This window comes from Diabrotica undecimpunctata, chromosome 9 (genome assembly GCF_040954645.1).
Source record: "Diabrotica undecimpunctata isolate CICGRU chromosome 9, icDiaUnde3, whole genome shotgun sequence".
Taxonomy (NCBI): Eukaryota; Metazoa; Arthropoda; class Insecta; order Coleoptera; family Chrysomelidae; genus Diabrotica; species Diabrotica undecimpunctata.
In genome coordinates, this window is record NC_092811.1 from 15,086,197 (window position 1) to 15,158,285 (window position 72,089).

Genomic DNA, 72,089 nt, shown 5'->3' on the forward strand with positions numbered 1-72,089 from the left:
ACGGTACGTTATGTAGACTCCAATTTGAAGCAATATTTTTTATCTAAATAGTGAATTTATTTGTTGGAAAATTTTTTTCGAGAAAGTAATTATTATTTTTTATTGTATAAATATTTTTCTACATCAAATTTCACATTATTATCTAGCTTTATGTTGTCATTTATTATCAAACCATCTATGGTTTCGTATGCATTTCGTCTAAATTGGTATATTTAAATTTCGTCTAAATTGGTATGGTTTAAAAGTCCGTAAAATCCATAAATGGTTTCAGATGCGTTCAATCTTATTTTAGATAACTTTATTTAGTTATTTAGAATGGATCCTTTGTAGAACTACAGAGGCATCAGTGTGATAGCATGTATGGGGAGGTTATATGGAAAAATACTGAAAGAAAAACTGGAAAAATCTATCTCAAATAAAATCGGAGAAGATCAGGCGGGGTTCACGGCAGGAAGATCTTGCATAGACCACATTTATACACTCCAACAATTAATTGAAAAAAAAAAATTGCAAAAAATAGACCAGTACACATGGCATTCATAGATTTAAAAAAGGCGTATGACATGGTCCCCAGAAAACAACTATGGAACACGATGAAGGAAATCGGAACAACTCAGAGGTTAATAAAAGATGTAAAAAACCTTTACAACAACAACAAGGTAAATAAAAACCGGCAATAAATACTCCAATTTAAGACCACAAAAGGCTTATTGCAGGGATGCTCTACATCTCCGACACTGTTCAAGATATTTCTCGAACAAATATTAAAACCATGGGAAAGGAAATGTGAAGGGATAAGAATACCAATCCGGGACCACTACTTGTACACATTAAACTTTGCAGATAATCAAGTGGTAACGGCTCAAGATGAAGAAGATCTGTGCTATATGCTCCGAAAATTAGAAAAGGAATACACAAAAAATGGACTGGAGATAAATCTAGAAAAGACCGAATATTTAACAACAGAGCAAGAACCAGTGAGAAACTTGGAAATGGGCGATAATAGGGAAATTAACGGCACTTACAAATTCAAATATTTAGGATTCATACTCTCAAAAAATGGAACCACCGAGCAAGAGATAACCAGCAGATTAGCACAGACAAGAACATGTATTAAACAAATGAACGGGGTACTGTGGGATAGACAGATTACCAGAAATACAAAGAAGAGAATTTATAACACTTTGGTACGCAGTATAATGACCTATGGAGCAGAGAATTGGGTAATAAATAAACGAAACAGGTCCAAAATTACAGCAACTGAAATGGAGTTCATGAGAAGAAGCTGCAGAGTGACAAAAATGGATCGCATCAGAAATGAGGAGATAAAACGAAGAATGGCAGTAGAACAAGACATACTTAGCTACATCGAAGAAAAACGTTTAATTTGGTATGGACATGTGAGACGAACAGATCATACAAGGTGGATAGTAAAGATTTCGTATTGGAGCCCAATAGGAAGGAGGAAAAGAGGTACACCCCGAAGATCATGGAGGGATGAAGTGGACGAGGCCACGGAAAGACGAGACCTCAGAGATGGAGAATGGCAGAACAGAAAGGACTGGAGACGTAGGCTGAAAGAAGGAAGGCGGCGACAGCTGTAAAAATTATCTTATATAGATAGATAGATAGAATGGATCCTTGTAAGTTTTATGGCTCATCTAGTACGTTAACTGTAGGTGGTGATGGAAGTGAAGAGAAGTGAAGACAATTTAATTTCAGATTTAGATAATGAGTATATTTCTTTTAATGGAGAACTAAGTGAAGACGACTTGGGTACAGATTCCGATAGAGTATATTCCTCGATGTCGTCAGTCCCAAAACTTTGGAGCAGATGATTAGGACAGCAATTAAAACATTTGCACGTTGTCAACATATGACACAAGAAAATTTGATTAATTGTGCAGCCAAGAAAATCGTCAAATATATCGATCTAAGTACATTTAATCATGTCAAATCGTATATATTTGCATTTGGATTGATACATAATATTATGCATTATACTTCTCTGTTAAAATGACGAGTATCCATTGCCTAAATTTTATTCTAACAATATAATTTTGATTGTGGCATTATATTCAGAAATGATACAAAATACGTCAAAATTATTCCATGTACAGTTTATGTTTCATAGTAGTAAAACTTCCTGAACTTTATTATTATTATTCAGTGCCACATTTACGTGCTAAAACTTGAGAAACTGGCAATGGGGATATTTCGGCGAAAGTAGCTCACTGCAAATGTTAGTTGCGAGGATAATTGTACTCTAAATGTATGAGTATGACTCGGAGTAAAATATTTAGTTTTACAGCAAACGGTGTAATACAAGCACGAAATTTGGCAGAGAAGTAGGTCACTATTAATATGATGTTGCTAAAAGGTTAAGTGGCAATAAAAATATATTTTAATTTGTATTAAGCTGTTTTAGCTGTCAGCTCGGAAATTGTTTTTAAAATAGTTTAGTTTTATAACAATTTATAAACTGCTCTGTTTTTTTACATTTTTTTTTACTAAAGACAGAAGTGTACTTACATTAAAATCTGGTCAGTAAGACCAATTATCAATTTGTTTCTAACTTTAATTACTAATGAAATCTTAAAATTAGGTGTCTACTCACTAGTGTCTTTCCTATTATTTCTAATAACTAGCATTAAATTTAGCATGCATACTCGCACAACACTTTACTCTGCTTTTCACTCACTCATTATACCAGTTCAAAAGGCTTTGTTCTTTTGAACCTTCTTTCTAGGTTCGTATTGTCGAGGAGCTGGATAGCCTCGACGTTTACATGATGATGGAGTCGTTGTTCATGGCTCCCTGCAAATTTCTTGATTATCTGATTGACGTCTTCCATCTTGAGGTCCCGGTGAAGGTCGTTGTTCCTAACGTACCAAGGCGCATCTACGATGTTCCTCAGTACTTTATTCTGGAATATCTGGAAAATTCTCGTAATAAGCTTACAGTCAATTTTGTAGAAAGTAAAAAGTAAGGGTAGAAGAAGAAGTAACTGACCCTATTGAAGCTGGCGATGGGATAAGACAGGGAGATTCCCTGAGTCCTCTATTGTTCAACCTCATTATGGATGAAATAATAAAAAAGTAAGAACTAAAAAAGGATAACAAATGGGAGAAAAACAACTTAAAATAATATGCTATGAAGACCACGAAAACGATGGAACGAAAACTTACTGGAGGCACATTGAAAAACAAACAGAGTCATGTCTACATACAAAGAAGAAGAAAAAAAGAAGTGTTATACATCATTTTAAAACTTAAAACTTACGGTATTTGTTTACTTAAAAGCCGTTTCTGTCCAAACACTTTTGCAGACGATGCTCCAACTTTTCTATCCCCATGTTACAGAAATCTACCGCCAATCCTTTTAGAAATCGAGTAACCTATTCCTTGACTTCATCATCGGTACTGAAGCGTAAACCATCCAAGCGTTCCTTTAATTTTGGATAAAAGTGATAATCACTTGGTGCTAGGTCCGGACTGTAAGGGGAGTGAGGTATAACAGTCCAGCCAAAATCTCTCAGCAATTGTTTAGTTTGATATGAGACATGAGATCGAGCGTTGTCATAGAGAAGCCTCACACCACTGGTTAATGGTCCTCGCCGATGGTTCTGGATTGCTCGTCTCAGTCTTTTTAACGTCTCGCAATTCTGTCAAAGTTAACTGTTGTTCCATGAGGTAAACAGTCAATTAACAATACAACCTTCCTATCCCCAAAAGACGGTTGCTATCCATGACTTTTTCAGCTGTGTATACACTTTTTTGGCTTCAGCGAAGTTAAGGGATGCCATTCACGTGATTGCTGCTTGGTTTCGGGGGTAAAGTGAAACATCCATGTTTCGTTGCCTGTTACCTTAAACAAAGAAAGAGAAAATACACGTAATCATATGGAATTGCCTGATTCCTAAATCGGCACCAGAGGAGTTGCCATGTCATATTTCATTTCTTCAGTAGATTGAGGATAATGGATATATATCAATAAATGGATTTTTCCAAAATTTATAATTGACCACTGATATTACAATCACGTTTTAAACATGATATTATATTGACATATTGTTTAGTAGATCTATATAGTGTTTCAGCAAATTGAAGTTGAAATCAGTAGATCTACTGAAAAATCAGTAGACCTGGCAACCCTGCGAGAGGTAGTACTGGACAACGTACAGGTATTAAAAAAACTAATAATACCAAACTATGGCGGTCACATCGATACTGGACTCACTTTGCGAGGGTTTATTCAATGAACCTTACCTGTCCCCTCTCTTTCCTCGTCTAAGCTTTTAACAATGGAATCCAAAAATTCTTCCTTGTTGTGTGTGCTGATTGTGAATTTCTCCAAGCACCGCGTACACACTTTATGGTAGCTTAATTTTTCTGTTAATATCTCATAAATTGTGGTGTGTAAAGTCTGAGGAATACGCAAAGAAAGATTGTTAATGGTGAACCTCTGAAATGCAAGCAATATTATTTCAACAGTTTCGTCTGAAACTAAAGCTTTCTACTTTGATCTTTATCGTGAATTTTCGCTCGGTTTCACTGAATTCTCCACACCATTTGCAAACATGTTAAACAAATATACACCTTTCCTCATAGACCTGGATTAACTGACGGTGAATGTCAATAGGTGTCTGTTAGGCCGGCACTGAGCAATGCAGCTAGGCGACATTGGTGAGAGATAAGCAGAGTTGACGCTTAAGGCAGTGTTGTCAGATTTCTCCCAACACGTCGCATTCTTTCTCAGCGGCATAGGGAACCTTTTTTTACAAATGACCCTCGAACATTATAAATCACGTGAAAAAACCAAAAAAAAAAAAGATTCTTGTGATATTATCACAGAGTCACCTAGATACAGCTTGGAGAAGAATCGAACTTCGTGGTAGTTCAAATATGAAATCTATTTTATTACATATAACTCTATTTACGCCGAAGTAGAATAACAGAATCTTTTTTTTTTATTTAATTTAACGTGCTTGTGACAGCTTCGGCCATTGGCACGAGGCACCGTGGATACAATTATATATAAGGAACAATTACTTTCTATAATATACTATAGTTATATATTATTTAGTAAGTTTTCTAGCTTCAGGAACTGGATAGCTGTGATGACTTGGCTCTTGTTCGATAATATATCTGTGATGTCGCCCTTCATGTCCAGTTCTTGGCGTCGTTTATTGTAATGAGGGCAGTCCACAAGGATGTGTAGAACACTTAGTGGAGATTGGCAATAGTGACAGATTGGCTTAGGTGTAGAATTCATTAGGTGGCCATGTGTAATTCTGGTGTGACCGATACGCAATCTTCTAGCAACAACCATCTCATTTCTAGTTATACCAGGGATAACGAACCTCTCAATCGTCTGATCTGTTTGGTGTAAAAATGTAGTGGATTGGTTCCAATGATTCTGCCAGTAATTTCGTACGAGTTTCTTTATACTAGTTTTTAGGTCACTGGCAATTTGTATATTACGTCTTGTACAATTGGATACAGCAGCTTCTTTGCCAAAGCGATCGGCGTTGTCGTTACCCATAATCCCGATGTGGGAGGGAATCCATATGATAGTGATATGGATGTCGTGGATGATTTTGGTAAGTGTCATGGATTTTTTCTACAAGAGGGTGATTAGTAAATAGATTATTGATGGACTGGATAGAGACAAGGGAGTCTGTACAGATGGCAATATGTTGATTGGGTGCTGTACAGAGTTTGAAGGCTTGGTAAATAGCTACCGTAATCGTAGTTGTAGCGAGTTAATTGAAAAGGATAATGGGTTTGCTGCTATAAGATTTTCTATGATTAAGCGGGCAGACGGACTGATAGTGGCTGATGGTTTTGTATCTTTGGTTTTCGATTTTTTTTAGGGGCTGATTTGGGGGCCCGGAAGGAGTTGTCATCAAGGGAATATGGATCGATTGGAGTGTGAGTAGTGGGATCTGAAATGGCAATTACAGGGGGAGAATCGAGGCTTGAGTCAGTTGAATGGGCTCTTTTGAGGAGGGCGATAGTAGGAGGTGTAGGTTTAGGTTGATCTAAAGGTAGAGGTGTGATATTAGATAAATTGTCGGAGGCAGAATTTGGTTCAGAAGTGTAAGAGGTGCCGGAAGGTGCGGTGAGGCTATTGTTGGAGGATTCATTAGGTACTTGGGCGAAACGGGGGTGGGTAGTGGTATCCGGTGGGTTTTGGCAGGTTTCAGCCGTATGTCCGGCTTTTTCCGGAAAGGAAACATTCTAGTTTGTCTGATGTAACGAAGATTCGGAAGAAAGTGTTTTCAAAATGTATTAATACGGAGGTTTGTATTTCGAAAGTTTCTTTATCTGGTATTACGTAGATAGACCGTCGAAAACTTAATATATGGGAATAATCTTCATCGGGTGAGCCTGTACGAATCTGAGACACAGGTGAGGCTAGTTGCAGACCAAGTTCGTTTTTTAATGCTGCTCGATTTGGAATCGATGGACATACATTAGATATTAACAATCTTTTAGTTGGGGAAATTAGTCTGCGGATGTGGACGATTTCGTCTTTAACGGAAACGGTGGGATTGTTTTTGAGAAGGATATCGACGTCAGAAATAGAAGCAAGAAAGATGCAAATGCGTTAGTTGGATATGCGGGAAGCGTGGGTAATACGCTTTGGTGTTACGACTTCACCGATCGCCTTAATGTAATCGAAGAGAGCTGTATCCGGAAGAGCATTTAATACTATCGCTTGCTTTCTGCTAGGATATGATGTGGTAGCCGGTGTAGGTTTTGTTGTTTTTGATGTGGTAACAGCTGCGTAGCTTGGAGCGCTGGGTTGAAGAAGCATTTTTAAATATTCTGGATGCCAAAATATTTAATGAAAATTAGGCGCAATGCCTGGCCTATTAGTGTGTTTGTATCAATTATAACGTTAACATACCAAATTGTTTTACAAAAAACTTTTCACTTTCAATAATTACTTGATAACAAATCACATTAACTGACAAGTTTTTTATTAGAAATACTATTAGAAGAAGCCGAGGTGTTGACTCGTTGGCTTTTCGAATAGGAATGAATCATGGTACAATGAATACACAAGGTATGATATTGCGCATGACATTTGACAGCTGGCCCAGGAGTGTGACGTAGTTAAGATCGCCTGAACCACCTCGAACCCATTATTACAGCTTAACGTACACATTAACTTTGAAATTATGGTTAAAAAGTGATCTAATTTTTTTTTAAATGTTTTGTTTTGGTTACAATTGAATAAAAAATATATTTTCAGTAGCGTAAAACCTTTACTTCTCCTAGAGATTCAGGCAAAATATTTATTTTTGTTTTCATACATATACTAATAATATAAGTACTCTTTTTGTATGCAAATCCCTTGAAATTTAAAAATTTTCTGCAGAGGAAATACTGTGAATAGGTAAATAGTAGTAGATTTGCTTATTCTGATTCACTGTCACTCACTTCCAAGCAGTTTTACTGAAATAAAAACAAAATAGAGTACAATAGAGAAAAATATGTTTTACAATTCAATATGGTATTTTAGATGAGTTATAATGAAATTTAGTAAAATAAAAAATATACACATTACTATAACCTACCGATTATTATATGCAAAATTTACTTATCAAACAATATAATAATATGAAAATAAGACATGAATTAGTTCAAACGCAAAACACAGTAAATATCGACTTCAGACGACTTTACACCGGCAAGACAGAAAGCTTGTATAAAAACAAAAGTTCAACAATAATATCGGTTATCAATGGTGACTATTGCAAATTGCAAGTTATGAGATAATAAATATATTTTAAAGTATCTCAATACTGACTGAGTCATCTATTTTATAATAGAAAAATAATTTAGATATATGCTTATATATGTGTCTTTATACAAATGGTGTTTAGTTACTATTTATTTATACTGTATAGTATTTTTTTGTAAAACTGAAAGTTTTTATTTGCCATTGTATATCTGGTTTTGTACCTTTTTCAAAGAACGCTGTGCAAGTGCTTATTGCAATAGTGACAATGAAGATAAAATCTTTAGGTTTCATACATTTCCTAAAGATAGCGTGACCAGAAAACTGTGGATTATATCTTGTTGTAGATAGGATAATTTTAATTGTAATACTGCAAGAATTTGTTATACACATTTTAAAACTGAAGATTACCAAAGAAATCTACAACAGGAACTTTTAAATTACGTTTCTCAAAAGGGTCTAAAACTCAAACCCGAGGCAGTACCTAGTCTTTATTTGCCTAAATCAACATCGGCTACCCTTTTAACCAACCAAAAGAAACGCGTACAAGGAGGCGAACACAGAGAGTCCAAAAAGTATGTTGAGCAGCTTCTTACTACTTCTAGGTCAACGACGTAAGTCTAAATCTCTATTTTTATTAATTATTAGTCATGAAACCTTAAATGGTTTTTTCATATCGATTTGTTAAGTAAGAAATTAGCCTCAGCCTGCTATGCAATTTGCAATAAGAACTGTTTCGGAGGAAATCAATTTAGCATCTTCCAAAATAACATATTTTTCTTTGTTAAATCATGTTATCATTATTAAAATATACAATGTTATCATTATTATAAACAATACCAAGATAATTTTATGTGTTAATATTACAAAAATGTCATTTTAAATGTTGTGCAATATTGTGTGCCCTCACTACACTCATATTCGATGGCCAGCTAGCTCATTGACTTTGTCATTATTTATTTTGATTTTGTGTTTAGTTCAGTAGGTATATATACGTACAAATTTTGTGTACCTCCATTACCACTTTTCTGTATCTTTTTAAACATCTGAAATATCGAACTCTGGAGTATAAGTTAATTAACCTGTACCTACGTGTAATAAAAGATAATTAAAACTTGTCTTATAAAGGATATCTATGTTTTATAAAGGATAAATATTATAATAACATAATTTTATCATCTCTTTATAATTACTATAATTAAATTAGCCAAATTATATAAAAAACTTAAAAAGTCTTTCCTATACAACTACATTCAAATGTTACGGGAATAAGCGATCTTGACTACGTCATGCGCGAAAGCGAACCGATTTTGGAACATTATGTATCATACCTTGTGTATTCATTGTACCATGGGAATGAATATTTTATTAATGCTGCTGCAAAATAAAATTTTGTTTTTTTACTTTAACAGAAAAATAAAACTATAAGATGTCATGTCTTTACTTTATTGATATATACATTTGGAACTTATTAATTAGTTTAATATGAAAATCTTAACATAATTTTATAGAAAAAACTTTAAAACGTTCAAATATGTTTATTTTCTTTCACCTATTATTTTACTTATTTTAAAACATATTTTAATAAAAAAGCAAACTAGAACGAAAAATCTGTATTTTGTACATTTTCTGCCGTCCATTCATCAAAGGCCTGTATAATCTCAGGAGACATTTTCGCCTTATAATCCCCTACCTTTCCCGACCTCATAAATGTACCATCACATTCTATAAGTTTAAACTTTCTATTCAAGCTCACAATCATTTCGTAGTTAACTGCGGGATTTTTCTTCATACTTTCGAAACTCAAATGATCAGATAAAGTGGCGATTTGTTCGCCGGTGAGGGGTGTTTCTAGAAAGTCGGCGACTTCTTTTATTATGGAAGGCAGGTCTTGGATCATCTTTTCGTATTTTAAGAATAAAATATTTGGCTGGTTTCGTTTCTCCCAAAATGGCAGCACGTGATTCCAATACGGTGCGAAGGTTACTAAAAATTAAACATTTTATTAATATTAATATACAGACATCTAAGAGTACTGCAATTTAAAAAGACCATAAAAACACTTTAATATGTCTATTAATCAACAGTGACGTAGTCACCATACTGAATGATGTGACATTTTTTTTTATTTATTTATTTAATGAAAATTAACAATGGGGAAGAAAATATAATTTTAATGGGAGATCTAAACTGTAGAGTCGGAAATAATAATAATGGAATAGAGGAATGCATGGGAAAAGAAGGAGAAGAAATACTAAACAAAAATGGTGAAAGAATAATAGAAATATGTATGGAGAATAAACTTGTTATAACAAATACAAAATTTAAACATAAAAAAGTACACAAATACACGAGAGTACAAGAAAGCAGAAATGAAAAATCAATCATAGATTACTTTTTGGTAAGTAGCAACAAATGGAAAAGAGTACAAGACACGAAAGTGAAAAGATTCTCAGAGATTGGCAGTGATCATCATCCAGTAATAATGAGAATGAGAACAGCAAAAGAAAAGAAAGAAAAGAGGAGTAAGGTAGTAAATAAAAAAGTAAAAAGCTACAAATTAGAAGAAGAAAGATATAAGAAGATATTCCAAGAAAAATTAGACAATATTTTGAAGGGTAGGGCTAAAACTGTAAGTATAGAAGAAAAGTGGGGAAAATCTCAAGACCAACTTAATCATAGCTACTGAGAAAACTTGCGGGAAGACAAAAATAGCAAATAATAGCATGAGGAGAACTGAATGGTGGACGGACGAAATACGAAGGAAAGTAAAGAACAAAAAAGAAAAATGGAAGAAATATCTAAGTACAAAGCGCCCTGAAGATTATGAGGCATATAGAGAAAAAAGAAGAGGTTAAAATAGCTGTGAAAGCAGAAAAAGAAACGTCATGGGAAAAGTTTGGACTAAAAATGACAAATAATTATAGAGAAAATCAAAAACTCTTCTATGTCGCATTAAAACAGCTCAGACAAAAGAAATAACACATGATGCCGAATATAAAAGACAAGAATGAAAAGGTAATAACAGGAGAAAACCAAATAATGGAAAGATAGAGAGAACAGTTCAAAGAGCTAACTCATACAGACGTAGACAACATAGTGGAGATACAAGAAATAAATGAAGAACAAAAAGTAGAACCCATAACAACAGAGGAACTAGAAAAGGCAATTGAAAGAGTTAAATTAGGCAAAGCACCAGGCTAGGATCATATCACCCCGGAAATGATAAAATTCATGGGAATAGAGGGAGTGGACAGCATGAAAGAACTAATGAACGATATCATAAAGAGAGCAGAAATACCACAGGACTGGAAGAAAGACATTATACTACCAATACACAAAAAGGGCGAGAAGGGAAACTGTAATAATTACCGAGGTATTACTATATTAAGTATTACTGGGAAGGTATTCGCAAGAATAATAGAAACAAGAATAAAAGCCCAAATAGAACCAACTATGGAAGATACACAATGTGGATTCAGGAAGGACAGAAGCACGCAAGACCACATATTCACAATAAGACAAGTAAGTGAGAAAGTAATCAATAAAAATAGAGAAATACATATATGCTTTATTGATATGAAAAAGGCCTTTGACAGAATACAAAGAAAGGACGTATGGAGGACAATAAAGGAAAGAGGAGTTGACAGGATAACAATTGATGTAATAAAGGATATGTACAATAATAATACAAATACGGTGAAAACCAACAACGTGGAATCCGAAGAATTTACTACAAGTCAAGGCATTAAACAGAGATGCGTGTTGAGCCCACTGCTGTTCTCAGTGATACTGGATGAAGCAATAAAGAAAGTCAAGAGAAGAATGAGAAAACTAACATTAGGATACTGGCAAATGAAAGAGACTCAACTATCAGAGCTGCTATTTGCAGACGACATGGTTTTGATAGCAGAAAACAGAGAAGACCTACAGAACAACCTTAAAATCCTAGAAGAAGAACCGTCAAACGTAAATATGAAAATAAATACAGAGAAAACAAAAACAATGATAATTTCAAATAAGAGAAAGACACACGCAATACAATTAAACGGAAAACAACTAGAACAAGTGGAACATTTTAAATACCTAGGAGTAATAATTGAATCAAATGGTAAACAAGATGTGGAAATAAATTAGAGAATGGGAAGAACAGGAAGCTTATTTAACACTATAAAAACAACATTTTTGGGAAAAAAAAGAAATACCGGAGAAGGTAAAAACGGCAATCGTTAAATCAGTAGTTAGACCTACAATCATGTATAATAGCGAGTCATGGACATTGACTAGGAGACAAAAATCTCGAGTCAATGCTATGGAAATGAGGTTCCTGAGGAAAATAGCAAACAGAAAGAGGACAGACAAAATACGAAACGAAACGATCACACGAAACCTAAAACTAGAACCAATAAACGAAAAAATAGTAGAGGGGCAACTAAGATTAACAAGACGAGTGTTTGAAACGAGAATGCAAGAGAAAAACAAACGAGGAAGACCAAGAGTTAGGTGGGTAGACGAAATCAGAAAAGAAGTTAAGAAGAAAGGATTGACATGGGAAAGTGCACGACATCTAACACAAGACCGGAAAGCATGGAGACAACAGTGCAAATCTTAACCCCACCAGCCTTACACCTAACGGTAGAAAGGTTAGGACTAAGTAAAAGTAAGTAGTAAAACAAAAGGATATAGCGGAATAAAATGGTAAAATCTGCACTCGGTTGAATTCTTGTTTGGGATTAGCCACTCGAAAGTGCATATTTACGTGGCCCCAGGGCCCCTCATCGCAAAAATGTGTTTTAAAAAAAAAAATTTCCAGTGATATCCTTTGCCTTTAAAATCTTACAAAATGTATGAACGTATTTAATGACCACAATCACTGATTTTCTTTAAATATTTTGGATCAAAATTGAGCTTAGGAAAAGAATTTTTCAAAACAATTTTAGGTTAGGTAATTAAAATTACTTACTCACTTAAAAAAATAAAAAAACTCCACCAGCCTTACACCTAACGGTAGAAAGGCTTAGGACTAAGTAAGTAAGTATTTAATGCCGTCCGAACCACTGAGGTTATAAACGACAACAATGGAAAATACATATTAAAACAAAGAAAGGATATAATAAAAATTACATACTAACATGAAAGAAGATTGATATATGTAATTTGTAATACAAACTAGATTTTAATTTAAATATCTTTTATACCTATAGCCGTTAAAACTTTATAATGTTGTTTAAATGTTTATTGACTCTAAGAAGCTCGCCTATGTCGCTGGTTGGGTTGAGTTTACTTCTCGTTTCCTGGAAAATTTGACATTCGGCTTGTAGCATTTCGATTTATTTCGATTTCCCTTCGTAATGTATCAAAACACCGAAAAATATTTTCAATCCTTTTGCGTCATTGGGATTGATAATATAAACACTTCTGGTTTGTATATAATAATATTAATTGCATTCTTTGACCGTGATGCCGCCTAATACTGCGCGTCAAATAAATATCCACTTAGATTGGCGAGAAAGTATTGCGGTGAAGAGAATTACATCACTCGGCAAGAGACCACGATACGATTCAGGATTTAGGTCATTGTTTAGTCCGAATTTTTCTTATTTAAATTCGTAATGTTTATTCGTTATTGGTTTTTTGTTATCGGAAATTAGTTAGTGAGCAGTTAAATGTGGAGTTTACGTCAAGTTGGTATGGAAATTCGGAAGGGATAGCTGGTGGGTGCGTAGTCTGAAAAAGCCGGCAAATTTTTTATGTGAAGAGGTGAGTTTTACACTCAAATGTAATGTCTTAGTTTTTGTCTTTCAATATGTGTGTTTTATCATACAAGATTGCAAGATTGCAGTTTTTTGTCATCCAGGATAATCTGAGGCCCGAATCCAGTGCTTAACTTCCAATGAATCGTCTATTTGTTTTCCCTGGTATTGCCCTTCTACTGTACTGTTGGTTTGATACTGGTTGCAGTATGGGGGATTGTCTCTTGTGATTCGTTAAACATGTGTTTGGCGGCTGTGACCAAGTCGGAGTCGAGTAAAGATGACTTGTTTTTTTCTAGGTAACAAAAAGGCTTGTTTTTGTAAAGCATTGTCATTAATTTAACTTTTTCGGGAACACTGCGACCATTTGTTTTGCCACGCACAACTAACTACGTTTTTTTCAGCACAATTTAAGATCAGTTGGCACTATTTTATTTAGTTGAACTTGACCATCACTTGTCACTGCTTCGTGAGCTAGACGGTCGACAACCTCGTTACCGTCTACTCCAATATTAAATGAAACCAGATTAATACCACGTGTTTGTTTTCCTTCGCAGCATTTGCAGTTCTTTGTAAATGTCGTAATGTATAGGGTTGCTGGAGTATATGTTTTGGATGTCAGAAAGGGCATTCATTGAGTCAGTTATCATTGTGTAATTTTTCTGGACCGTTTTGTTAATGAAGTTTAGAGCTTCAAGGATTGCGTATAGTTCTGCATTGGAGATAGTCCAGTTGTTATGCAACTTAAATTTAGTATTATGAGTATTAGAGAAAATGGCTACCCCCACTCCGTCCATTGTTTTTGATGCATCTGTGTAGATCTGTCGGTAGTCGCTAAATCTATCCATAATATCTTTGAAGTGGTTTATTAATATGGCTGGTGGGGATTCATGTTTATTAAATTTTAATAGATCAGTGATCACTGGTGGTTAATTTACAGTCCATGGAGGAGGAGGGTTTTCGATAGGGTGGTATATTGTATAGCTATATGTATAAAGTAATCGGTTAATTCGTTCATAGAAAGGCGGATTACATTGAGGGTGATATAAGAAGTAGTGGCTAAAACGATTGTTATGAACGTTATGGTAGACTGGGTTATCAGGAGAGGATAGAACTTTACAAGCAAACGACAAACTTAAAAAATCTCTTTTTTTTTCTCAAAAGCATTTTGCTTTTTCGTTAGAGAAGCTGAGTCCTAATTTGTCACACCATTTCTTGAGATTATTTAATGTGCTTTGAAGGATTATTTGTGTGGATTCTAGATTTGTTCCTTTTAGTAGGAGAACCAGATCGCCTGCGTACAGTCTTCCTTTAACTGGTTGTTAACAATATTCCAAGATATCGTTAATTGCAACAAGAAATAAAGTTACACTTAATACCGATACTGGAGGGACTCCGTTTTCCTGGAATCGAGTTGATGATAGTGTTCCATTTGCTCGTACCTTAAATGTTCTGAGTTAAAGAAAATTTTGAATAAATTTTAGGAATTGTCCATTAATACCCCAGGAGTGAAGCTTTTTTATTATACCGTATCTCTATGTGCAATCATAGGCTTTTGTTATATCGCAGAAAATAGCTAGACAGTGTTGTTTGTTAATGAGTACTTCGTGAACTTCGGATTCAAGATCAACTAGGTTATCCGTCATTGATCTATTTTGACGAAAGCAGTTTTGCTCCGGGATAAGTAACTTTTAATCTTCCAGAAACCATGTAAGGCAATGGTTTATAATCATTACGAATAGCTTACAGGTTGACGAGGTTGAGGATATTGGTCTGTAGGACTGGTTTTTGAGGTTTAGAGATTGGTATAATATATGACTCTGACCAAGACGTTGGAAAGTATGTGACATTTGTTATTTGATATTGTCAATATCAAGTGGCGTTAGGCCTATGTTTTTAAGCAACATTTTTGGAAAATCACGTAAACCTGGTATTCCATACATCAATTATTATCTTTTCATCGAGAAATGGATCCTTATCAAGGACTCACAATATGTATGGTTATCGCACTCCACTTATTCACATATCACAGCCACCGACAGAACCGTTTACCTGGAAATTGTTATCAGACTATATTTTGGCGAGTATTATGCTTGGATTTCGTTCTCTAAATATTCACGTAACAGAGATGGACGGAAGATCTTACCTGAAAAATGTTATCAAGCCAACTGCTCTTCTTTGGCCAAATTTTATTACACATCGCAATAGAATGATTGAAAATTTGTTGACTGAAGTCGAAGTCTAGAGAATGAACTGGCCAACAAACTCACCTGAGTTGAATCCAACTGAGCACGTGTGAAAAATGGTTTTATGAGCCAAATTTAACAGACCAAACCCAACGGTAACTATTTTTGTGCTAATTGTGGCGGTACAGGAAGAGTGGGACAACATTTTGCAAGAAGATATTGACATTTTTATCCTCTCAATGCAATGACGGGTGAATTCATGCCTGTAGAATAGATGAGATCATACTGAAGATTAAGGTTGTTATTTTTTCCATAAGTTTGGTTTTTTTAGTTAATTTATAATTGTAATAAATTTAGTTTTGGGATCTTATTTCGGTTTTCTTATTTTTCGCTTCAACAAGAACAAAATGACTCTTTTAGAGACCTGAACCCATCCGTCAATGCTTCTAAATTACATAAAACCAGATTAAAATAATAAAGACTGCTATATTCAGGTACTTCTTCTTCTTAGAGTGCCATATCCCTACGGAACGTCGGCGACTACCATGCTTATAATATTTTTATACAGATCTCGGTCTTGCGCTACGTGTAGCAATTGGTCCGCTGTCAAACCTGTCCACTGCCGCAAATTCCCCAACCAAGAGAGTTTCTTCCGTCCTATCCATTTCTTTCCTTCGATTTTACCGTTGAGAATTAGCCGAAGGAACTCATATCTTGTTCCTCTGATTATATGTCCAAGATATTCTAGTTTACGCCTCTTAATAATATTTAATAGAGTTCGTTGATGTGCCATTCTTCGAAGAACTTCTTCGTTTCTGGTTCTGCCAGTCCATGGAATTTTTAGTATCCTTCGATACAACCACATCTCAAACGCCTCGATTTTATTCATGATATCGGCGTTTAAAGTCCAAGTTTCACATCCATGCAAAAGTACAGACCACACGTAACATCTTGTAAACTTTTCACGGATTTCCAAATTTAATGAGTTATTGGATAATAGAGGCTTGAACTTTTGAAATGAGTTTCTTGCCTGTTCAATTCTACATCGAATTTCGAAGGATGGATCTAGATTTTGGGTAATCCAACATCCAAGGTATTTGAATCTCTGAACTCTCTGCAGCGGTTGTTGGTTTAATATCAGTTGGGTTGCGCCGATATCCACTTTACTGGTCACCATGTATTTAGTTTTATCGATATTTATCGACAGTCCCCAATTTGTGCATTCCATGTCATTTCTATTGATTAGCTCCTGCAGATCGTCGATGTTTTCAGCTAGAATCACAGTATCGTCGGCGTACCGTATATTGTTAATTATTTCTCCTCCTATGATAATTCCTTTTTGATCTTTTAAAGCTTCCCTAAATAGATTCTCAGAATACACGTTAAAGAGGGTGGGAGATAGTATACAGCCTTGTCTTACGCCTCGTTCAATACTGATTGGCTTTGATTCTCTGTTGTTGGTATTAATAATGGCTGTTTGGTTCCAGTAAAGTTTGGCAATAAGTCTGATGTCTTTCTCATCTAGTTGGATGCTCTGCAAGGCAGGTACTATTATTACATTATATCGTAAATAAGACAGAGATATACTGCCTTTTCCTCTTCAGAAAACACTCTTGTTTTCAGTAACGACATAGAAGGACTTTTGGAAAAATAAGTTTATCGAACTATAAACTAGAAGAATGACAACATTTTATCGACTGTTTACAACGTAGTTTGAAATTTGTACTTTTACACGTTTAACTTTTAGAAGATTAAAAGGAGAAATATATATTAAAATATAAACATACCATAATATTATGATTGAAATATATAGAAGTATATTTGAACAGAGTTTTTCATTTTCCATAAATAAATAAAATATTGTACAAAATTTATATACTCATAAACTTTCAATAATAACAACAAATAACCATCAACAACATGTGAAACCGCTAACCACAAACGTCATGCGAAATATGCATAGGTAAAATATTTGTGAACGCTATATTAATTTAGCACCGAGATTCATTGGGAAATTTGAAGTTTAAATTAAATAAACTAGGAAATTTCACGGATATAACAGTAAAATTGAGTAGTAACCACAGGATGAATAAAATAATATTTGATTTTATGGGATTACGTGCGCAAAAAAAATGATTGGATTTGGATTTATTTTCGTTGTTAAATAAAATGTTTATTTAATTTTATGATTATGTCTAAATCTAAATTTAAGCAGTATTATCATTGCGTAGCTACAATAGCCATTTTGATTTATATGTTGATTAATTAACACTATTAAAAAAAATAAAAATTAATGGGAAAATCCCAGTAGTTGGCTGTATACCATCGTTTAAAAAACTGATACAGAAGTAAAACACTTCACATTTGTATTTAGGTATAAAACATATTAAAACTTTTAAAAAAAGTGTCGTCAAAATTTATACAGTAGCATAACGTGACGTTTTCGATCTAGGTCAGATCATCTTCAGTGCCTTCTTTTGTAATTGCAGCTAACACTAAAATTGTAGCTGTGACATCAATATATGCTTTTAAATTGTTCCAAATTTAAATTCTAAGGTGACTCTAGGTCGATGACATTGGATAAAAATTTAATACTTAAAGAGCAACATGTTTCTTTGCTCGACTTGAACACGTGGTTCTTGTCAGTTAAAACGACACAGACCAACTGGCTGAGGTGACAGGAAATTTAATTCAAAAAGACAGCGTTAACATGACGAGGTATGGGTATCTTCAGAGACTAATGTAATTATTAAAAAATTTTAAAATTTTAAAATTTCTGTAATAATCCCTAATATCTTATTAATGAAAACCTTCAGTTAGAATTAAATTTATTTAAATGATAATATTTATTGTCTTAAATCTGCAAATCTCTATTATTGAAAAGAGTTTACAGACTAACTTGTTCTGATTGCGATGCCTCCTACATTGGCAGGACTTATAGGTCACTTTCAACTAGATCTGCAGAACACTCTATAGTCCATTTCCATCATATTGATAGCACATTATGTATGCAAATCCCTAAACTATTGATACGGGTGACTCAATGAAAAATAGATATTTGTCAACAAGTTTCCAGAAGCATATAGGAAAACAATTTTAAATTGAGTATGACCACCAGGTATAAAGGTTAAAGCAGAATAGAACACAATAGTTTTGAGGGTTACTAATCCCTAAATAAAGTTGCCAGTGTCGGAGTGATGGAGATTAACAGGTACTAATGAATTTGCAAGAAATGTAAGATGTTTATTTTATTGGTTATATATAAAATAATTTGTGGCCGTAACAGGGGCCGATTTGTAAAAAAATGAATAATATTTTAATCAAATTCCATTCCAGATTTACTGCTTTCTTCATAATCTAAGGAATCTTCAACTCCAATGTTAATTATTACCGGTTCCAGCATTGCATCAGTCATATTATCCAAATTCCACATTTTATTTCTTCCTTGTGAGCATGACTAACAGCATTTTTCCAATTTTCTGGAGTTACTTTTGATAAGGAATATTCTAATAATTGTTGTAAGTCTTCTAATTTAAAAGTTTTGTTGTTGCGTCCGACTTCACCCTTTACTTGAGACCATATATTTTCTATCGGATTCAGATCACAGTGGTATGGGGGTAAACGTAAAATAATTACATCACGGTTTAATGCCATTTCATCAATTATATATTTTTTATAAGCTGCTTTATGTTGCCTTACAATAGGTAATGTTTCCTTTTTTGTCGAATTCTCCTTGTACTCAATTGCGTGTTTATCCAACCATTCGATTATCTCTCCTTTTTTCCATGCCGTTGTTGGCAATTTTTCTGCTACTCTTGAATGGTAACTAGCATTATCCATGACTATGACAGAATTTTTTGGAATTAAATCAAACATTTGCTCACAATATTCTTCAAAAACGTCAGCAGTCATTTCCTCGTGGTAATCTTTGGTTGATTTTGAGGCAAAACTTAAAAATCCACCATTGACAAAACCGTATTCGTTTCCAGTATGGGTTATTATGAGTCTGCGTCCTTTTCCAACGGGAATATTGTTTATTTCAGTAGATACACCTTCGATGAATGCCTGACGGGAACTTTTCACATTTGTGTCAACCCATAGATATGGTACAGTATGACCTTCATTTAGCTAAGTCTCGTCCAAATAAAAAATTGTTTTCCCTTCTTCTCGGTACTTTTTAATAGTTCTTAGATAATCTCGTCTCCAACATACAATGTAATCTTTTTCAATTAAAACGGATTTTCTTCTATTCTTTTGCCAACGAAATCCCATCTCTCTCAATAGTCCAAATAATTTCTTGTTGCTTATGATTGGTAACTCTTCGTTTTCTCTAATTAATGTTTGGATTTTGTCCAATATTGGAAATTCTTTGTTAAAAAAAATGAGTGGAGTGGAGTCTTATCATGTTTTTATGTATTTCTTCAATTTCCAAGGGTTTACTCCCTCCACTCTTTTTGGGAGATGAAACAGTTCCTCCTTTTCTTACTTTTATTAATCTATAAATTGTTGCTTCTCCAACCCCTGTCATATTTGAACACATGTTAACGATTTCACGAACATTACTTAAAGGGCGTTGATGTACAAGTGCATCGTGTACATTTAATATTATATTTTTCTCTCTTAGACTGAAGGCACCTTTAAAACTACACTTAACCGGGATAAAACCTGTTGTCGACTTCATTTTTAAATGCAAATAACAAAATATCGACACCAAAAACGTAGGTAGGTAGGTAGGGTGTAACAATGTACATCTACAAACTAAATGGAAGATGCAAACAATTTCTAATTTATATTATTGGCATAAGCTGTAATGTGGCATAAAAACTACTTAAACTATCATTAGTGAAGCCTTATCAGTAATTCCAGGTAATCGTTCAAAGAAGGTATTCTTTTTGTGCCAGGCAATAACTTGTATAGAAAACAATCTTCTTCTTAAAATGCCTATCCGTTCCGGATGTTGGCGATCATCACGGCTATCTTTACTTTATTTATTGCAGCGCGGAACAGTTCAGTGGTAGTCGTGATATAAAACAATAGATAGATAGATAGAAAACAATAATTACCTTTAAATTACTGTTTTTATTAATTTATTTCGTGAAACATTGAATTCTCTCGTTAATCACCCGTGTATAATTAACAATAATCGTGTGGCATATATACCAACGTTTTTGACGCACAAAAAAGGTATAGTGAGATTAGTGTACACTTATTTTACAAATGATTTTTTAAAAGATAATGAATTGTTGACGGCATCTTAAAATATTAATTTTTTTTATTTCAAAACAAGTATAGGGTGACGCCTATGGTTTTTTGACCTGTTGAGGATTTGCATACATAATGTCCTATCAATATGATGGAAAAGGACTATAAAAGAGATAATACATCAGCTTTTTCTCATCACCTCAAAGTCAACAATCATCATCTTAACATCCCTGATGGGGTCAAATTAATTCACAACATCCAAGATAGAAACACCTTAAGGTTGGACCTGTATGAGGACCTTGTGTTAACCGCAAAACTACCCTAAATCGACCTTTTGTTTATTTTTTGCCTTTACATACTTTGTTTTTAATTTTTAAAACATGTACTTACGTTTTCCGGCCAAAAATAGCTGACAAAATTCTTCAAAACTCCCTCTGTATCCTTCCATTAATCTTGAATGATTATAATATGAAATACATGTGTCTTTTGGATTCCTCGTAACGTATATAATCTAAAATATAACATATAACAAATTTTTTTTCAATTTTTTTATATCAACCTCTAAATCAGTGGCAACATAATATATAAATTTATAATCGATCCGAATTTAGATTCGATTTTACAATTTCTCCTAAGATTGACTGATACGGTTAGTTTGTCTTTCTAATTCATATTATGTAGGCTATAAGTATATGCTTAACAATGAATGAAATTAATAATTTTTGTTCAAAAACGAGTCAGACAAGGTTGTATGTTTAACGTTCACTTAAATAAAATTTTACGAAGCTTGAGAAGACAAAACTGAACTTGAATTCAGGGAGAAAGTACTAAATGCGATAAATGATCGAGAAAAATATTGATAAATTGTCATGGAGGTCTTAATCTGGTCAAAATACTCAAAGAAGAAAAAATAATGTGGTAGTTATTAGAGCAAGACTGTGATCACTGTGTTCATAACAGAAAAACGTAGACACCATCTATCATGAATGAAAGGTTGGAACAGAAATAAACTTGGAATAACTTGGTTTGTATTCTAATACACTTACATTCTTCTTTCTTAAAGTGCCCTCTCCTCAATGGAGGTTGGCTACTACAATTTTAAAATCTTCTCTATCTTCAGCTGTTCTTATTAGCTGTTCAAAATTTAGCCCTGTCCATTGTCGGATGTTTCTGAGCCACGATAGTCTTTTCCTTCCTAGGCCTCTCTTTCCCTCGATTTTTCCTTTCACTATAAGTTGGGCATATTGGTACTTAATATTTCTCAGTATGTGGCCTAGATATGATGTTTTTCTAACTTTTACTGTGTTAATAAGTTCTCTTTCCTTGCCTACTCTATGCAGCACTTCTTCGTTGGAGGTATGCGATGTCCATGAAATTTTGAGCATTCTCCGGTAGATCCACATTTCAAAGGCCTCCAATTTATTTACGGTTGATGTTTTTAGGGTCCACGTTTCAACTGCATATAGAAGAGTCGACCAGACGTAGCATTTTAATAAACGTAGTCGAATTTCGAGTTTTATTCGAGAATCACAAAGCAGTTTTTTTATTTTTTCGAAAGATTTTCTGGCCTGTTCTATTCTCGATCTTATTTCTAGATCAGGATTTAGGCTGCTATCGATCCAACATCCCAGGTACTTAAATCTATTGACCTGTTCTAAAATGTTCCCATTTATTGTGCAAGGTTGAGGTACGTTTTGGTTTTTTCGGATTGACATCACTTTGGTTTTTTTAATGTTTATTTTCATACCAAATTGCTCACAGGTCGAGTTGGTCTTGTCGATGAGTCGTTGTAGACCTACGTCGGAATCCGCAATTAACACTATCATCGGCGTATCTGATACTGTTGATATTTACGCCATTCACCTTGACTCCATCCTTGGAATCTTCCAATGCTTCTTTAAATAGAAACTCGGAGTAAAGATTAAACAGCAGAGGCGACAGAACACATCCTTGTCTAACTCCCCTCCTAATTTCTACTTCTGCGGATGTGGAACCTTCGATCCTAACTCTAGCGTTTTGGTTCCAGTACAAGTTTTTTAAGAATTTGATGTCTTTTCCATCTAAACTGACTTCTTGCAAACGTTCTAATAGTAGGTCGTGTCTTACTCTATTAAATGCTTTTTCGAAGTCTATAAAGCATATAAATATATCTTTCTGTTGGTCGATAAAGCATATAAATATATCTTTCTGTTGGTCGTAGCATTTTTGGGCGAGAACTAGTAAACTGAACAGGGCTTCTCTCGTTCCCATGCCGGCTCTGAATCCAAACTGATCGTCTCCGATGATTGTTTCGCACTTTCTATAGATACGATTATGTACGATTTTTAGTAGGACTTTTACTGCATGACTCATAAGGCTTATCAGACGGAACTCATTGCAGTGTTGTGGGTTTGGCTTTTTTGGTAGTGGGATGAATATTGACTCCAGCCAATCTTGGGGTATTTTACCTATATCATAAATGCGATTGAATAAAAGGACAAATATTTCGATATTTTCTTCGCTGATTAATTTTAACGTTTCTGGGTATATTCCGTCTGGACCTGGGCTTTTATTTGTTTTAAGATGATTAATTGCATTTATGATTTCAGATTTCAGAATTGTTGGCCCTTCGTTGTTATTTTCCAATCTTGGTTCTTCTCGTATGTCGTGAAAAAGAATTTTAATATAGTTTTCCCATTCTTTCAGTTTGTCTTCCGTTGATTCTAGCATTTTGCCATCCGTGTTCAGCATGGTGTGAAAAGTCGTTCTCTTGGTAGTCGATGTAAACTGTTTTACCTTTTTATGTAAATTAAAAAAATCGTGCCTTTGTTGTAGTTCTTCTATTTCCACGCATTTTGTTTCCAGTCATTTCTCTTTTGCTTCGGTTATTTTTTTTCGAATTATTCTATTTAGTCTTTTGCATTCTCCGTCCTTGTCATTTTTTCCTTTGGATTCTCTTCGTTTGTTCATTAATTGTAAAATCTCTTCTGTCATCCATTCCTGTTTGTTATTTCTAGGTGTTACTTTTAGATGTTTTTCCGTTACATTGTTCATTTGTTCTTTAATAGTTTTCCACAGAACGTTTATGTCATCGTACTCGCTAATTCTATTGTGGTCGATATTTCCTAAATTTTTGTTTAATTCCTAAATTTTCGTTTAATTCTTTATTTACTGTCTGATGTATGGTGTCACTTACATTAGATATCTGCAATAATCTAGATGAAGACTGTGAAAGTGTGAAAAAGAGAGGCAAAAAAATTATAATTAGTGAAAAATTACCCAGTCTTATGTCTCTTTCTGGCACTTTTTATTAAGTTGATCTTTACTTATTTGTAATATAGTGTTTTTTGAGTTCTTCCTTTGGATTTTTGCATCCTGATCTTTCCTCTTATCATTTATAGCTTTATTTAAATTTTGTTTTAATATTACTCAGTGCTTAGGGATCGATATTGTGTCTATTTTGGCTCTGTCTAGATTGTTTTAGATTCAGCTTGAATTCAGCAACAATTGATGTGTATCAGAAACTACGTCAGCATCTGGATACGTCCTTATGAATTTGATATACTTTCTGTATCTTCTTCCTAGTCTTTCTGATTCCTTACGATTTTACCTTCTGTATCCTGAGGCAACTTCCAGGTATCCAATCTTCTTTGTGAAAGTTTGTATAACGTGTTTGTCATTACCATTTCTTTTTCTTGAACAAACTCGACCAACCTTTTACGCTCGCAAAGTTCATTTTCTCTAATCAAATCTTCGCATTGCTCTTTGCATACTTTGGCATTGAAATCACACATTATACTTAAGTATTTTTAATATATTTTAATACTTATTTAATATGCCCGTAAAGTTATTCGATATTTTTGTCAGTGTTAATTTAGAGGTTGATATTATTAATGTTTTTCTTCGGTATAAACATAAATTAAGTTTTCTTTATGTTGAGTGCCACATTCTTCACTTATATCTATTATTTTTGTTAATATCTTTTATCGATTGTTTAAATTTTATGCAACCTTGGCGATGTCTTCTTTAGGGCTTCCGAGGTCTCAGTCTGCCGAGCCCTCACGCACTACTACACTGATCATTATTCAATGCACTACTGCTACTGAAAATAGAGGACGGTTCATTTATATCGTCGATGGTGACATGGTTTGGGTAGGGAATGACGCGGGGATTGACGCGGCTGTTGGCGCGAACATTTTTGAGAGAAGGATGTTGATTAACTGGTGGAGTGGACGATATTTTATTTATGAGAGGTCTCCAAATCGAAGGTAACCGTATGCCGTCATCTCTTTTATTGAGACAATTTGTCCTTTTTGCAAATTTTATGGCTTCTCGGATAATTCTTGGTTTATAGAAGCGGACGGTGGATATGGTTCTGCAGTCTTTAAAATCAATTTTGAGACCTGTATAAAGATGGTGTTGACCTAGAGCTGAAATTGAGTCGGAATCGCGAACAGAAACAGAATGTTCATAAATCCTATTTTGGATTTTACGATTTGTTTGGCCTATATAGGATCGGGGGTAGTCTGCACAAGGAATTTGATAAACTCCGTGTTGTTCATTTGGAATGTTGTCTTTGATTGATCGGACAAGAGATGAACGTTCTTGTTGGGGGCTAAATATTGCCTTTATTCCTCTTGGTTTAAGAATTTTGTCAATTTTGTCAGTGACACCTTTGATGTAAGAAAGAAAAGCTTTCGTATGATAAGGATTTGAGTCTTTGGATTGAGATTTAGTGGAAGATTAATGAATGTGGATGCTCCTATTGATGTGATTTTTGCGGTAACCGTTTTGGATGAGGGATAGTTTTAAACTAGAGAGCTCAGCGAGTCTACTTGCATCATCGCAAAGGCGTACTGATTTGGAGACAAGCGTGTTGTCGATCAGTGTAGTCGTGTCTGGGGGCTCGGGAGACTTAGACCTCATAAGCTCTAAAGAAGACATCGAAGATGATATCGAAAGCTTGGCGCAATGATAATCGATGCGGTTTAACCCGAAATACTGTTGAGTTTAAAATTAATCTGTGTGTGTGTGTGTTTTTTATTTTGTAAAGACTATACAGTAATAACATATTAATATAATAAGCAGTTTCCTACCTTTGGTTGTTTTGTATTGTTTTGTATTTCTTGAGGTAGCAGCACCCAAGGCAAGTGAGTTTTCAGACATAAAGGACCTTTCTGGCTTTTCTCTCTTACAAATTTCAAAGAGTCTTCAATGAATGGGGGAGGTTGGAAATCCGTATTCTCTTTTTGAAATTTCCTGTAGTCGAAGAGTGCAGTCACTCTAAAAAATAAAAAACATATAAGTAGAAATGCCATCTTTTACTCGTCCAGATTTCTCAAAGCGCTTTACAATTTTTTGTATATCACCTTATGGAAATGAAAATGGTTTGAGAAAGTATCGTTGACCAAGTTTACTAATTTACTATATATATTTCTATCGCCGTAGCCCATGGACGTATAAACATAGATGGACCCAGCAATAAGATACCTTAAACACACACTGTTTTGAAGCTTCGATATTCCTGGACAAGGGGGTAAAGGGGAGTAAAACGGGTATCGATAGACTGTGATACTTCCTCAATGAGCATAAGCGTGCTTGAATTTTTACTCGCGGGGATAATTATTCAGACGTTAATAATTGGAAGTAATAATAATGTATAAAAACACGTTTTTATAGAAAAAATAATATACAATTTTATTTGCTTTAAAATTAATACAATAAAATATAGTTGAGCTCAAGTTAATTTTTTAATAGGTATCAAATAATCCTACGATAAAAAAAAACAATTAAAAAATATACATTTGTCAAATTTAAGTACATACCTATATTTATTGATAATTGTATTAAAACATATTTTTTAAAATTGTGAAAAATTTGTTTTAATACAATATGAATAGATTCCTCGTAGTAAGGGTTTCTGCTACAAAAATATTTATTGATCATTCCAAAGCTGGCATTTGACATAAAATTATTTGCAACTATACCTACTTATTAAAAAGTAGGCGTGAAAATGTATAAATTATTGGAAAGCTATTTACCGAACAGAAATATTAAAGTAAAAATGGTAAATAGACATAATAGAAGACATTGGTATAGAAATAAATTTTTATTGATTGCGAAATAAAACAGTCTTAGTAAGAATGCTTCTTATGAGCACGGTCTTAGCATCTAAAGTAGTCCTCGTTTCATGATGAATTCCAATTTTAAAATATTTCTCAAGAACCAATTTTAAAAGTTGCATAGAGTGACCATCGGTTGCATCTTCATCATACATATGGTCACCAAAATGCTCATAGATTGATTTTGGGACATTTTGTATGGTTTTATTAATCAAAATATTCATAAGGTTTTTAACTAGTCTGTTGTAGATATTTATAGTTTTATTAAAAAATCTGAAATATTTTTCAGCTTCCTTACAAGTTTAAATAACCAAAAAGGATGCTTTTGAAAGGTTTTTTTGACGTGACAACGTCTTAATTTAGGTTGTGGCTCGGAGTCACTCATGAAAAAGTGTAACGCCCGCTCACGTCTGTTATGATGAGTCACCGAACGAGAGAGAGGCCCGCCGGACCGGCGAATGCCTTGCGTCTCTCTCCCACTCAAACATGATCGGTCCGCTGGTGCGATGCTATTTCTCCTATCATCGTCCTATCCTCAACAAAATCACTCAAATAGAAATTAGTTAAGTTTAAGTTTACATGTACAATGTTTTAGTAAACAAAATATATTTCTATAGTTAAAATTTGTGCAATTCTTATTTTCATTCAATTCCTTGTTCCTATTGTGCAATTTAATAATATTCATATCAATAAATATTCTACCGAGAAAAAGACGTTGTCACGTAAAATCTTCGCCCGTAAAACCGACTTTACAGGCAACCGATTATTTTTTTTATACTGTTTTCTCTGTTGAAGTTTAGAGTAAGTTTCATCATTAATCAATATTATTTGGAAACCTACATAGAAAAATAAATGAGTTTTGTTCATTTCACTAATTAATTGTTAATTCATGAGAAATATTAAATTAAAAAGCTACTAAACAGATCTTTTTAATCAGATGATGTCAACTTACAATTTAAAAATGTCTATACTAATTTCATGAACTAATATCTTGTTCAATACATTAATTAATATGAATAAACCCAATGGTACGCCTATGAAAGACATATTTTAAAATGTAAACACACAGGCTTCCTCAGTTCCTCATCTTAAATAATGTAAACAAACAGTACTTACAAATTAAATGAGACATTGGGATGTAAATATTTCGTTTTTTTTTGCAAATGCAAAACTGTAGCACCATTATTATAATTTGTTAATTTCAATATTTACAAATATCACTTAAAATACAGCCAAAATATCGAAAAACAACTTTTCCCCATCTTGGGTAAAAAGTAAACAAATATGGACATGACATGGAACAGCATTTGAAGTTTGACGTAGAGCCATAGGACAGAGAAATGTAAACACCGTTGCCATTAATAAATAGGTTTCAGTGCTTCTACATATAAAATAATTGGTTGATATCTGTTATACGCTATTATTAAATGATATGCACACTATGTGCACATTTGATGTTTTAATTACAATTAAATATATTAATATAAGTAATAAATTATTATTTTGGTTTGATAGCACCTGTAGAGTATAAAATAAATATAGTAATATTTTCAGCGATACGTGAATAAGATATTTTAATAAAAAAATGTGACAACATTTGAAGGTGCTGAGAATGTGACCTAGTCAAATAATTTTGGCTTCACATTTTTATGTAAATAACTGAGTCCATCTGTGTTTATACGTCCATGCCGTAGCCCCTTATCATTAAAACAGTAATTCGCTTTTTCATTAAACACCATCTTTATTGTAAACCTTTTAAATTGTTAGATTTAGTTATTAGTTATTAATACAGTTTATTTTACAAAAATTTTCAATAAACTTCAAGTATTCACAAATTCTCTGTCAAAATCACAGCATTCTATATTTACTGAATTACTTTAAAACTGACTAGATAAAATATCCAGTGTTACGTATGGTTAGACTCGTATTAAAGTGAGGATTCCAATAGTAATACAATATACAGAGTTTTTAATTTAAACAAATCTAAGTTAAAGAAATAATGCTCAGCAAGAAGTGTCACCACATGACTTGTCAATGGCAAGTGCGACATTGCCGAAACGTGGTCAAAATAATGGTTTTTTTTTAAACAAAATTATTCAAAGCGGAGTCAAACCCGGAAAACCACAGAAATCACATATAACTCCCGCGGAAATTTCATGAGAAATGTTATGGCATGTCTCGCAAAACAGAAAACCAAAAAAGGTATATAGATGGTAGGCAACCGTATATACGTATTTTTGACTATTGGTCATCTTCAGTACGGCGCAGCCAAGAAAAGGAGCATGTAAACTTGGGAACGGATTACTACAGGAGCAGTGCACCAATTTGTGGCATTAGAGTTAGAAGACCCTGATGGTTTCCAGGGCAATAACTAACAATAACCATGGAGGAAACTACAGCTACCTGGGGAAATGAATGCCAAACGTTGAAACGTTTAAAACAAATGGAAAAGGATAATGCAAGTGAAATAAAAGTAAAATGTAATGGCATGTCTCGCAAAACAGAAAACCAAAAAAGGTATATAGATGGAAGGCAACCGTATATACGTATTTTTGACTATTGGTCGTCTTCAGTACGGTGCAGCCAAGTTAGAAAAGGAACATGTAAACTTGGAAAATTGGTAGCAGTGCTCCTGTAGTGATCCTTTGCGATGTTTGCGAGACATGCCATTACATTTTACTTTTATTATTCACTCACATTGTCCTTTTCCATTTATATATATATATATATATATATATATATATATATATATATATATATATATATATATATATATATATATATATATATATATAGATAAATAGAGAGTATCTATTTTTTATTAAAAAAGCATAATCCAGCTCATCTACAATGAACAAAACAAAGCTACAAAAAGAAAGTTTCCGAACCGAGAGATTACTGATATAAATAAGGATAATACTCTTACGAGAGGTTGATCCGGGATAACCAAGCTGCCCCAAAAAGGCCGAAAAAGTTACAAGACTATTACCCGCTAGCTTCTTAATTGGTGCGAAACCATTAACACATAATTAAATCTTAAAGAAAATGAGCAAAAGAAAGAGCAAAAAAGTGACAAAATATTCTAATTTATATAAAAAAATAGAAAAGTTTTTAAAAACTTTTTTGTAAAATTTCTTATTAAAATTTTATTAATGCAGATCTGAAACTTCTATTAGATTCAATGTATCTGTAGACAAGACACGGTCCCACTACGGCCTTATTGTTGTTGATAACTAAATGCTGACAATATGTAACTGATTTTCAGGGTGTTTCAAAAAGGTATCTCATAAAATAAATAACGCATTCCGGGGATAAAAATAAATTGATTGAATCCAACTTACCTTAGTACAAAAGTGTACACAAAAAAAGTAACAGCCCTTTGAAGTTACAAAATAAAAATTGTTTTTTTGCATTTTCTCCTAAACTACTTGACATTTTGTAATAAAAATGGACATGTTACTTTCTTGCCCTAAAAGAATTTTTCATAAAAAAATCAAACAACAAAATCTAAGCGCACAGAAAAATTTTAAGGGGGGTATGCAGCCCTAAATCCCCTCAAACTTTTGATTACGTTCAAATCAAATGAATTTTGTGGCATCATTAGTTTAACACATTATTTTTAAAACTTTTTTGCCTTGTATCACTTTTTTGAAAAACAGATTTTATTGAGTTACGGCCCTTTTCATTAACCTTTAAAAAATTACTTGCAACTAAGTCAATGGCTTAAATGAATTAACAAGTACAAACAATGCCTATAACCTCTATAAATATATTACAATAAATGTTTCGGTATCGTTTTAATAAGGAAAACCGAATGCGCTAAAAAATCATATTTTTCTGACGAAATTTGCAGCTTCAATTATTCTAACCCCTTAATTGTTGGTCGTCCTCTATTGTTACAGAATACACTTTCTCTTTCATAAACCCCCAAAAGCAAAAGTCAATCAGGTTAAGACCTGGACTTCTGGGTGGCCAAGAAATAGGCGAGTCACGACCCCTTCCAATCCACGGACCAGGATACTGCCTGCAAAGGTATTCCCGGACTTCCCGAAAGAGCGCCATCTTATAGAAACCACATATTTTGCCTTATTGCAATATTCACTTCTTCCGAATACGAACTGCAAATAATTATCACCATTTAAATTGTTGGGAAGAAATACAGGGCCTATAAGATTGTTATCTACAATTCCTGCCCAAACATTAACTTTAAAAGTCCTTTGGTGATGAGTCGTTTTTTTGGCGTGAGGATTTTCGTCAGCCCAAATGTGCTCGTTATGATGGTTTGTTATTCCATTTCTACTGAAGGTAGCCTTGTCGGTAAACAAAATATTTCTAAAAAAATTAACATTTCGTGAGTTTTCCATTAACAACCAATCGCAAAATCCAATCCTTTTAGAATAATCTTCAACCAATAACTCTTGAACCGTTGTTAAGTGATAGGGTTTAAGTAGCTGATCCTTCAAACGCCTCCAAATTCTTAGGCGAGGAACATGTAGTTGAGCAGCTATTACCCTTGTACTTGTTCCAGGGACTTCTTCAATGATTTCTAAAATGTCTTCATCAATTGCATCCATTATTGGATGAACACTATTGCCAGAAACTTGCGGTTGGAATGTACCCGTTTCCTGTAAACGACGATCAATGGTCAGAAATAATCGTCTATCGGGTGTATTTCGATTGGGGTATTTTACTGCATAACGCCTTGCGGCTGCTGCAATATTCCTTGACATTCACCTACGATATTTCCGATAGTTTATTGAAATCATAAGTTAACCTGATACAACTTACCCAAAGTTAAATGCATATCTGCCATTTCCTGAAATGTGTAGGCCATTGTAATATCAAAATTTTTAATATTAATCTTATTCACACAATAAATGATAGCTTCAAATTATTGATTATCATTGATGGAACTGTTTAAAAATAATGTGTTAAACTAATGATGCCACAAAATTCATTTGATTTGAGCGTACTCAAAAGTTTGGAGGAATTTGGGGTTGCACACACCCCTTAAAATTTTTCTGTGCGCTTATATTTTGTTGTTTCTTTTGTATGAAAAATGCTTTCAGAACAAAAAAGTAACGTATCCATTTTTATTACAAAATGTCAAGTAGTTTAGGAGATAATGCAAAAAAACAATTTTTATTTTGTAACTTCAAACGGCTGTAACTTTTTTTGTGTACACTTTTGTACTAAGGTAAGTTGGATTCAATCAATTTATTTTTGTCCTTGGAATGCGTGATTTAATTTATGACATACCTTTTTGAAATACCCTGTATATTCTGGTTTTATAGCACGCTAATACCTCCTAGTATGTAAATATCAATGGCTTAGTCACACACAGTTGTAGGATTTATTCTCGTTATCCATTGATCGTCCAATCCACTCACGTAATTTAGTTCAAAGTAAAATTGCTTTATATTTTAAACTCTTATCTCTCTGTTTTCTCTTTCTTTAACAACAATTATCGATTTGCTTCTGAATCTAGTTATCTCCTAATCGCTTTCATATTTCTGTGTTCTGCGCCAATCTCACTCCTTGTTCATCAGTGCTGTACTGTACTATCTCTTTTAAGGCCTTCATGTGTTTTGTTCTGACATATCATTTGATATTTGAAGATTTTTATTACAGTTCTTCAAGGTCCTTATAGTTCATTTATTCATCATCATACAGTCTTTGTTTATATTCACAGTCAAGTATAGTCCTTCTTAAGGCTTTTTCATTTATTGACCTTGAGCTATTGCAACCCAATACAATTCTACAACTTTTGTTCAAAAATGTTGAGACCAACAAAACGTTGCTTTTATATAGTGTGACAAAAATTTCGACAAAGTTAAGCATATTATACTCATATTGTCCCATATACCCACATATATTATTATCAAATGAAACATAATGACGGTATTAGATTTTTGTTTCGATACAGGGCAGCGGCAAGCCGCTTATACGTATTTCGACCTCTTTAGGTCTCCTCAGAGCGGATAGCCACTGCTCTAATACCGTCATTATGTTTTATTACTTTACTCCGTTTGGAGTACCAGAAACTGAATTGACTACGAATTTTGACCATGATGAACGGCAGGTGGAATGCAATTTTTAGATTCCCTTGCCGAGTAATTTATCAAGCTGTTTGCTTTGCAAGTTTAAGAAGGCACAGTGGTAAAAATTTGAATTCGGTTTCGCCGGGTCGAAATCGTTTGATTTCTCTTTTTATTATCAAATAACTTGACAAAAATGATACTATCTTAGTAAGAAACTATCTAAGTATGATAAGTATCTCTACTGGAACCAACAAATTGTAGTACCTAATATTAGAAAAAAAGCACGAATGCGCGAAAGATATGCAGAGGAGTTCTATAAGATTGTGTACTTTTATCATTAATAGTTAATATATTCTTCAAAAAAATATTTTCACTTTTTTTATTTTTTATATCTTAAGCACTTACTCCAAAAACGGCGATCGAATGCCCAAATTTTCCTGACCTTTTTTTATGTCCAAGTTATTCATGATCATCCAGACCATTTCTTGCGTCCAAGTGGTTCCTGTAACAAATATTCTATCAATGACAATCGATATGAATGCAGAATTTCTGCAAAATAAATCAAAAAACATATTTCACTATTCCACACAGACATACAAACACACATACATAATATATTACCATATTATGGCAATATATTCTGAACAAATCGCATATGGCAATATACACACAACGCAGAAGTCTAAGGATATTTTAATAATTTGACAATACCAATGACAGAAATTTTATGGCCATATAAATTTGCTTGTACTATAATTGTTGATATAGACAGTTACTTCTTATCATCAAAAAAATTGTAAAACTGATAGCAATACGTATTTTAGAATGTTTTTTATAAGGGACAAAAAAATCGACATTTTTATGTTTTGTTTTAGTCACTGTATACCATTCTTGTTTAATAGGTGAGTTAAACATATTGTCTTTTTACTATGCAACGACAACATTTAACGTTGGATGAGATGAATAGAGCCGTGGGCCTCCTTCAAGCTGGTATGCGACAAACTCAAGTTGCTGACCAGCTGGGTGTCTCCGAGGTGTCGTAAGTCGTTTGTGGCGTCAGTTTAGAGACATTGGGAGTCCAGTCGAGCAACATCCAGGACCTGGTCGCTCTACAACCATCGCTCAAGCCGATATTTAATTTTAAATGCCAGAAGGCAGCCAACAATCACAGCACCCGAGCTGGTTAATGATTTACAGCTTGCACATAATGTAACAATTAGCAGCAGTACTATAAGGAATCGTCTCTATGAAGCCAATCTTCTTAATCGGCGACCACTGAGATGTCCACCTCTATCTAGAGGTAATCGCGCTGCAAGATTAATCTGGTGTCAAGAGTTTCAGAATTGGACTGACAATGACTGGGCCACAGTTTTGTTTAGAGACTAGTCTAGATATGGATTTCATCCAGATTCCCGTCGGACAAGAGTTTGGAGACGACCCGGAAATGGAAAACGATTACGACATCTTCAAGAAGTGTATGCATACAGAGGTGGTACATTAATGGTATGGGGCAGAAACATGATTGACAGAAGAACTGACCTCATTTTCCCACGTGGCTTTCTCACAAATCAGCAATATTTGGACAATATTCTTGAACCTGTTGTGCGCCCGTTTGCTGCTGCTGTTGGAGAAAATTTTTACTTTATGTATGATAACGCTCGATCACATGTTGCGCTTATTGTAATAAACTGGTTGGATAATGAGGGTATTGATGTATTGCCGTGGCCAGCACAATCACCGGACTTGAATCCCATTGAGCATGTATGAGACATGCACCAACGAAAAATTACTCCACATATGGGCAATATCTACAATGAGTTTCAATGAAAAGAGCTTCTAAGAGAATAATAGACACAACTACCTCAAGCAGACATTAACAATGTGATTCGGAGCATGAACAGTAGATGTAGAACTGTGATAAACCAACGTGGTGGTCATACTTTATTTTAAGTTTATATTTCGTATTATTGACATGTTATGGTGGTATGTGAAACATGGGTGATTTGCAATATATTTTTTTTATCCAATTTTCTGTTTTTTTTTGCAATTTATGGTTTTTGACATATTAAACAACAATTTAAACTACAAATTTTGTATTACTTGTTTTAAATTGATTAGAGATAAACAAAATACGTCTATTTATAAAAATATCCCTAGACTTTTGCGTTGTGTGTATTTTAAATCATTTTGGTTCTACATTGCGAAGTTCATTAGGTAGTACCTAATAAAAGGCATTGATTTTGGGGGCGGTACTAATCGTCCGTTTTGTTCTAGCGGTGCTAGTATTTTAATTCGTTACTGTAAACCAAGTGGAACTTTTTACTGACTAATTGACTTTTAAGATCCTCCTTTGTATTTTATGATTTGTCACAAAGTATATGAAATACCCAAGTCCATGATTCACCAAGAATTTATTGGGTGTAAGCGTTTTGGAAGGTTTGGCCTGAATAATTTTACTTTTTGTAATGGGATGTATTTGGGATCTAGTATTTGATCTGATTTTTTTTCTTCTTTCTTGTCTTATTGTTTTAAGCTTTATTTTACTTATTTATTTGTATTGCTAGTAAGACTAACAAAATAAATAACCAAAAAATTAGTTTTAGAGCATTATAATAAATATACACTAGAGATGGGATTGGAATAAATCTTATTCCTATGGTCGACAAAACAATGTCGTTACTTTGTATAACTATAGTACGACAATAGGAAAAAACATTAGTGTATTGAATTAATAGATTAATGATTCGGATGTAAATATGATATTTTCAAGGGACTTAATTAACTAAATCTACCTAACAGTTAAAAAAACATTTTACCTGTTTTTGGAAAGCTGCATATCCACACGTCTCTCTCACTCACATTCCAATTAAAAATATCACTTTGTAATTCCTCAAATCTCCTCGGCATAGTTACCCCTTTCACATTTACATATCCCGATCTGAATACACTGGTAAAATCTCTGTCCAACCATTTGTCGAATTCCTCGTTACTGCAGTCACGCTTTACGGTCGGCATTTCTTCAATGTTGAGGAACACTAAAAGGAAATCTAAGAGTTACTATTACGAAATGTTTAATCTCTTCGCTTATATAATCCCCATCTTAAATTTTTGCTACAAAATTGAAGGTTTTGCAGAAATACAAACTCACTTCATTGATTACATCATAGTAGGTGTACGTAGTACATAAGGAAATACATTTTTTTGGAAAGCAATTGTTTATGAACTTTACCTTGGTGACAAATGTAGCGTGAAGAAAACAATCATGTCTGCATTGGTGCATATCATTTTTTTAAATGTTGATATATCAAGAAATGTCTTTTCTAATGTCTCTTTGTGTCATTAAAACTTCAATTTTTAGTTAACACTTAAACGTCAGCCCGAAATTGAAAAAATATTCTACAGGGTTCTGCGCGCCATGTATTTTTTTTAAATTGGCGTTCAAAGCTAAAAACACGGATAAGTAAACAAAAAAAAGCTGAAAAAATCTTTTTCTGAAAAATCCCTTTTTAAAAATTGCGAACGGGGCACAAAGGTGGCGACCTCACAAATTTTAATTTAAGCTGACGCTAATCACCCCACAATGAAAAAATATAAAATTGCGACCTCTCAAAGATGTAATCTCAATGTAACTTTTCAATTTACTAGTTAATTTTTGTAGTAATCCACAAATGTTAATAAATTTTGTTTTATAAATAACGACACTACTGACTCTTCGTCTTCCTATGCCGTCCTCATTAACGGAGGTTGGCGACCACATTTCTAAAAGTTTCTCTGTCTTTTGCAACGTGGAATAATTCGTCTACAGTCATGTTTGTTCAGTCTCGAATATTTCGCAGCCATGACTTCCTCTTTTGACCTATTCCCTTTTTGACATCGACACTACCCTGCATAATGACCTACAGAAGACTATATTTTTCATTCCTCAGTATGTGTCCAAGGTATGCAGTCTTGCGTACTTTTATTGTTCTCAACAATTTTTTGTCTCGACCCATCCTTCTCAGCACTTCCTCCTTGGTGACCCTGGCAGTCCATGGAATTCTCAACATTCTCCGGTATATCCAAAGTACAAAGGCTTCAAGCTTCTTAACTATTTGCGCTTTTAACGTCCATGTTTCTACCCCGTACAATAGTTGGGACTAGACGTAACATTCTACAAACCACAGTCTCAGCGCAGTATTCAGATTTTTGTCACAGAACAATTGCTTAAATGTTAAGAACGCTTTAACCAATTAAAATGATTGTAACCAATTAATATTATAGCAATAAAAGCAATTAAAGTGTACTAAATCTTAGCTAGATCGACAAAACAGTAGGTTATCCAAATTATTTATCCCGGAGAGCGATTATTTAAACAACTGTACTTGCTCAAACAGTGAATCTAGAGGTAATGAGCAGATCGCAATCGATTCTTTGAGGCTTCAATTTAAATAATATTACCATTTTATCAAAAATTTTTATTAAAAAAACTGACATTTTTGCTTATTAACATTATTTATACTAACTTTGATATTTTTTAAAATACCTAAATCAGATAAAAATACTGTACCTTGTAAATTGTGTATTTTGTATTTAAGATCTTTCTTGAGTTCTGGTTATACACATAACATTTAAATAACGAAATGTATCAAAATCAAACATATTTAAAATTAACACCTCTAAATAATAAAACATACACCGAAAATCGTTTAAAATTTTACACTGAAAGTATAAATCGCTAAAAATGAAATATTCACAAATATTGGGAAATATAACGCGGAAAAACCATTTAGCGGGAAGTCTATTTATTGATATAATAGATACATAGAAGCATTAACCAATGTAAAATACCCAAAAAGATTATCTGCATCGTATCTGTGGTAATTCTAAAATCCAAATAGATTAAAATTAAATTTACATGGATACAAATATTTATATATATATATATATATATATATATATATATATATGTATATATATATATATATATATATTATATATATATATATATATATATATATATATATATATATATATATATATATATATATATATTAATTTAGAGTATCAGCAATCGGTCAGGAAATAAAACTCTATTTGTTCAGTCTCAATATTTCGTCACGATTTTGTGACTTCTTCAGGAGAAAACTGTAAATTTATTAGAATAATTAATGATTATATGTAAACAAAATGAATATTTTAATACTTACAACTATAAGAATGAAAATTTAAATTTTCATTCTTATAGTTGTAAGTATTAAAATATTCATTTTGTTTACATATAATCATTAATTATTCTAATAAATTTACAGTTTTCTCCTGAAGAAGTCACAAAATCGTGACGAAATATTGAGACTGAACAAATAGAGTTTTATTTCCTGACCGATTGCTGATACTCTAAATTAATATTTAAAACAGTACGGTCGAAAAAATCATTTGAAAAATATATATATATATATATATATATATATATATATATATATATATATATATTGTGATGATGTATTATTTGTGAATGATGAGCAATGAGTGTTTTTAATAATATATATAGGGTTTTTATCGCGGTTCTCAAAGAATTAGTTTGTAAGCACTTTTTGAAATTATCTTTATTATATCTATTATGAAACACACATATATATCTAACATAACCAATGTAAAATTTAAAATAAACTATCTTTAAATTAAAATTCTTATGAAACTAATTAAATTATATAGATATTGTAAATTTTAAACAAACTATCTTTAGAATTGAAATTCTTATGACAATAACTAAATTATATTAACAAAATTTTGTACCTTTCTTTCACTGAATGCCTAAATGAAAATGTTCTCCAAAATAAAGATTTTAATCACCACTCAATGTCTTCGTTCTCAGCCTCGGTTATCCTTGTTTTTGTGAAATTACTTTTTCCAATTATCAGCTTCCACCAAGTTAAAATATTTTTCTTCTTAACAGCATTTATATTTATTCTTCTTTTCAATATACCAATATCCAATCACCAAATATATTATACAATTTTAATTTTCAATTAATACTTCCTTCCATTATCCAATCACCATTTATACATAACATAATTTTTAATCTTCAATAATATTTTCTTTATTCTGTTTCTTAATCTTCATTGAACTCACTATATTGAACATTTCACCAACTGATTGACTGTATTCTATCTTGAACTATCTTGAAAATAGGACCGACTGACTTTATACTGACTTCATAACTGTAACTAACTTTCTTACTAACTGACTGGCCATTTTGAATCCAAATCACCGAGTATTTATACCTTTTCAATCTTCCAGAACCATCTGGCAAGAAATCCTATTCGATTTGTTCCATTTCCTACATATCTGAATTTTCTGGAATAGTCTATTTTTGAAATAGGTTATCTTCCGTGATTTAGAGAATTCTTTTCTTTTCTATTGAGAATTTTATCGACATTTAGGCTTTTCAGATCAGAATATAAACTTAAATCAGTAACTATATGTAAACTAAACATTTTTAAACTAACACATAACCCTATTTCACATTCGCAATTATTATTTCGTGTCTGTCACTTTCAGAGTATATTTGGTTGCCTAATCACATGGCTCACTTAAATATATTTACAATATTATAATTATTAAAATAAAACTTTTTACACTTATTATATGCTAATTTCTTAAGAATACCCTCATATAAATAATTTTTATAAAATTCTCTAGTATATAACTTATTAAAAAACCAAACACCCGCTACATCCAATATTATCTACTATATAACTTATAAATTATTTTTTCTCCCTTTTACATTTAAACACTATTTTTCCTTCTCCCATGTTCAATATCATTTTAATATATATATATATATATATATATATATATATATATATATATATATATATATATATATATATATATATATATGTATATATATATATATATATACATATATATATATATATATATATATATATATATATATATATATATATATATATATATATATATATATATATATATATATGTATAATATACAAAGGCAACAAAGGAAAAAAACTTTGGACTACTCAGTTTGGTCGTATGTATATTAAGGAAAAAGTCTATGCTACAGAGGTAAATTCACGCCAAGAATTGGAAAAAAGAATTTAACGTCAATTTAATGACATCATAGCTAATCCCCTACCATTTAGAAGGTTAATGGAATCTTTAGAAAAACGAATAGACTTGTGTATTCGCGAAAACGGAGGGCATTTTGAACATTTACTGTAATTGATTTTTATTTTATGTTCTTAGTCATTAATTTAATTTTTTTCTTGTGAGTTTTGTTTAATTACTAACTATTTTATACCAGCATCAATTATTACTTCATAATTTTCAAATCAAAATATTCCGAAAACGGTACGGTACGCAGTTTCGAGTTTTACCAAGAGTACCTTTTTCGTGTAAAATTGAATGATGTTTAAGTTGACTTGAAATTTTGATTAATAATTATACTCTTAAAAAAGTTATATTGACTAATACTTAGTACGATCCGTGTAACTAGCGCCCTCTATGAGAATCAGATATAAAAACAAATTTATGGGATGTATCGGCTTCTGTTTTTACAATAATAAAAACGATTCTTTAAATGTGTTTAAATAATTCGGTCATCATAGAAACTACATTTTGTCGTGGCAGAAAACGATACTTTATTTTCTTTAAAAGCAACAGATTTTTTTCATTTTTTATTGCATTTATGCTAAGCTTCACGTTTACTCTGGTAAATTCAAATCATTGTTAATTAGTGTTTTTAAAATGTGTTAGTAAGGCTACCCAAAATAATACAAAAGTTTTGGCAATTCATAAAGATGATCGCAGTATACGTTTTATTGCAAATAATTTCAACATTGGCAAAACCTACTGTCCGTAATAATCTTAAAAAGATGCAGAGACCAGCATGATAAAGATTTCCGCATAACGGATCCGATCTTTAACGTCACATGTTAGTCGTTAGAGAGACTGGACTGTTCAGCAATTGAGTATTATAATGTTTTCTGAAGAGTCCAGATTTTGCGTGCGATCTCCAGACGGAGTGAGGAGAGCCAAAGAACGATTTGCACCTTACTCTTTTTCACCCAGAAAGGGTGGAAGAGTGTTTGGTGACAGAGGTGTTATGGTATGAGCTGTTATTGACATGGAACTCTAACACAGTCAGGTACATAGGATAGTGTCTAGAGGACAATGTTGTCCTACGCTTCTTTCGTTGGGGATAATTTATTATTTATGCGCGTCCACATACTGCGCGAATCGTTATACAAACTACCTAGATCCTGTGTGAATTCTCGTCGATAGCCAACTCTGGGCATTTGAAATTTTATTTTTACTTTTGTTAAATTTTTCCAACAATGTTAATTTTTGCGTTAGTTTTTATTTTCTTTTGGGTAATTTATTTTTCCTATTATTACTTTGTTAGTGTTTTGAATAAACGATTTCTATTATTAATGTTTTTTTTCTCCCCATTTAAACCACTTGACACCTACATAATATAAAAAAAAAACATACAAAATGCAAGTGTCCGAATTTCTTTAACCATGAGTATATTATTACATATTAAAATGTACGAAGAGCTATTAAAATGTGATATTATTGTGATTTTTTTACTAGCAAACGACATATCTGATTTGCACCTTATACCATTAGTAGATTATGTTAAATCTATCCGTCACCCTTTCCAATTTCTTGTCGTACTAAATAAAAATGTTTCTTATTCTAAACTTTGGTTTATTTCGACTGGACTATTTGTGCGAGTATCTATTAATACTAGTTAATCAGAAGCTTCAACTTAAGTACTTAAGTGGTTTGGAGGACTACTAATCCAACATACAAACTGCTGATATAGTTTACACTAGTTAATATACTAATAAACTGCTACTAGTAGTATATACAAGCATATAGCGATTGCTTTAGAATTGTTTACAAATATCAGATATATAGCACATACTAGACGTGATTTAATGCCGTTGCGTTGTGTGAAAACCATTTACTGCAGCATTAATATAATTTTGCAAATAAAACTTTGGTAAAATTATCTTTTTTCTGCTGGAATCTTTTTTCTTATTCTGAATCGTCTGGAAAACATTTTATTCTTTACTGACTAATAAATCCAGATAATTTATTGGTCTCGAAAATTTCGTTTTAAAGTATTTTTTGACGTGACAAGAAAAAATTTTAAATTCACACTACAAAATAAAAATTACAGCAACAAAAATATTAACAACAACTTTTTGTTATTTTTTTTGTTATTTTTAAAGATTTATAGAAGGAATGGTAAATAGAATGTACCCATTCTAGCAATTCCATTAGGTGTTTATATTTTGAAGTATCAATTGGAATTGATTTTTCATTATTTATTTGGGCCAATATCTTTGGTAGGATACCATCGAGAGAACTTCTCATTTTCCTTTTAAAAATGACAGTTTTAAAATTTTTCTAAGATAATGTTATTTTATAAAACCTAATGCCAGGTAGTGTCATCGAATGCCATAGTCTGTGGACTAGTACGCATTTCGATGCGCATCGCCCCGCCTCGAATTTTTCCATTGGCTCTTGACCTGGAAATCCCTATTTATCGCTCGAACAGCGCATATAAATATTGGCGATTTTCAGGTCAGCCAGGTCAGTCCCTCACGGGCTCTCCGAGAGCTTAGTGCTCTTGGGGCTCTGCTTCCTGCATTTATTTTCCATACTCTGTGGCTGAGAATTGTTTCAACTTAACTTGGTGTTTTTATTTCGATGAAGAAATTGTCATGTAAGAAATATCTTACCTTTCTCAAGGCAAGACACCGAATCTATAACCTGAAAATGGACTTAAGTAGAGGAGCTCTCGACGTTTACTCCGAAGCCCTCTACAGAGCACCCGGGGATATCGGAAGGTGGTTAGACCCTTATTTATTCCCCCGAGGTGACATGGCGCCCGACAACGTGGTTAAAATCTGAACCTACGACCCAACTCGAATTCACAGAAGACAACACACCATTGACTTCAACATAGGTTGAAGTCAAGAGAAGAATGGGGAGAACCGCGTAGTGTTAGAAAGCAATTAACACTCCGACATCGAGGCCTTCTGCAGACCTGACGCCTTCGACGTGCAGACACCTTTGACGATAGTATCGCTATCGCTATAATAATGACTTACAATTTTTGGAAAACAATTTCTGTGCTTCATAACCAATTGTTTTGCCTCTTCTGGAATTTGGTGGTTAGGTACATGGTAACTTATTACCAACCCAGCCGCATTATTAATTTTCTTCTTTATCGAATCTCTGACTATTTTATCAGAGATGGCAAGTGTAGTTGAAAAATTGCACACCCTTGTTTTAGATCCGTTTGAGAGGAGAGTGTAAGTGTAAGAATGCTGTCTTCGGTCCTTTTGATTGTCATTTATTAGAAGTCTTCTGCTAACAAAACACACATCAAATGCTTGTGCAACAAATTGTCTCCTACGGTTCCAGTCTGTCTGGCTTTTCCAGCAACTTATAAATATTTGCGTTCTAACATTATTTTGTAGATTAGTGGTACATTTAAAATCATGCATCATAAAATGTAAACATACATAATCTATTGCACGAGGGACCTACTTCTTTAGCTTTTTTTAATTTATTTTTAAAACCTACATATTCCTCTCCTAAGCGCCTCTTCTCCTTTGTTACGTTTCGTTTCTAAGTTAAGGGCTTTTGCTTTCTCTTTCTAGTTTTCTTTACAATTGTTTCTGTTTTATCTCCATCGTTCACTCCAATACTGTTATCCATGTTCAGTTTTTTGGAAAGCACCTTTCTGTAATCATGTTCTTGAACAAAGGTATTGGTTATATTTTCCTTACAATCATCACTGATACTGTTATTATCTGCTTCATATGTTATGTCATCCACAGAGTTGTCAAAATATACGAAGGATTAAAAAATATGTTTTGACTCTCAGTTTCTTCATCCATGGAGAAATTTCCATTGGAAACATCATTAAACATAATATGCTTTAACTGACAGTAGATTTTATGGGTCTCACGAACAGAGACAAGGTTTTCTTCATTAAAAGAATCAGATTTAGGCACATAAGTGGAGCGAACATCAAGAATTTCTAAAAAATAACAATGCTTCAATTATTGCGATACTCCTTAAATAGTTTTATTAAAAATTAAGCTCTTGTGCATGGAAAAGTAGGTTAAATTCTGAAAGATATTACACTTCATAACAATTGTGCACCTATTTTAAGTTAGTAATATGTAGAAAGGAATAATACAAAATTTTGAAGATTTATACCGTACACAGAAAACAATTTTACTTACCTTCATTGTTTTCTTGTAAAAACATTTTTAACATCTTCATTGCTCTTGATTCAGACATTTCTAATTGTTCTTTATGATCACATTCATCTCGATAAACAAAAAAGTTACTTTTTATCTATAAATCATGCAAAAAGATTAGCTTATAACCTTAATTTTTACACAGCTGACAGGTGGTTGTCCATAGAGATTAGACTACCGTTTTTTTAAGAATCAGTGCGCCATGCAAAAAAGAGCGATGTACCACATAGGGATGTTTGCAATAAATTTAATAGTATACATCCGACTTGCAATTTTAGTAATTTAACCTAGACAATCACCTATTAAGCACCATTCGAAGGATAATAGCTTTACGTGTATTATATTCCGCCCAAAGAACTTCCATCTTTTCAATTTTATCGAATAGCTGATCAGTCAAGTACCAAATCACCAAACTTATTGGGTAAACAGCTGAAATAAAAGACTAGGTGTACTCTTTTTTACAGAATTCTATATATCGTTGTCACTAACATCAAAAAATAGTAAGAGATTTAGATGTAGAGATAATAGATTTGCGTTTTCTTTAATGCGTCAATTTTTCCGAAGCGTAAAAATATCTTAGATTTCAACTATTTTAAAGCAGTAAAATAATCACAAAATATTTTTTTTCTAAATCTAGGTTTTTTAAACTAGTTAAAATTTTAGGACACGTTGCGTTGTTGATATATAAATAAAGGTACTTTTGAGTTGAATAAGACCAATTTTTATTTTTGTGGAAAAGCCAATAACTTAATTTTTTCCTTTTTTCTTTTTTTTTTTTAATGAGATAATCCATAGAAGAGAATAAAATTTTTCCTCTTTGATATGTTTCCTACGCGGATTTCAAATTTCATCTTAATCGAAGCGGTTGGTTAAAATTCTGAGCAAAAACCTTATTTATTATCACTAACTTTGTTTATTTTATTGTCACTAACAGAAAAATCCACCCAAAGCTAATTCTAGATATCTAAACTTTAAACTCAACAGACGCAGGCACTGAACACAAACTAGTACTAGCAAAGATAAGAATGAAAATAACACCAAAACTATTTCTACAGGAGATCACCGAGGAACAATTCAATGTAGAATCACTGTGGAATGACTCTACAAGAGAAATGTACCAAAGGAAGTTAGCACAGAAGATACAGCTGAAACAAATAGACGACATTAAAGATATAAACGCGAGCCAAGAAAACAACATTGAAGAAGCAGCAACAGAAGCTCTAGGAAAATGCGAAGTGATACTAAACAAAAGAAACAACAACAATACACCATAGTTTAGAAAATAAATAAAAGAGAAATGCAAAGAGAAATGAGAGGCTTACACGAAGTACAAAAACATCAAATACTCCAGAATCCCAACACACCTATAAAAGAATACGAAATAAAACAAAGCAGTTAGTAAGTAAAACAAAAAATGAACACTTGGAACAGTTTACAAAAAGGATGAAAAGCAAATTCTACGGTACACAAAAACAAATATGGATATTCATAAGAAACCAACGAAAATGAATTGCAGAATTGAAGGAATATAAAAACATATCAGCAAACAAATGGGAAAGATACCTGACGGAACTGTTTAAAGGAAAGGAAAATAATAATCAACGCAATAACGTACCTGAATTAAGACACGAAATAGAAATCAGTTTTCAGGAAGTAGAAATAGCCGTAAATTCACTCAAAAATAGAAAGTCACCAGGATCAGGCGGAATAACCAACGAGATTCTAAAACAAGAAGGAGAAAGTAAAACTCTAGAGATGACAAAACTTATACAAAAACTAATATTGTACTGTACGATACCAGACGCATGGAGAAACAGCATAAGGTAAAGCAATATTCAAGAAAGGAGATAAAGAAGACCCCAACAATTATAGAGATATAAATATACTGAATGCCGCACTTAAGCTTACCACAAAAGTCCTAACCAATAAAAGCAATAAACTAACAATTTTATCAGATTAACAACAAGGACTCAAATCCGAAAGATCCTGCGTAGACTTTTTACTAGTGATGTAACGAATGTCATTTTTTGAATATTCGTGAATGCGAATGCGAATGCGAATATGTGCCACCGACATTCGCGAATGCGAATGCGAATATTCCGAATACCCGAAATACTCCGAATATTTTTAATTTGTCAATATTATTTGTCAAGTTCAGATAAATTTAGTAATTCAGCAATTTTCAGAACAATTATACAAATCATGTACTGTATTACAATACAGTGTAATGTACAATATATGTATCTTGTTCCGAAAATTGCTGAATTACTAAATTTATCCGAACTTATCTAACTGAAGTCGAACTGTTTATGTTTATTTGTTTAAACTCTTTACTCATAAAAACACTATTTTTAGTTTGTAGTTGAATAATTCTTAGCTTTTTCAAGATGATTGTCTAAAATTAAAAACTTCAGGATAATAACAGTTTCAAAGAATAATTTGTTTTTATTTGTTTACATTGCATCATTTACTTTTTTGTTTTCTAATTTTGTAGTTTTCTAAGCTTGTAAAATAAAGTGAGTTTTCTTAATAAAAAAACTGAGAAGTGAATGGATTTTTATTTTATTAACCTAATCTTCAAATTTTTTTTCTTATATTCATATTCGCAAAACATTCGCACAAATTTCGCGAATGCGAATGCAAATGTGAATGAATGAAATGAATGAAATGTGAATTTGTACTAAGACAAATTACAGAAAAGGCCATCGAGTACAATAAACCAGCATATCTATGTTTTATAAACCTATACAGGGTGGCGCACCGAAAACGAAACAGATGCATTTACTGGCAGATGATTCCTTTAAAAAAAAAACGCTTGGGCCCGTCGATTTTGTTATCGAGGGGGAAACAAAATTAGCATAAAATCACATTAACATTTGCAGCCCCCTAAGCGGGGTTGGCACCATCCCTAAAATCTTAAATGGAAAGGGGGATCGAATGATCCATCATTTAAAAGGTCTTTCAACTCCCTTTACAATGATGTAAAATTCATGTACTTTAATTCAGTAGTTTTGGAGATTTATTAATTTAAAGTTTAAATACATCATCGTAAGAGGAGATCAATACATAGCAGCAAAGTTGTTAAAAAATAAAGAATGAACTGACCTGTCAGCCGAATAAATGTTGAAAATGACCACCATTACTTTCCATGCAATAATAAAGATTTTGCTGAAAACGTTGCCGGACATTTTGCAATATTTGAGGAGTAATTTGATGGCACTCATTCACAATTCTTTGTCGTAAATCTTCTAAGGATGTTGGCCGAGTAGCATAGATTTTGCTTTTTAAGTAACCCCACAAAAAGAAATCCAAAGGTGATAAATCTGGCGATCTTGGGGGCCATTCAACGACACCTCTTCTACCAATCCATTGACCTGGAAAGGTCTGATCTAAATAATGCCGAACTCTTAATGCGTAATGTGTTGGGGCACCATCCTGTTGGAACATCAACATATTCTCAACGTATCGACCATCATTCTGATTTTCAATTATATCTGTTAGCGCAGGATCTATGGCATTTTGCAGTAATTCCAAATACATTTCACCAGTCAAATTTCCAGGTAAGAAAAAAGGACCAACCAAATGATCGCCAAAAATGTCAGCCCAAACATTTAATTTTTGTGGCTGCTGTGTGTGTACCTCATGGTAAATTCTGGGATTAGAGTCCGACCAATATCGACAATTATGACGATTTACTTCGCCAATTAAAAAAAAAGGAACATTCGTCGGAAAAGCAAATGTTAAATAAAAATTGTTCATCGTTTGTAATTCGTTCATTCATAACTTCACAAAATTCTAATCGCTTATCAAAATCGTCTTCATTAAGTTCTTGTACAAGGTGAATTTTATACGGATGAAAATTATGGGCCTTTAGAATCCGTTGGATAGTACGTCGACTAACACCATACGAAGTTTGCAATTTGCGGGTACTTAATGTAGGATCTACAATAACTTGCCCTAAAACCCCCACTTCTGTTGCTTCGTTCCTTATAGGATTTTCAATATTATTAGTTGAGTTGAAAGACCTTTCAAATAATGGATCATTCGACCCCCCTTTTCATTTAAGATTTTAGGGATGATGCCACCCCCGCTTAAGGGGCTGCAAATGTTAAAGTGATTTTATGCCAATTTTGTGTCCCCCTCGAAAACAAATCGACGGGTCCGAGCGTTTTTTCAAAAAAGAAATCATCTGCCAGTAAATGCCTCTGTTTCGTTTTCGGTGCGCCACACTGTATACAAAATCACTAAACAAATATTTTTACAGTAGAACTTCAAAAGGTGAAGTTATAATTTGACAGTTAATTGGCCGATCAATTATTTGTCTAAAAAATGTAATACCAGAATAATTAAAAATCATAATTAAAAATAAAATAAAATTAATATACCTGGTTAATGTATCACTGTTTGAAAGCACTTTCTTGGTCTCACTTTTACTTCACAATCACCTAATAACCAACAACACAGTTCCTTTAGTCAAGCAAACTACACAATCATAATTTGATTACATTCAAACACCACTTCCCGAAGAGAAAAAGAATCTTGTGAATAAAAAATTAACCGACTGCGGATCTATGTCAGAACCATAAATTTACTTTCACTAACAAATCGCAATTTCGAGATATCCAGCTTAAATAAAATTGTATAGACGTGGAACAAGTATACCCGAGTGGTAATTAGTAGTAATTAAAGGAACACGGGAAGAAACTCTTCCGTCTTAGACGTTACCAGTGGTCATTAAAAGTTTTTATCGGTTGCGTTGTTTGAAAATAACAATTATTTAGCTGTTAATTATCTGAACAAATAACTTCATTGCAAAAAACTTTCTGTATAATTATATATACTTTGTTTATAAAGTGCATACAAACTGTATATTGTGCAAGGATGTTTTAAAATGCGACCAAGGCCTGCTACAGAGTTCTTATTATTATATATTTGATTTAACTTACTTACTTATTCGTGGCTTTGCACAGCATATTTTGCTCGCCGTTTGTTACATCCCAGTTGTCATTTCTTCTTTTTTTTACCGGCTTTGGATTGCTTGATCCATTTATCCAAGGTAGATAATACATGCAGTTTGCTACAATATTAAATATAAGGATATTACGTATATATATGATCATTATATTTAATTTTGTAGGAACAGTATTTATTATCTATCGTGGCTGAATGAATAAGGCAATCCAAAGCCAATAAAAAAAAAAGGGTGTGGCAGTTCAGTGGGACTGCCGGTAGAAGTTATACTTCTATACATGCGTTATTTTTATTTTTATATATGTATGAAAGGAGTTGAATGCAAAAAAAATTTTTACACATACCCTGCAGTAAAATTCATTGTTTATTTTGTTATTAATATAAAAATACAATACCATACACTGCAACATAAATCAATATTATAATACAATACAAATTAAAATACAATAGTCATAAGTATTTAAAATGACAATATATATAACTTACTTACGCATATGTTTAATATACGCATATAACTTCAAAAACTGAGCAATGAATCGCTATTGTAAAATTTTTATTCTAAACTCCATTAAAAATTTGTAAAATCGTTATATAACTAGAAATGAGATGGTTGTTGCTAGAAGATTACGTATCGGTCACACCAGATTTACACATGGTCACCTAATGAATTCTACACCTAAGCCAATCTGTCACTATTGCCAATCTCCACTAAGCGTTCTACACATCCTTGTGGACTGCCCTCATTACAATAAACGACGCCAAGAACTGGGCATGAAGGGCGACGTCACAGATATATTATCGAACCAGAGTCAAGTCATCACAGCTATCCAGTTCCTGAAGCTAGAAAACCTACTAAATAATATATAACTATAGTATATTATAATATGTAATTGTACCTTATATATAATTGTATCCACGGTGCCTCGTGCTAATGGCCGAAGCTGTCACAAGCACGTTAAATTAAATAAAAAAAAATCCTAGAATATTATCGAATTTTTCGTTTCCAACAATAATTTTTTCGAAACAAATTTTTTTGGAGCGGGTTAGAGTCTTTTTTATATACACCTGTTTGTAAAAATTTGTTCAAAATACATTTTATTGTTTTAAACACAGTAATTAATATTTTTAAATATTTTTTAACAAAAAAAAAATTGCCTCACTGTGACATGTTAGCACATTGCCGTAACCAGAATTCGAACCTGGGTTATCACGGTCACAACGTGGGAGTCGAACAACTAGTCTACTAGACGATCACGGCTAATTAGGCGATGTGTATTACGATTATAGTTCGAATATTTTAAAACTCTAACCTAAGATTCCATTAAAACAAATTTAGGTCAGTTGTTTACAAAAAAAAACAATGTACTTAATATTAATTTAATATACCATTTTATATAAATAAGTACGCTAATAATTAAAAATAAAGTAATCAATCAGTGGAAAAAATAACAAATAAATGTTTCCGATTCTAAAAATGCTAAGATATTAAATAAATAATATTCATCAGTATTTAAAAATGACAATAGGTATATATATCTTACTTATCCATATGTTTAATTTACCATAATAATAATATTAATACAAATTTAATTAAAATGAAATATTCATAAGTATTTAAAAATGACAATATACGTAACTTACTTACGCATATGTTTAATTTACCATGATAACAATATTAATAGAAAAAATATTGTTTGGTGATACAACTGTTAATTTATCTGACATTGATAAATACAATATTTAATTGTTGTTTGTTGTGCATATAAGTACACATTTGAACTTTCTTGAGATATCTACAAGTTTTAATTTATAATTTAACATGCCTAATCCCGTGCAAATTTCCAAAGTCGAACGCGCGTCTAGAAGTATAACTTTAGAAACCAACAACTCGGATTATGTTGTAAATTTTCATTTTATTTTAAAATTTAGCATTTTTGCGTATATTACATATATTTAATAAAATTAACGTGGGGTTTTTAAATATTTCAAAAATAAAGAAGGAAATTCATATTGGGATTCGAACTCACATACACCAGCGTATGAACCAAACACGTAATATACATACATATATACATATAGATACAGTGATTTATTGAGATTATTATTTTGAAATACAAAAGTCTAAAATAATTATGAACATTTATAAATAATACAAAACATATCACATAAATAATAATATTAATAAATATTAAAATATTATATATATATATATATATATATATATATATATATATATATATATATATATATAATATTAAATATATATACAAAAGGAACATTTTTATTCTCGAGAGAGGAAGAGAGAGAAAATATATCTTCTGTCTCTCTCTTACTCATTATCTTACATATGTAATGATTTCACCGATTCACTCTCGTATAAATTTCCAACGTGGAGCGCGCGTATAGAAGTATAACTTCAAAAAGAAGAAACGGCGATTTGTTCTTGTCATATATATGTCTTCTTCAGTGAGGACTCTTTTTTCCAATGCTGTTTTTATTTGTCGCTTTTACTGTAATCAAGAACGTCCTCTTTTTCTCCTAATAGTTGGTTATTTAATTGAAATAATAGAAGAAAGTGCCCAAATCCGGATCCCTTCTCCTAAAGCGGACCCCTAGCCTTCTTGGTACGTTTTAATTTGAATCGTGGCAGCCACGAGTGCAAATAATGGTATATTAGAGTTCCATGACCGCTACGTTATTTATCGCTTGTCAGTCGTCCTGAACCTGTGTTGATTGTGTGGACAGATTTTACGTTGTGTTATATTTTTCATTATTTCTCTAAGATATTCGCAAGTAAGCTATTCAATCTATATATTATTTTAAATAATAAGGTTTGAGGTTATTGTTTCTCATTTATACAGTTCATGTAATGGTTTGGTTAAAAAAATATGACATTAATAAAATGTATGTATAGTCGCCTAAACCGGACCCCCGTAGTTGCCTAAATTGGACCCTTTATTTTTTAGATTTAAAACTCCGCTGTTATAAGTGTACACACTTCTATGATTTGCAATTTTGTTACAGATTCAAAATCAATTAAATGAGGAAGGTCGAACAGAGAAAGTGGAGGTCGTCTAAAATGACTAGGGCCATGGATGCAGTTCGAAATAAGAAGAGTAAACATTTTAATGTGCCGAAGACAACACTGATGATATTAAGCAAAGATAAGTATGGTACGTCTATCGAAGCACCACAAACAAAAGAGGCAGACCTATAATATTGGGCGAAAATCTGGAAGAAGAGCTAGTCCAATATTTTTGTGCCATGGAAGCATCGTTTTTGGACTCACTAGAAGTGATTTAAGAAGAATGGCCGCACAGATAACCCAGAGAAATGGCAAGAAGAAATAGCTGATAAAAAGTGGGGCAATCTATTTCATAAACGGCACAAAACAAAATTGTCAGAAAGAAAGCCTATTGAAACATCTCATAACAGTGCTCTTGGGTTCAATAAGGAAAATACGAAGAAAATAGGAAATTTTATCAACTTCTAGATAATTTGTACGTTAAAAATGAATTTACTCCTGATAGAATTAATAACGTAAACGAGAGCGGAATCAGTGTGGTGCAGAATAAAATACCCAAAGTTATAGGCCTTAAAGGTAAAAGAAAAGTTACTGCCCTGATATCAGAAGAACGTGGAGCCCTTATAACGATTGTTGCTTGTATGAATGCCACTTGCTCATTCATCCCTCCTTTAGTAATTTTTCCGAGAAAAAATATAAGTGAACAATTGAAAAAAGGAGCTCCATCAGGAACAATTTTTGCAGTGCATCCTTCAGGTTAGATTCAAATCAACTTCTTCACTCAATGGTTTAAGCACTTTATCGACTTTGTCCATCCTACAAAGGAGAAACCTGTGCTGTTACACTTAGATAGCCATCATAGCCACACTCAAAATATTGAAATGATCGATATGGCAAAAACACACCATGTTACCATTGTATCCATACTACCTTACTTCTCCCACAAACTTCAACCTTCGGACAAAAGATTCATGGGTTATCTCAAAACTTATTACGGTGAGGAAATAAGGCAGTGGTTAAGGAACAATGAATGGCTACTCACAGCTTATGATGTAATGGAGCTCTTTGGAAAAGCATACATTAAATGTCAAACCTACCAAAATAGTCGGTGGTAACCTACGCTGCTCCCGTGTGGTGTAGTGTACTGAATACTGCGAAATACGCTAAGCTGATGGAGACTTCGCAAAGGGAAAATGCTTCTCAGGGTATCTAGCGCATATAGGACGGTTTCAAATGAGTCTCTATATGTCATTGAGGCTGTGATACCGATCGTTTTGTTGTGCAAAGAGCAAGCGAGGGTGTATGGATGAAAATATAGATGAGAATGAGAGAGAAAGAACGATACTAGAGTGGAAGAGAGAATGTTTGAATGATAGCGGAAAGGCAAGGTGGACGAAGGAGCTTATTCCCGATCTGAAGCCGTGGTGGGAATATAATTTCAGGAAACTAGACTACTTCCTGACCCAGTTTCTGACCGGTTATGGTAGTTTTGACACCTTTACAAATAGAATAGGCAAATTTGCCTCGGCAGATTGTAATGTCTCTCTGGTACCGGACGTTCCCGCCCACATTTTTAACTGCCAGACATGGGCAAATGAGAGGGGAAATTTCGAGAGGCAAATGGGTTTCGGGCTGGATGAAAGAAATATGGTAAACATATTGTTGAGAGGAGAAAAAGAATTAAGAGAAGTACAACGTCTGATTTCTGGGGTGATAAAGAAAAAGAAGCAGGAGGACAGAGGAGGAAATTAAACCAGGGATCTGAAATTTATGGTTAATATTATTTAGTAGTTTATAACCTAACGTCTGAAATATTTTCTGATTTACGGTAATAGGTATGGTTATTTATAAGCTTTTAGTTTTTTATTTTAGTTGTTTATTGGGTGGCAAGACCGCCTCTCTGGAACGGTGGTTAAGGTTTTATGTGGAACACGGTTAATCCGGCACTATCCTGGGGTCTTCTGGCCTAGTATCTTATAGGCCTATACAGGGTGTTTCAAAAAAAGATAACCCCGTCTCTAGGGTAGGTAAAAAACTGAAAAAACATTGGGGTTTGCTTAGTAAAAAATTTTTGAAACAACATCCGTTTTCAAGATACAGGGCGTTGAAGAAAAAAAATTTTACGCATTTTTTACGATTTTGCCGAAACTACTGGCAACATTGCAATGAAATTTTATACGAATATGTTTTGGAAGCTGATACATCCCATGAATTTGTTTTTATATCTGATTCTCATAGAGGGCGCTAGTTACACGGATAGTACTAAGTATTAGTCAATATAACTTTTTTAAGAGTATAATTATTAATCCAAATTTCAAGTAAACTTAAATATCATTCAGTTTTACACGAAAAAGGTACTCTTGGTAAAACTCGATACTGTGTACCGTTTTCTGAATATTTTGATTTGAAAATTATGAAGTAATAATTGATGCTGGTATAAAATAGTTAGTAATTAAACAAAACTCACAAGAAGAAAATTAAATTAATGACTAAGAACATAAAATAAAATTCAATTACAGTAAGTGTTCAAAATGCCCTCCATTTTCGCGAATACACAAGTCTATTCTTGTTTCTAAAGATTCCATTAACCTTCTAAACGGTAGGGGATCAGCTATGATGTCATTAAATTGACGTTGAATTCTTTCTTCCAATTCTTGGCGTGAATTAACCTCCGTAGCATAGACTTTTTTCTTAATATACGACCAAACTGCGTAGTCCAAAGGGTTAAAATCGCATGACCGAGGAGGCCAATGAATCGAAGCTTCTGCACCTCTAGCAATCCATCGATTCGGAAAATAATTACTCAACCAATTACGACACCTTCTATCAAAGTGTGGTGGAGTTCCATCGTGCATAAAAAATAAAGATCTTCGCTCGTTTAGCGTTAGCGTTACATATCACCATTTAAATTTCCAGGTAGAATATGATAACCTATTAATTTGTTACCTAAAGTTGCTGCCCAAACATTAACTTTAAATAAGTGTTGGTAATGTGATACCCTTTTAACTCGTGGATTCTCATCACACCAGTAGTGTGCATTATTGGAGTTAAACATACCTTGTCGCGTAAAGGTGGCCTCGTCCGTAAAAAGAATGCATTTTAAAAAATTTGGATTGTGGGCTGTCCTTTGTTGCAATGTTTCACAAAAATCCACTCAAACCGGTAGATCATCTGGCAAGAGCTCTTGGACTTGTCTGTAATGATAAAGATGTAATTGCTGTTTTTTCAGTATCCGCCAAGTACTTGAAGAAGAAGTATTTGTTTGTCTTGCTATATTCCTTACGCTAACTGTTGGATCTTGATCAAGTAAATTTAAAATATTATTTTCTTTATTAATTGTTCTTGTTGTTCTTGGTCTACCAGAATTTATTTTATTTGGTCTCACATTCCCAGTTTCTCGACAACGTTCAACGGCTCTAAATGTTTTTTTACTTGGTAAGTTGCTTCTAGAAAACTTTTCTGCATAACGTGTCACAGCTGCACTAGAACATCCTAAACATTCGCCTAAGGTTAATAACATGTCAGTGTATTCAACATTTGAGTACATTTTGATTTGATTTTACAAATAATAAGGTTTCAAAACTTTAACTATTGTTGATTTATCGTCATAACAATCAATAAATGTCAGATTTCCATGGCACATTTGGAGAAAATAGAGGTATACCTATTAGAACTTTATCATTACTACCAGCATCAATTATTACTTTATAATTTTCAAATCAAAATATTCCGAAAACGGTACACAGTATCGAGTTTTACCAAGAGCACTTTTTTCGTTTAAAATTGAATGATGTTTAAGATTACTTGAAATTTTGATTAATAATTATACTCTTAAAAAAGTTATATTGACTAATACTTAGTATGATCCGTGTAACTAGCGCCCTCTATGAGAATCAGATATAAAAACAAATTCATGGGATGTATCAGCTTCCAAAACATATTCGTATAAAATTTCATTACAATGTTGCCAGTAGTTTCGGCAAAATCGTAAAAAATGCTTAAAATTTTCTTCAACGCCCTGTATCTTGAAAACGGATGGCGTTACAAAAATTTTTTACCAATTATTTTGCAGTGTTTTACCTACCCTAGAGACGGGGTTACCTTTTTTTGAAACACCCTTTATATTACCTATCTACCTATATATGTATCTATCTCTAGGTTTCGGCCGAAAAATGACAGAGTGTCTTGCTCCGTGGATAAGAAACGGACAGGAAGAAAACGTATATCCGAAGATAAACAGATTTCTGTGTTAAAAGAGTTTGTCGTTAATCCGTATACTTCTACTAAAACTGTTGCTTACGTTTGTGAAGTATATCACAAATTTAAAGTTTCTAAAGAGAAATAAATTTCATCCTTACAAAATAAAAATGATTTAAGAATTAACAGAGGATGACCTAGATAGACGGATGGAATATTGGGAAACCATAATAAATAATATTGCACAAAATCTTAATTATCTTAAACACGTGTGTTTTAGTGATGAAGCGACAATTTTTTTAATGGTCATGTTCGTCGTCAAAATGTTATATAAGTATAATTATTTTTCTTACAAAATTTATGTATGCATCTAATATTTCATTTATTGTAAAATAAATACCTAAGAGGATATGGAAATATAGACAAAACAATACTTTTGACTTTATTTTATTTATTAATTATTTTAATTTAATCATGATGTTACATATAAAAAAAAACAACAATAACAATGAAACCTGATATTCGTTCATTAAGAACTTTCTATTCTAGTTGCATAATTTTGAATGGATTATCTAACTTATCGGTTTTCAATAATATTAAGGAAGTTCTGTCTAGTTTCCTTATGTTAACATGAGTTGAATCAAATATTCATTAGCTTAATCACCCAAGTTATCGTTAACTTTTTTTTTAAACTAGCAGGTGGAACGAATAATAAAATGAGAGAAAGTCAATAGTAATATTATGGTGTAAAGAATGTGCTATATACAGAGTGGTCCTAAATATTCTTCACCGAAAAAACTAAAAGCGGGTTTGTAATGAAAATTTTTTTTGAGGTATATATCTTGAATTAAAATTCAGATAAATAATTTTGTTAATAAGCATCAGCCTTTATATTGAAGATAATTTTTTGATAGTTTAATTTCTATTTTATTTAATTAGGTTTATTATTTTTTGCAGTATTCGTAGCTAGATGTTAACTATTCCATATATTAGCTGAAACATTTCGTTTTGTACTTACAAAACACCATCAGTCCATATCTGCAAGAGTAACACTCTTTTAGAAGGATTTATAAAGCTCTTTGAAATAAAAGAGAAGCCTTCAAATGTGACTTACATGTGAAGTAATACAATATCGATGATAATTGCAGTTACCAGTGTTACAAAGAATTTTTATTACATAACCTTTAAATTCACTTGATAAATATTTGAAGTAGATAAGTATTTGAATTGTTTACACCAGTTCGGAACCATAAAATAGTCAGCCTTTTTTAATTTCAGTATGTAATCTAAACCAAAACTGAATTTAGAAGAATTGTTAATTGGTGAACCAGACGATATCTTCAAGTTTTTATATGGTATCTTCGAAGATCAGGCTTCTTCTTCTTAGAGTGCTATATCCCTACGGAACGTCGGTGACTACTATGCTTATAATATTTTTATACTGATCTCGGTCTTGTGCTACGTGTAGCAATTGGTCCGCTGTCAAACCTGTCCACTGCCGCAAATTCCTCAACCAAGAGAGTTTCTTCCGTCCTATCCATTTCTTTCCTTCGATTTTACCGTTGAGAATTAGCCGAAGGAACTCATATCTTGGTCCTCTGATTATATGTCCAAGCTATTCTAGTTTACGCCTCTTAATAATATTTAATAGAGTTCGTTGATGTCCCATTCTTCGAAGAACTTCTTCGTTTCTGGTTCTGCTAGTCCATGGAATTTTTAGTATCCTTCGATACAACCACATCTCAAACGCCTCGATTTTATTTATGATATCGGCGTTTAAAGTCCAAGTTTCACATCCATACAAAAGTACAGACCACACGTAACATCTTGTAAACTTTTCACGGATTTCCAAATTTAATGAGTTATTAGATAATAGAGGCTTAAATTTTTGAAATGAGTTTCTTGCCTGTTCAATTCTACATCGAATTTCGAAGGATGGATCTAGATTTTGGGTAATCCAACATCCAAGGTATTTGAATCTCTGAACTCTCTGCAGCGGTTGTTGGTTTAATATCAGTTGGGTTGCGCCGATATCCACTTTACTGGTCACCATGTATTTAGTTTTATCGATATTTATCGACGGTCCCCAATTTGTGCATTCCATGTCAACTCTATTGATTAGCTCCTGCAGATCGTCGATGTTTTCAGCTAGAATCACAGTATCGTCGGCGTACCGTATATTGTTAATTATTTCTCCTCCTATGATAAATCCTTTTTGATCTTTTAAAGCTTCCCTAAATAGATTTTTAGAATACACGTTAAAGAGGGTGGGAGATAGTATACAGCCTTGTCTTACGCCTCGTTCAATACTGATTGGCTTTGATTCTCTGTTGTTGGTATTAATAATGGCTGTTTGGTTCCAGTAAAGTTTGGCAATAAGTTTGATGTCTTTCTCATCTAGTTGGATGCTCTGCAAGGCGGTAATTAGTCTGGTATGCTGAACGCGATCAAATGCCTTTTCAAAATCAATGAAGCACATATATACGGGTTTTCTTACCTCCCAACATCTTTGAAGGAGTGTTTGCATAGAAAATAGTGCTTCTCTAGTTCCAAGGCATCTCCGGAACCCGAACTGCTCTTGACTAATTATTTCTTCGCACTTGTTGTTAATTCGATTTAGAAGAATATGCAACAGTATTTTAACGGCATGGCTCATTAAACTAATGAGTCTACAGTCGCTACATTTCTTAACGTTTGGTTTCTTAGGTAGAGGAATAAAGGAAAGGATTTTAACCAGTCCGATGGAATTTCACTGGTATCATATATTTGATTGAAAAGTACAGTGAGTTCTTTTATATTGTCATTTGAGAGTAATTTTAGCCATTCGCTGTATATTTGATCTGGTCCACTGGCTTTGTTGTTTTTGGCTTGGTGTATGGCTTTTTCCACTTCAGCTTTTAAGTTTGATGGTCCTGTATTTGCACTTAAGTTAGGTAGTGTTATTTGATCATCCTTAAATAATGCTTTAATGTAGTTTTCCCATTCCTCAATTACTTCGTCTTCTAGGGATAGTGCATGACCTTCATTATTCGTTAATGTTATGGGTGTATTTCTTTTGTGTGCTGTAACTTCTTTTATTTTCTTATGTGTGTTAAATTCGTCATGTTTTCGTTACAATTCTTCTAGTTCCTCACATTTTGCTTGCATCCATAACCCTTTGGCTTCCCTGATTTTTCGTCGAATCAGATTATGCTTTCGTTTATACTCTGAGTTATTTCTATTTTTAAGCTGTCTTCTTTCGTCCATCATTTCGATTATTTCATCTGTCATCCATGCTTGCTCTTTATAATGGGTGACAGTTCCACTTTGCGTTGCTGTATCGATGATACCATTCTTTATGTTATCCCATCTTTCTTCGACTGTTGGTACATTGTATACTTGTGTGATGTTGTCTCGAATTCTTTCGTTCATTGTCTGTTCAAAGTGATGTTTAAATTCTTCTTCTTTTAGTTTTTGTCTATCATATTTCTTTGTAATGGAAGGCTTTTTGATTGTCTTTAATTTTAGGTTGATTCTAGATGCCAGTAAATTGTGATCGGTGGCTGCGTCGACACTTGGATATGTCTTAGTACATTTACATGAGTTTCGAAATCTATTGTTAATCATGATATAATCATGATAATTAGGTTACGCATTACACTACCATGGCCATCTCTCGGTGATATCCATGTATAGAGACGTCTTTTTGGTTGTTTAAAACATGTGTTGGTGATAACAAAGTTTTCCTCTTGGCAGAACTCTACCAATCTATCACCTCTTTCGTTTCTTTCCCCAAGACCGAATCCTCCAGTTACTCCGGGAGTCATGTCAAGATCAGGCAATCGGGTCTAATTTGGAAGGAGATTCAGATGCTAAAGATATTTTTCCCACTACACAACTATCTTTAGCATCTAGATCGGGAAGAGGAAAAAGAAATTATAAAAAATGCATGAAAACGATTTAGATTTCGAGCGAGTCAGTGCATGACCCCGACTTTCTGCCACCAGATCTTAGTAATCTTAGTAGAAAACTATCTGTATGTTCTGATGAGAAAACATCAAATCCGGTTGTTACACATTAAATTTTCTTCTTAGGTGACCGCGATTTGCACACTTTACCCTAAATATTTTTCTAAACTACTGTGATTTGTGTACTATACCCAACCAAAAACGTTGACTAAAAACTTAACATAATTTCTGTATTTATTTGTCCTATAAAGGACTAAAGATTGGCTCCATATATTGGCTCTGTCCAAACATTTTTGCCTTGACCTGGTATATAATTTGTGTCCCTTAGTATAAAACAAAGATTTGTTTATCCAATCGTACGTTAAAATTTTTTCATTCCATATGTTGATTGAATTCGAATTTTATTTATTACAAATGATGTAAGGAACACAACAAACGTACAGAAATATTCATTCCCTTAAACAAAATTCCTGACCAAACCGTTCTCATATCGTGATCTAACGAACAGGATAATCGATGCATGTTTAATTGCACGAAACGTAGTCTGCAATAGACGGAACTTACGCGAAGAAATGGCACGATAACACAATCGGTTTGACCATCAACTGTGTTATCTACTCTGTAGTTTGAAGGTGTTTTCAGTAACAACACGAAACAGATTAGTAGGAAATTAAACTAGGAGAAAATTTATACAATCGTTTGTGTGTTTAAAAAATAATAAAATATGGTTTAAATTATGTATAAAAGTAAATTTAAGCAGATCCCATCTTTGGTATGAAACTGTAAAAAGCACTAACGTTTAGGTGTACTACATAAAAATATCTTACATTTTATACAAAATGCAGTTGTTGTATTTTTACAATTGACCTTTCTGCATCTATTTTGTTTATCAGTATAGTCCACTAAATGTTCTGCCTTATGAAAACGTTTAACTTCGGCAGGTATGGGTTAAATTTCGACTCTTCGTTTTTTATGTTTTGTCTTCAGGTCTTCGTAGTCGCTACAGTTCTCTGAGAAGTCGCTACAGAAGACTGAGTGTTATCCAAAATCATTTGTTCTTCAAATTTGAATAATCTCAATTGAGCAATGTTGTTGGCTGGTACATGTTTTTTCTTTTGTACTGCTCTTATTGGCATCAATAGTTGCAAACTGCTAAATCAAGCATGTGGCTGATGAAACGAATTGTCCACGTTTTTATACGTGCTCGTGCCGGACAGACTGCCAATATTCTGTCAACAAGGTCAATTCCACCCATGAACTGATTATATTTTTTGATCACCTCAGGTCTATTAACCATTTCGTATTCGTTTTTATGTTTTAACTATCTTCTGCATGGATCTGGGTTGTTAGCAGCATCGTATGTTGACAAAATCGTAATAGGTTTGTTGCCTTACTCTGGTTAGAGGGATTCTCTTGTTTACAATCATGCCTGTGGCGTGGAAACCTCTTTCTAGTAATGCATTAGCAAGTATTATTGTTGTAAAATAGAGATCGAAGTAAATTTGATGACCAGAAACAAGACTTTCACACAAACTAAGAATTGGTAATTCACCCAAGCCATATTTCTGTCCTGTAAAGCTCTGAGAATGTTAAATCACCCTGATATACTATTATATCGCATACTAATCTATTGGGATTGGCAAGTACAAATATTTTAATACCAATAGGATTTAATTTTGCTGGACAGTATTAATCCCTTATTAGTTTTTCAAAAATTTACTCCGGAATTCTGTGGTTAGTGGCCTAATGTGTAGCAAAAGAGTATGTGTTTGATTCATATAATTTAATCACTGATATACCAATACTTACTTGTCGAAGATCTTTGCATAAATTGTCCCAATTATCAGTACTACTTTACGTCATGTTCTTTAAAGTTCTATATGTATTTTACTCCTTAGAAGATCTTATATGATAGACAATCCCACCCAAATACGAATAAAAATTTATGTATAAAGCCCAATCACAAGAAACATTTAAAGAGCGAGAATCTCGCCTCTCGTATATTGCGGTCCTCTTAAGTGCTATCAGTAATCGTCGGGGAACATAAACTGATTTTGCCGTCATGACCATTACCATAGGAAAATCGTTAAGCCACTGTCATTGTGTCGAGCCGTCAAGTTTTCCGCAATTATAGTAATGGGACGACCTTTTTTCAGAAGTTTTGTGTTATATGTTAACGGAGTCACACGGACAATTGGACACCTTCAGTTTGGAATTTTTTCCTTTGATCGATAAGCAAAAAAATTCTTTATTGTTTATTTGATTGGTCATTATTTTGAAGCGATGAAAAATAATTGACATCTATTTTAGGAGAATCATTACTGTAAATGTATTCATTATAGCTTAATGTTATTTTTATTACACTTAAAAAGTAAATGTAAATAATGTAAATAAAAATAAATATGATGAGTAAAATTTGTGAATTACGGGTTGTTTAAAAATTAATATTGTAATAAAATTTATTTATTCAGAAAGTACAACCCGCTTACAAATGAAGGTATAAACGTTAGTGAAATAAAAATCCACAAGGAAACAAAGTTCCTGTGTTTGGCTGTATACCATATATTAAAAGAATCCTTTATAAAAAGGTATATAAAAAAACCAGTTGGGCTATGTTGAATTGATAAAACGTTTTCGGAATAAGTATTCCATCATCAGTGTCCTAAAATAGTATTTAACCACTTAATTAAAAAGAACATGAAATAATTTAAGTTTTGACTAAGGTTAATGTAAAATGTGGTTAATACTTACTAGTTAATACATCGATGTAGCCACTAAATATGTGGGTAAAAACCCTTTAAAAATTATTAAATGAAATTTAGTTTACATTATGTCTAATTTACAGTTAAGATGGTAAAGTTACCGTTGGATTGGTAACATGGCGACATATGACTCTACATTAAGTTGCAAGTCCTGAGACGGTATGTCTACGAGGACTTTATCAAAGCAACTGATTGAAATGACAATCTTGGCAGGTTATGACGGAAGTTATGACAGAGCAGTCAGTGCAACTGTATGTCTATTTAAGACAGAAGCCAACGTTGTTTAAAATTGTGAAAGTTGAAATAAAATAAAATTATAACAGTATCAACCATCAATGTTATTGTTATAAATTATGTATGTGAAATGAAATTGTGGTGAGAAAATTATGTGATTATAGTTAGGCAACCAACTATACAGTGTCAAGTGGTGTGATGAAAAGATTCTAATATAAGGCCCTTTATGTTTTAATAACATTTGGTACCTGGAAAATGGAAACTAGACACAGGTGGAAAGTTGGGTTCTTGAAAAAGTATCGGAATTAATATATTTAATATGTGAGGATGTTATTCAATGAATGAAATAAAACTATTATGATATAAAGTTCATGTGAAAATTGACTTATAACTCAATTATATTAGGCCCTGTATGTCAAAAAACAACATTTGGTACCTGGAAAATGTAAAACTTCTTGAGTTGCAAGTTCATGAATATAAATATCTGATTGGATGTTGACAAACTGAGTGATGTTGCTATATTTTGTGTGTTGACAAGTATATGAAATGTACAAAATTTGATGGTTGAAAGTGGTTTTGTAATATATTGGTCGTAAAGTACTCAACTTATAACTTGAGAAAAGGCCCTATCTGTTATAAAGCAACACTAGTCTATCCGTTTTTCACAATTTTCTCAAAAACACCTTAATTTTCATTCTCTTTACTCAAATTTAACAGAGCCACCTACAACAATTTCATTTTACTATTATAGTCAATATAGACCAATAGTTCATTCAACTTACCAACTTATAACTTAATCTTTTATTTTCCTATGTACCTAGTGTTGCTTTATAACAGATAGGGCCTTTTCTCAAGTTATAAGTTGAGTACTTTACGACCAATATATTACAAAACCACTTTCAACCATCAAATTTTGTCCATTTCATATATTTGTCAACACACAAAATATAACAACATCACTCAGTTTGTCAACATCCAATCAGATATTTATATTCATGAACTTGCAACTCAAGAAGTTTTACATTTTCCAGGTACCAAATGTTGTTTTTTGACATACAGGGCCTAATATAATTGAGTTATAAGTCAATTTTAACATGAACTTTATATCATAATAGTTTTATTTCATTCATTGAATAACATCCTCACATATTAAATATATTAATTCCGATACTTTTTCAAGAACCCAACTTTCCACCTGTGTCTATTTTCCATTTTCCAGGTACCAAATGTTATTAAAACATAAAGGGCCTTATATTAGAATCTTTTCATCACACCACTTGACACTGTATAGTTGGTTGCCTAACTATAATCACATAATTTTCTCACCACAATTTCATTTCACATACATAATTTATAACAATAACATTGATGGTTGATACTGTTATAATTTTATTTTATTTCAACTTTCACAATTTTAAACAACGTTGGCTTCTGTCTTAAATAGACATATACAGTTACACTGACTGCTCTGTCATAACTTCCGTCATAACCTGCCAAGATTGTCATTTAAATCAGTTGCTTTGATAAAGTCCTCGTAGACATATCGTCTCAGGACTTGCAACTTAATGTAGAGTCATATGTCGCCATGTTACCAATCCAACGGTAACTTTACCATCTTAACTGTAAATTAGACATAATGTAAACTATTTTACATTTAATAATTTTTAAAGGGTTTTTACCCACATGGGGTTTTTTATATACCTTTTTATAAAGGATTTTATTCAAAAATTTTTTGTTAGTGAAATATGATTAGAAACTAATGAATCATTTATCACTTTACCAATTAGCACAGAAACTACGCAGCAAACATAGAGCAAAAGAGCTTTCTCCGAAACAGTTACACCACTTGAAACTTCTGAATGCTTTATACGGCCTGCTAAGAATACACATTCAAAAAAGAAGAGAACTATCCCAACAATAGATCGTATTGATATACAGAAACTGATCTAGCCAACAAAAGTATTTTTTGACGAAGACACAAACGAAAGTGTTCTTAATTACCAAGAAACAATACACTTTTTTAAAAACGCGTATGGTTCATCCGACCCATTGAGTGTTGCTGAAACTTTTACAAAAGATATTGACGGGTTACTAAAATTATTAGACAACATCCACCCAATGTTCAATGAAAAAATAATGAAAACACGTTGCACACAAATTAAGCGCAAAATATCCAAATTACTGGATATAAATTCCTCCTATGAATTAGAGGGCGGTGTCAATTCTTCAGTGGAACATAAACGGTTATTATACACAACTAGAAATGTTTAAATTATTAATTACTAAACACTTACTTTCAATAATATGTCTCCAAGAAACGAATTTTACTTACCAAAAATTAGCAAAATTAAAGGCTTAAAGGCATAAAAACAGACGAGATTTTAAAAAAGCCAGTGGAGGGGTTTCTATTTATGTTAATAACTCATTGGAATATAGACAAATACCTTTAAAGACCAACCTTGAAGCAGTAGCAGTAACCATAAAAACTCCAAAAATTATTACCATTTGTAACATTTATTTTCCACCGAATACTGATATAAGTATAAAAGAGATATCACATATTATAGAACAAATTCAATCGCCTAAGATTATAGTAGAAAATATAAATGGACACAATCCACTTTGTAGATCTAATAGATATAACAAAAGAGGACACATAATAGAAACGGTCATTAATAACACCAATATTACCCTACCTAACGATGGATCTCCAACAAGATTTAATTCTTTTACTGGAAACACTAGTTGTATTGATTTATCTCTTGTAGACCCTTCTTTAGTACAAAACATAACTTGGGAAGCTAGTACACGGGGAAGTACTGGGAAGAAAATAGTAAGAAATCGTATTGGAGTACCATGGTGGAACAATCACTGTCAGGACGCTATAAAGAAGACTCATACAGCATTCAATAAATACAAAAATCAAAAAACACAAGAATATCTTCTAGAATATATAAGAAGTTAAGGGCTATTAGTAAAAAAATGGTAAATGAAGCAAAAAAGGAATCGTAGAAAAATTTTTTATTATCAATAAACAGTTCTACCCCAGCAGCAATAGTGTGGAAACAAATAAACCAAATTTCGGGACGCCACCCAAACTCATCAATAAGTTTTTTAGAATATAATAATAAAATTCATACATCTAGATCTGGAATAGCCAATGTATTAGTTTCATCCTTAGACTCACATTCAAGTAACGAAAATTTTTCTCAAGAGTTTTTACAATTTAAAACCAAAGAAGAATTACAAGAATTTAATTATGATAAAAGCGATAACCTACCAATAAATGCACCAATACTTGAGAAAGAGTTAATTGAATCTATAAATTCTATTAAAAACTCTAGTCCTGGTCCAGATGATATTCCTATTATTTTCTTTAAAAATTTGCCTAAAAATGAATTTGCCTATTTACTAAAGATAATAATAGTCTCCTGTTTTATACCGCTGTCGCGGCTTTGAGAGTATAGCAGGGTAGTCTGCTATATCTAGGGCCTACGGTTTACAAGGAAGGTAACATGGCCAGTGCTACGCCTCAACCGTCTATTATTACCCCTGGTTTTATCCAAGGTACTCATTTTTATTCAGGCTGAGTCAACCTGGGGCCTATAGACATTTTTAAAATGTCTAGATGTTCTTGCTGGCGGTAGGATTCGAACTACGGACCACCGGCTTGCGAGGCAAGCATCCTACCGCTTGCGCTACGCAGGCCCTTATTTTTTACTAAAGATATATAACAAAATATGGCTTAAAGAAGTGTTTCCACATACTTGGAATAATGTACACAATACCTATCCTTAAACCTGGTAAACCACTTTCAGACCTAAAGTCCTACCGTCCAGTATCGTAAGGATGTGCAATGAGCAAAGTGCTCGAAAAATTAATTAACCAACGTCTTATTTGGATACTCGAGCAAATATCTGTTTTATCTAACAAACAAAGTGGATTTCGTAAAGATAGATCAACTTTAGACAACTTAGTTGACCTCGAGTCTGAAATACATGAAGCGCTAGCAAATAATCAAAGCTGCATAGCGGTATTTTTTGATATAACCAGAGCATTTGGTACAGTTTGGCGCCATGGAATAATTAAAACTTTACCGAAATTAGGTATACAAGGAAATATGCTAAACTTCATCACTAACTTTTTAAAAAATCGAAGCTTCCAAGTAAAAGTAGATGATTTCACTTCTAAAACAAGAATACAGGAAAATTGAACCCCTCAAGGATCATCGATTAGTGTTACTCTTTTTCTTATTACAATGCTTCCTCTATGGTTAAACAGTTTTACAGTAAGATTAATGAGTACCGGAATTACCAACATATTTATACTGATGCCTTCAAATCAGAAAAAGGAGTGGGATGTGCCGTTATATACAATGACTACACTGCTTCATACAAAATCTCAAATTTTAGCACAGCATATACAGGAGAACTATTCGCAATCTACAATGCATTAGAATATGTACTGAACGCCAACTTAGACAGGTGCCTAATAATAACAGATTCTTTAAGTTCCATGAGTAGCTTAGGCACCATTTACCCAACTCATCCATTGTTGCGATTGATAAAGAACCATTTGTACCAACTTCAGCAAAAGAATGCGATTGTAAAATTTATGTGGATTCCGTCACATATAGGTAGACATGGTAATGAAAGAGTAGATGCTGCCACCAAATCTTCAGTTAACAAAGAAGACTTGATTGAACCTACCCATAAGAAAGATTTTCATCACTGGATTAACTCAACATTGAAAGAACGGTGGCTTTAGGAATGGAATCAGTCTCAACAAAAACTACGAGACATAAAAACAACAATTACAAGATAGAAGAATATGTGTAGCAACAGGAAAGACCAAATTATAATAAACAGACTGAGATTAGGACATACACTCCTAACACATGAATACCATATTACTGGAAGTGTTCATCCAATGTGCGGTAAGTGTTTTAACAGTTTAAGTGTCCAACATCGCTTAATCGAATGCCTTACATATTCAAATGAGAGGAAAAAGTGTAAGCTATCGGCAACGCTACGCGAGTGTCTAGAAGAAAATTGTGTCTATTCGTCTGTTTTAAGTTTTCTAAAATTAATAGGAATATACAACCAAATTTAAACATCAGTGCATGTACAAATAAATGTGTAATCTTCTATTAACCAATGTACTTAGTTTAACTCAGATTTATGTATGTAAAATCTATGAATGTCAAAATCTATATATATATATATATATATATATATATATATATATATATATATATATATATTAATGTGATATTAAAAGTCAGAGATGCGCCAAGCAATTAATTAGCTAATTAATTAATTAATTAAACTTATTTAAATGATGCAATTATGATTTTATCACACTATTTAATTCTCTTATCTCAGGGTTATATTCGTGCTTCAATATCTATGCTTTACATATGATAGGTAAGGTCTGAGGAATACCGGAATAATAAACATATATGATACAAAATTATATATTGAAATAAAATTCACACTCAAATATCTTAAACAAAAAATATCTCATACAATGATTATCAAAATTTTGTTCTACGTACGTGAACCTTCAAACATTAATGTTATATACTACATAAATTAAAATCTCAAATCAAAATTGTTGTTCTATATCTCCTGATAAATATTTCTATCCTTTCTGAAGCAATAAGAAAAAATACTTGTTGATAAAACAATATCGACGAATGGAAAATAATTATCTCTCTGATGATGAGTTGTCCAAACCCTTGTTCCTTGTAGCCTACACTATCGATTCTTAGCAGTTCCCTAGTTAATTAGCAATCTTACAACAAATTATTGCGAGCCTCTCGTCTTCAATGATCTCCTTCAGATGCACGTGTCGTTCAACAGATGCCAGTCTCTTCTCCTCTCGATAAACAGAATCTCTCGTTCCGGCCTGAACAGTGACTCTTGGAATATATAAGTAGAAAAGTATGACTTACAATATTTTACTGGATCAGCTTCCGTCAGGATACACTTAGTCTACGAAAACTCACAAACATTCACTTCTTCTAATGCTTAATATCACTTGGGAACCGCCAAAGAACAACGACTGTTTGCCTTGCACCCTTGGAAAACAACTGATGATATTTTTTCCCTCTAAAATCTAGCTAAACTCTCATTCCTCCATCTCTCCCACTTTTTTTCGCTCTTTGCCAATCAAAGTTCGTCATATTTATCCCCATTTAGATAACAAACAACAATTTTAAATACAATTATAACTTTCGTACAAACTATTAACATGCTAATCGGTTTCTACAAATTCTTAAGAACTAACGGAGAAATGTAATTTCTAAATTCTACCCTATTCTCTTTATTCACTGTACAAGTCCATTTGGAAAACCCGGTCGTATTGTTCAATTCACTACGTTCACTCAAATATATTTTACAAAGAAAATAATTTATGCATATCTTAAATTTTGTTTACTACAGGTAATCCAAAGATAATGGACTTTCTTTTCTTTGAAATATCTTTCATAGTTTATCAGTTGAAATATTTTGAATTATTATATTTTATAATTTGAAATATATTACGAGCAAAATAATATTATTTTTAATTTTTACATAGCATAACAACTCTCCAGGATATCTTGAAAATCTATTTAAATGGTCGATTTAGTAATTTTAATTTTATCTTTGGCGGATAAAATGAATCATAACAATATATATATATATATATATATATATATATATATATATATATATATATATATATATATATATATATATATATATATATATATATATATATATATATATATATATATATATATATTATGTATCCAAAAAGGTTAAAAAAATTGCAATACCTAGCGGTGCTAATAACCACTTAGGTTGATGCGCCTTAATTGTAAATAATAAAAAAAGTAGTTTAGATGTAGGATGTGAAAAATATTATTTCATTCTCCACTCTGTAAAAATATATACGTGTTTATACAGGACCATTTTCCGACAGAATATTACACCGAAAAATTTGATGATACTTATATTCCCAAAAAAAGGTCAAGCTTTCTCATCTTCGTGAATCTATTCGCAAACTTAAAAAGATTTCGCCGGTTTCTAGCGACAATATCTACAGGAATGTATTTTGACCTCTTGAATCGACCAGCAATCTTTCCTTGAAAACTAATTCAATTTTTCCAAGTGGCTTGAAATTCCTTTGCCATTCACCTGACGGCTACAATTACTGTGTCGTCGGAGCGAAGCCAAACGCCTAATATAATTTGCAAAGAAAATATCAAATTGAAAACTGTTTTTGTGCGAAAAAAGAAATGAAAACCTAACGACGTTTCGACAAATCGTGTTTTATTTAATTGCGTCGCGGTATAAGAAATGCTACTAAACAAATATTTACATCTAATTCTTTAAATTCTGAATAATTTTTATGCAAGTTTTTAAGAAAAAAGACTTTTTATTTGATATTGGTACACAAATTTTTACAATTCTTGACGATTATTGTTAAAACTTTTAAATGAAATGAACCAGTAGTATACAGTTAAGACTGACTTTATTTTGTTTCAAAAGTAAATACAATTGACAGTTTACATTATACCAATCTTAAATCTATTTCAATAATCTGTGCAGTTTTTCATCAACTAAAGCTTTAGTCAACACATCAGCTGGCATAACATCAGTAGACATATCTCTCAAAAAGTAGTACGTCTCTCAAAAAATGATACCTTACATCAATTTGCTTACTTCTTTTATGATAAATCGGATTTGCTGATAAGTTTAATGTACTTTGATTATTACTACATTCAGTTTTTTCAATTAAATCACTTAGCAAACCCCTAAGAAAAACAGCCTCTTTAGCAGCCTCTGACAAGGCCATATATTCTGCCTCACAGCTAGATAAAGCTACTGTTCTTTGTTTTGCACTTTGCCAAGATATTGCAAAGCCACAAAGTTTAAATACATATCCAGTAAAGGATATTCGATCTAATGTATTGCTTGCCAATCAGCATCTACAAAACTTGCAATTCTGAATCATCTTTTCAGTAAATCAGAGAATAATTAATAGCGTCTTTTAAATACCTCGATACTCTTTTTGGACATTTTCAATGAGATTTGTACCCTCATTAATGATAGATTAGACGTTACAAAAAGAACGGTACTAGGCTCGGGATTCAGTCTGGTAGAGGTATTTTGGTCGGGGCTCTTATTACAGCTCAAATATAAAGAATCAGTTAGAGAAGTACGGAAGATACAGAGACGAGAAATTAGAAGATAAGAGAAGAGAAGTTAGAAGATAAGAGAAGGGAAATGTTTGAGCACCACCCTATTTTTAGAGAAACAGGGAAACCTTATGACATATAGAATAAGATAACAGGAAACGTAAGATTAAAGTTAAGATAATCACGTGAAAATAAAGTAAACCGTGAGAGAAAAGGCATTATGATTGTGCGGTACACATTTAATATTTCGACACATATACACTAGTTATATATAATAAAACAAATAATAATATAAATCAATAAAAAATGCCTGAAAGAGATACACCTTGCACAAAAATATAAATTCATATCATAGCAAAAAAATAAAAAAGCAAATAGTTCGTCAACAAAGTTATATTGAGGTATATTAAAAAATGTACTATAACAATTACGCCAC

The 72,089-nt window shown here is 32.7% G+C and overlaps 2 protein-coding genes across 2 annotated transcripts; one reads left to right on the top strand and one right to left on the bottom strand.

Annotated features, from left to right (window-relative positions):
* Positions 1–9,191: 9,191 nt before the first annotated feature.
* Positions 9,192–48,872, bottom strand: LOC140449580 (luciferin sulfotransferase-like). The gene is made up of 6 exons (XM_072542795.1): positions 48,715–48,872; positions 35,852–36,070; positions 33,441–33,537; positions 25,969–26,155; positions 21,284–21,404; positions 9,192–9,738 (listed from the first exon to the last, which is right to left on the bottom strand). The coding sequence occupies exons 2-6, from the start codon at positions 36,048–36,050 to the stop codon at positions 9,350–9,352; spliced, it is 993 nt and encodes a 330-aa protein (XP_072398896.1). The 5' UTR covers positions 36,051–36,070; positions 48,715–48,872; the 3' UTR covers positions 9,192–9,349.
* Positions 48,873–67,734: 18,862 nt separating this feature from the next.
* LOC140450439 (uncharacterized) lies at positions 67,735–68,232 on the top strand. The gene has a single exon (XM_072544079.1). The coding sequence runs from the start codon at positions 67,735–67,737 to the stop codon at positions 68,230–68,232; it is 498 nt and encodes a 165-aa protein (XP_072400180.1).
* The last annotated feature ends 3,857 nt before the right edge of the window (positions 68,233–72,089 follow it).

What these genes read in the sequence shown, in the direction of transcription:
- LOC140449580 (XM_072542795.1), bottom strand. Translation starts at nt 36,050, where the DNA reads ATGCCGACCGTAAAGCGTGACTGCAGTAACGAGGAATTCGACAAATGG. An exon ending in ATGCAGCTTTCCAAAAACAG is followed by an intron (nt 33,538 to 35,851) that starts GTAAAATGTTTT and finishes TATTTGTTACAG; the next exon opens with GAACCACTTGGACGCAAGAA. An exon ending in ACAATACAAAACAACCAAAG is followed by an intron (nt 21,405 to 25,968) that starts GTAGGAAACTGC and finishes GTTATATTTTAG; the next exon opens with ATTATATACGTTACGAGGAA.
- LOC140450439 (XM_072544079.1), top strand. Translation starts at nt 67,735, where the DNA reads ATGGTTAAACAGTTTTACAGTAAGATTAATGAGTACCGGAATTACCAA.